Source organism: Eumetopias jubatus, unplaced genomic scaffold (assembly GCF_037043125.1).
Source record: "Eumetopias jubatus isolate StellerSeaLion01/CBP00866 unplaced genomic scaffold, mEumJub1_p1.0 scaffold_4, whole genome shotgun sequence".
NCBI classification, from domain to species: domain Eukaryota; kingdom Metazoa; phylum Chordata; class Mammalia; order Carnivora; family Otariidae; genus Eumetopias; species Eumetopias jubatus.
The window spans coordinates 156126733-156188768 of NW_028274810.1; the positions used below are offsets into that span (position 1 = coordinate 156126733).

The 62036-nt window shown below is 38.9% G+C and overlaps 1 protein-coding gene across 1 annotated transcript; it reads right to left on the reverse strand.

Annotated features, from left to right (window-relative positions):
* Nucleotides 1–6323: 6323 nt before the first annotated feature.
* Nucleotides 6324–48689, reverse strand: ATP6V0D2 (ATPase H+ transporting V0 subunit d2). The gene is made up of 8 exons (XM_028113060.2): nt 48451–48689; nt 36718–36889; nt 18721–18899; nt 17443–17522; nt 15931–16008; nt 9484–9660; nt 8220–8297; nt 6324–6582 (listed from the first exon to the last, which is right to left on the reverse strand). Exons 1-8 carry the CDS (start codon nt 48578–48580, stop codon nt 6421–6423), a joined length of 1056 nt encoding a protein of 351 aa, XP_027968861.1. The 5' UTR covers nt 48581–48689; the 3' UTR covers nt 6324–6420.
* Nucleotides 48690–62036: the final 13347 nt, after the last annotated feature.

Sequence of the window (62036 nt, forward strand, 5' to 3'; positions counted from 1 at the left end):
CATCCCTGCCATGTTCCTGACCTTAGGGGGAAAGCTATCAGTTTTTTCTCATTGAGAATGATATTTGCTGTGGGTTTTTCATAGATGACTTTTATGTACTTGACAAAGTACAGCATCCTTTCTTGATCAAAAGGACAATTCTTAATGACATCTTTGACACCCTGGGTCTGGTTCCATGAGCAATTCAAATTCCCAGTGACACGAGGCAGTATGTTTCCTTTTTGGGTTTCAAGCTGGTTTGATAGGATTTCTATCATTTTTTAAAGTTTATTTATATTTTTTAGTAATCTCTACACCCAATGTGGGGCTCAGACTCACAACCCTAAGATCAAGAGTCACATGGTCTTCCAACTGAGCCAGCCAGGCACACCGGATTTCTGTTATTTTTCACAAAATGTATTTGGACCAAACAAGGACCTTAGTCTTAAACTGGAAGCTATAACTTAAGGAGAAAATAAAAAATGAAACCACCACAAAGAAAGCAGAATACACACACACACACACACACACACACACACACAATGGAAGAGTCAGGACACTTGAAATCTAGTTTTGATTCATGTACTCTTAGCCCTTCTGACTATAGTTCCCTTATTTGGAAAACTAGTGTCCATTCTGTTTCTGAAGTTCTGTTTCTTGGTACCAATGTTAGTATTTCAGCATCCAACTTAAATCATCTATCTTATTTCTTGGTCTTTTTAGGATAGATACACCAGGGAGGAAATAAAAATATGTTCCTTAGATGGCTGTATTGAATAAGGAAACAAAAGAATATTCACCCTGATGTACTAAAGTGGTCAGATTAGGATATAATCATTAAAGTAGAGAAATTTACTGTAAAAAAATTAGTGGTTCATACATATATGTCAATTTTTTATGGAGATGTGTTGATATGTATTTTGAATTTGTGCTGTAAGACCAAGACTCAGCTGCAGAGAATGTGGAGAATGCTAATCTCTCAGGAACATACAAATCAAATTTGCGGACCAGGGGTTCTCAGGTTCATAAAGGGTATCATAAAAATATAAAAATGGGCTCTGCTAGTCTTGCTTCTGTCTCTTTGGAGGAACCATGGGTTACTCATCTGTTATCTTACTTGGTTCCTTTCCATATCACTGTGTACACATAAAATGATAGCATTTGTTTGGCACCTGGGGCAAGCAGCAAAGGCTGCTTTCGATCGGAGGAGACTGGAGACCAGGGGCACCCCAAGGCTCCTGGAATCACCATCTCTACTCCATCACCCATCCGAGGCATAGCTGTGTGCTTTGACATCCTGGCTGAAAAACTCTGGTTTAAAAAATATGTGTGACTTATATGTCCCCATTGTTACTACTTTTCTTAACGAATGTTCAAAAACCTCTTTTCTTAAATTCTTGCTTTGGGCTTACATCAGGTATAGTATCAGAGGTCCCTAAAACACTTTTTTTTTTTTTTAAGATTTTCTTTATTTATTTGAGAGAGAGAATGAGATAGAGAGAGCATGAGAGGGGGAAGGGTCCGAGGGAGAAGCAGACTCACTGCTGAGCAGGGAGCCCGATGCGGGACTCGATCCTGGGACTCGAGGGTCATGACCTGAGCCGAAGGCAGTCGCTTAACCAACTGAGCCGCCCAGGCACCCCGCTAAAACACTTTTAACACGGATATTAGCACTTCACAATCTTGAAAAGACAGAGCCTCAGTTTGCGTCAGCTTTATACAATAAGCAGACGCTTTTGTGTATATTTATAAAAAAAGTGTATGTTTAATAAAAAGGGAGCTTTTCCTTTATATTTGCAACCACATTCATAGAATGCTAGAGGCGGGGGGTCACTTTCTATTAACCACTTGCTGATTTTGAGATAAGCCTTCATAAGCTGTGTGTAGAGCACTTAAGTAGCTATTAGGGTAGGTCCTTTGGATGCTCAGCAAAAAATGTCATACTGCCTTACCTTGATCTCTGAGAGGTTAAACCCTGTTGTTTCCATAGTGCCTGTGAGTTATATTTGAAATCAGCATTTATTTTCTTGTTCTGAGCCTATTCTTTCCTGATTAATTTAGTGCTCACAATGGTTATATCCTACTGGGAAAATATGTAGGGAAAACCTAAAAGGACTAAGGGAGAAAAAGGTTAAAGCATTAATTTGACTTAAAAGGAATTTGCTCCTCATTCAACCTTCACGACATTTACTTTTACTTATTTTTCCTTGGGTAAGTTATCTCTCAAAGGAGTCTATTCTCATGGCTTCAACGGAGAGCTGATTTTCAAAGAAGTCATTTCCTCTGAATTGAGTCCTGACCTTCGCTTTATTTTTACAGAGGCATCCCTTCTCTCCTTGCTACTGCCCTCCCCATATTTTACAATTACTCCTATCTTAAGTCGATTTATGCTTCCCATGTGGCTCAGGAGGGGGTTAGCCCATGCCCAGCTGTTTTGGATTTATATACAACCCCGTCTCTCCAAAATCCTGACTGAAAATGGCCTCATCAATGCAGGATAGCACAGGCTACTTCCTGAACATACAGATACACATTTCCTTCTAGGAAATACACCGATTTAAATTTCCACCTGCTCTTTCTGGATTTACATTATTTACCAAGGAGGTTATGCATCTGTCCTGCCCACTCCTTACTATTCCTATTTACTTTTATTTGGCTTTAAGCAATGAAAGGTGACTGAGAAGATAAGAAATGATTCATTTCTAGGTGCCCTGAGGAAATGTGAGAGCACAATTTTCTTCTATTTCACCAAAGATGAAGGCTTAAAGTAATTTTTCCCATTTGATCATTCAATCCTGAAGATAAGCTTCAGGAAATATCAGCTGTTAGAATTTATTTAAGACTTTTTTAAAAGCAGTTTTAGGTTTACAATAAAATTGAGGAGATACAGAGATTTCCAATTTACCCCCTGCTCCCACTCATGCATAGATGGTCTCCCCCGTTATCAACATCGCTCACCAGAGTGGTACATTTTTTTTTCCTTTTTAACCAATGGTGAACCTATACTAACACATCATAATCTCCCAATGTCCATAGTTCACCTTAAAATTCATTCTTGGTGTTGTATATGACAGGCGTGTGGACAAATGTATGGCATATATCCATTATCATATCATACGGAGTATTTCCCCTGCCTTGAAAATCCTGTTTTGCCTATTCATCTCCCTCTCCAATCCCTTCCACCTCTGATAACAATAAGGTACTATTACACTCCTAGTTTTTGTCTCCCTAGTTTTTTTTTCAAAATGTCGTATAGTTGAAAACATATTATGTAGCCTTTTCAGATTGTCTTATTTCACTTAGCAATATGCATTTACGGTTTCTCTGTCTTTTCATGACTGGATAGCTTTCCTTTTAGTGCTGAATAATACTCCATTGTTTGGATGTACCACTGTTTATCCATTTATCTACTAAAGGGCATTTGGTTGCTTTCAAGTTTTGGCAATTATGAATAAAGCTGCTATAAAGATTTATGTGCAGGTTTTTGTGTGGACATAAGTTTCAACTCCTTCCTACGAGCAATGACTAAAGAGTTCCTGTTGCTCCATATCCTTGCCAGCTTTGGGAGTTGCCCATGTTCTGGACTTTGACCATTCTAATAGGAGTGTAATAGTACCTTATTGTTGTTTTAATTTGTATTTCCCTGACGACATGACATTTAAGTTCTTTTCATGTTTCTTCGCCGCCTGTTATGTCTTCATTGTTGAGGTGTCTGTTAAGGTCTTTGGCTCATTTATTAATCAGGTTGTTTGCTTTCTAATTTTTTTTTAATATACTTTGGATAGCATTATTTTATCAGGTATGTCTTTTGCAAATATTTTCTCCTAGTCTATAGCTTGTCTTGTAATTCTGATATTGGCTTTTGCACAGCAGAAAATTTTAATTTTTACAAAGTCCAGCTATCAATTCTCTTTCCTGGGTTGTCTTTGGTGTTGTATCAAAAATGGCATCACCATACCCAAGATCATATAGGTTTTCTCCTATGTTATCTCCTAGGAGCTTTATAGTTTCATGTTTTATATTTAGGTCATTATATAGGTCATGTATTTAAATCATATTCCATTTGAGTTATTTTTGTGAAAGGTATAAGGTTTGTGTCTAGCTTTTTTTTTTTTTGCATATGGATGCCCAGTTGTTCCAGCCCCATTTGCTAAGGCACTATTTTTGGTCTATTGTATTGCTTTTGCTTCTTTGTCAAAGATTAGTTGACTATATTTATAGATCAGCATTTATTTTCAGCCAATCCACAAAGTTTTCACCTACTCTTCTTGCAAAAAACAGTAACATTGGTTAGTGCATTCGATGGATTATGAACATCAATAGTTTCAAAAAGTAAAGTTGGATGTTTTGGATCGTAATTTCAATTTAGTATGACAGCAAACTGCTTGTGACTGCTTTCCCTCCATCATTTCCATGATTGACATGACTGACCTTGCTGGCCAGGTGAGGAGCCCTTTCTTTTTTCAACTGAGCCACCCAGGCACCCAAGGAGCCCTTTCTACCAAAACATGAGCCTCCACTTTGAAAATGCTTGCTCAGCCAAACAGGATGCCCTTCCAAGAGATGGAGGGGTATAGGAATACTTTTATTTCTTAAATACTTTCTCATCCATGACTTTTCTTTTATTCTGTGGCCTATGCAACGGAGGTTTTTAACGTGGAGTCTGTGGACCTCTAGGTTGCACACGAATGGATTTTAGAGGATCCATAGTCTTTTCAAAAACTATGCAAAATTTTGGGTGAATGTGCAGATGTCTATTATCCTGAGGGAAAGTGGCCAGAGTGTTCATCAGATTTTTTTTTTTTTTAAGATTTTACTTATTTGACAAAGAGACAGTGAGAGCAGGAACACAAGCAAGGGGAGTGGGAGAGGGAGAAGCAGGCTCCCTGCCAAGCCGGGAGCCCGATGTGGGGCTGGATCCCAGGACCCTGGCATCATGACCTGAGCCGAAGGCAGGCGCTTAACGACTGAGCCACCCAGGCCCCCCGTGTTCATCAGATTCTTAAAGGGTTATGTGAACCCAAATGATTAAAGCCACTGTTAACGACTCATGTTAAATTCTATGGCTCAGATAAACCTGGTATTTCACAGAATTATACCTAGCACAAGGGACAATTAAACTGTGAAGTATTTATTCTCTATGATTTATGTTTATGTATTTGCATGTGTGGATATTGCATAACTTTCCTCTGATCTTTCTACTGAAAAGCCTTTGAGGGTTTGAAAGTTTTATTCAATATAAATCACTGTCATCACACCACCAGGGTGAATCCTTATGTACAACCACATGATCTGGACACTGAGAGCTGAGAACCATTATCATCTACTCTTCCATGCCTCCATAAATCTTAAGAAAAACATTATTTAATCTAATCATAAAATTATTAAAATCTTAGCTACACCTTTCAATTTTCACGTAAATGTGTAATCTAAAAAAAGGAAACAACTTAACTCCTAGAAACAGTGAGTAGAAAAGTGGTTGCCAGAGGCTGGGGGCTGGGGAATATGGAGGGGGTTAGTAAAAGAGGACAAACTTTCAGTTATAAGATAAATAATGTTTGAGGATCTGATGTATAACATGGTGACTATAGTTGATAACACTACTGTATAACTGAAATTTGCCAAGAGAGTAGAACTCAAATGTTCTGGGCAGGGGTGGGAGGTTGTGGGTGGGGAGAGGCAACTGTGAAGTGATGGATGTATAACTAACTTGATGGGGGTATCCTTTCACAGTGTATATGTGCATCAAATCATCACATTGTCTATTTTAAGTATCTTACCATTTGGAGGTACCTGGGTGGCTCAGCTGGTTGAGCAACCACCTCTTGGTTTTGGCTCAGGTCATGACCTCGTGTGTTCTGGGACTGAGACCTACTTTGGGCTTTGTGCTCAGTGGGGAGTCTGCTTGAAGATTCTCTCCCTCTGCCCCACCCCCTACCTGTGGGCACATGCACATGCTCTCTCTCTCTCTCTCTCAAAAAATCACATCAGATCTTAAAAACAAAACAATATTTTCATCACATGTGGTCAATGCTGGCCTCACACAACCCAGGATTTTTGTGGACCTAGGTGAAGGAAAGTATAGCAGACAGTATGGGGGCCTGCAGAGAAGCAAGTGAAAACAGGAGTAAAACACTTAAATTAGATCTGATTGTTAATACAACCAAACAAGAGTCGGAAAAGTACCAAAGGGTTAATTAGAATTAATGTCTAAGGTCTGGTAAAGAGTGAGACATAAATGTGGAAACAAAATTTAAGGCTGCTGGGAAAAAAAAAAATCACTTTGTTTCTGTTGGTTTACTATGTTTCTAGTGGGTCTGCAACTCATGAAGCTGCAATGTGAATTGTTTTTGTGTAACCCAGATAACACAACTCTTTTTATTTTCCTTGGAAGCTCTTCTTAATATTTAAGATGTTCTGCACTGGAGGCCCCACACTGGGTTATAAAATTGGAATGTAACTGTTAATTTTGGTTCGATGTCTTTGTGAAATGCATTCTGCTATCCACACAATATTTCTCATTTCTTGTTCCTTCAGCTTTGTGTATGCGTAAAACACACCATAGTGGAATTGCCTGTTGAACGCCAGCACGTTCATTTGTACCTGAGGAAGGAAAAAACAATACAGACCGTCACTTACCGGGAGCTTGAGCGTACTACATTTATGAAATAATATTAAACTCCAGACTGGCTTGTGTTTGTACAGTGCTTATTGTATTTAAACAGGCAATGTCCAAACTGGGTCAAATAGAGAAAAACGGTAGCAATTCATTAAGTTCTAAAGGGAACTTTAGTGTCACTCTCCAGATAAAGATGGACTGTAGTAGTTTAAAAAGTAAGTTTATAAAAAAATAAATAAAGTAGGTTTATAGAATCACTAGACAAACTCCAAATCTTTGCGGCACTGCTACCACAAAGATTCCTGGGAAAATCTTGGTGTTTGTGTGTGTATGTATGTGAGGAACTTTGTAGTAATATATATAGCTGGCTTCTAGCTAGCGGGCTTGTCTCACTTAGGTAAACTATTTTTCCTTGGCCACAACTTTGAAAATGTTAAAAAGGTTTATAGGCTGCCTAACTCTCCTCCAGGGCAATGTCACAGGCCCCTGGAATTTGCAATGAGTGACATTACGAGCTTTCTTAGGATGTTCTGCAGCAACTTGACGTATGGTTGAGTTAGGTATTTTTTCCTGCAGAAGGTAGATCAGTAAAAGAAAATTAAAAAAAAATTGTTTAACTGAGGTAAAGTCTGAAATGGAACAATTCTTTTATTCTTTTCCATTTTGAAAAAAGGATGAGAGGTACTAAGTCCCTCATGCAGTTCTGAAAATGTCAAGCTAAGTATTCAGGAAGTGGAGGTCCTTGCTTTCAGGAACACTTATTTTTCGTGCCAAGGGCAGCTTAACAGCCTTTTTGAAGCAGTTGTGCAATAGTGTGGAATTTAAAAAACATCCCTAATATATGGAATAACTTGCATTGTTTTTGTTTCTTTCTGTGACAGGCCCTAGAGAGCTGTTGGGAAGCCAGTCCTACCCTAAAATCTGGATAAATTTCAGGGTTTTCTGTCAATCAATTGAAAGGGAAGGGCCAGTAGTGTTAGAGAAATGAATAACATACACTAGAAAAGTTCTCTAGATTTGAGAGACCTTATCTGGTATCCCCATCCCTCTTAAAAAAAGCCCTTTTGTTGAACAGTTCAGTAGCCCAGGAATTGACTATAAATGGATTACTCCTCTGTTTTTCTGGGAAAGAGAATAGTCTAGACTCTCCAGAGAGATTTCCATATAAATAATTCCTAAGTGTTATAACTGTGCTCCTAAATTATAACTGTAGACAAATCCTTCTTGAAGAAGGGATGGATTAGAGAGTGAGATGCACCTAAAGAGTATTCACCATGAGGATAGTCAATATATGATCATGAGAATGTCCTAGCTCTGATTCTCTAGTTATTATGGAATAGCTGCATTCTTTCCAGAGCTTCACTATGTGTACTGGATAGGACACATTGTGTTTCTGGATAGGACAATTCAACGGGAAACCATCATATGTGAACCACTGGGCCTCCAAGGCAGAGATACTAATACCCATTTGGCTGTCAAATTGTGAATGAGCTTAATCAACTGAACTGATCAACTGTAAAAAGAAGCCCCCCAAAGGAAAACCCAAAGTAAGAAAACATCTAAAACAGAGAGTAAGAGAAAAAGCATACATAAACTAAGAGCATTCCCATTTATATCATACCTCACGCTCATAAAACACATCCTCCAATGTCTTTCCTCCACTGCCATCACCCACAGCCTCAAACAAAGGCTTGTATACCTAAAAAACAGAGGCTATTTTTAAACAGATTCTCATTTCTTATAAGTATGTATGAAGATATTTTCCTAGCAATAGAGAAATGATGTATCTGTTCTAAAAAAATCTATCCAAAAGGAATGAATATTTTTTGCAGGATCCTTGGCCTCCTGAAAAAATATCAAAAAATCCAGATAAAAGAGTATGGATGGATTTCTAGCCTACTGGCTTATTCAGGCCTTACAGGGTAAGAGGCAAGAGCAATTCTACTCTCAATATACCTTGTATGAGCTAATTTCTGCATTAGGTTCTTAGGGCTAGTTGGGCACATTACAGAGGATAAATGAATGCTTGTAGTTTAACCAGCATGGGTTCATGGGTTCTTTGAAATGACAGCTGATAAAATTCACATGGAATTTCAAGTGCGGAAGGGGTGGAAACTGGGGAGAAGCTCAAAATTTAGTATTATGCTAAAAAGCCTCTTGTGATGACATGAGCTACTACAAAGGTTTATGCAGTTTGCTGACTTCTCTTTCCTGGAAACTTCAGGAACCCATAAGAAAAGATAAAAGAGTGTCATTCCAGTTCTGGAAAAGTTACCTGGAGAGCATTATGTTAACATAAACCAGAAGGAATGGAATCAAGGGATGAGCTGAGAAACCGCAGGCTCTTGAGAGCATTTGGATGTGGAGTAAGGGAAGGACATAGCAGCCCTTCTTCCATTCCCTACTCCTGGCCACTGATTAAAGGGAATGGCAGAAACCAATATGTCCATATTCTCCCTTGTATTTTAAGTAGACATTCTGTGCCTAAGTTTGTTTACCCAATGGGTAAAGGACTGCTGGGTCAGGCTATTTTATGTAACTTTGACAGGAGCTCACATATCCAGAACACTGCACCAGTCCCTTGGGGAACTTGCTTTATCAAGCACTTCAAAAGACGTGCTCAAATGACTGCTCCTTGGAGATTTAAACAAGTACTTGCCTGGCAGGAACCTCAAAAAAAAACCCAAAAAACAAAAAACAAAAAAACCAACCCACATGGATTAGAAACTTGAAGTACTTCTTTGGGAGAGACAGTTCTAGAATGGCACTGCTTTCTACCTTACAAACGTAACTGATTTAGGGAGAACATGTAAATTTGATGTGTGAACTTCTAAAGTACAGGTGATGAAATGTGAACATTCGGGGTGCCTGGTGTAGTTACGTACTCCATAATGGTCTGCTACTCTCCTCATCTGATCAAAGTCTTCTGCTTGAGCCAAAAGGCGCAACCCTTCAGGGTACAGCTTGCCGCAGGTAGGGTAGAGGGTCTCCCGGTCCTCTTTGCTCAGTTCAGTGCCAAAGGAGTTAAGAGTGATGATAAAAGCACGTCTGTCAGCCTCAAACTGAATTTGCAAGACATAAAATCAGTGAAATCTAACCATGTACTAAATGCAATAAACAGAACCCTATGTAGACAAATTCATTTCCAGAGTGATTTGCTTTTCTTTCCTTTCCAGATTTATGTCTAATTTTAATACAAACGTGTTATTAATGTTCCCTTAGCCTTTTTTTTTTTTAAGATTTTATTTCTTTATTTTGACAGAGAGAGAGAGAGAGCATGAGCAGAGGGAGCAGAGGGAGAAGGAGAAGCAGACTTCCCCGCTGAGCAGGGAGCCCTACGTGGGGCTCGATCCCAGGAGCCTGGGATCATGACCTGAGCCGAAGGCAGATGCTTAACCAGTTGAGCCACCCAGGTGCCCAACTCTTAGCCTCTTTTTATAATGGAGTAATTTTGCTTGCCAGGGAAGGATCACACAGTGTTAATGGTCCATGACTCTTGAAACTCCACTGAACTTTACTTCCCAGGAGCTCTGCAATTCATTATTCATGGGTCTTCGTCACACAGGTCACTGGAGTCTCAAATATCTCTTCCATAAAAAATGGGAATAGTACCTACTTGCTGGGGTCTGTCCAGGGATAGGACAAGATAATGTAAGTGGAAGTGCCTGGCAGGGTGTTTGGAACAAAGGGTTCGTGTCGTAAATGTTAACATCTCTCTCTGGTTCTTGATGTATGATTTTTTTTAACCTAATAAAACTTTATGTTACTTACCATTTGTTTGTACTTTGATAGTTTTGGTTTTCTTCTTGAAAGTTCTAAGTTGGATATTAATCAATCTAACAGTGTAGCTCAGGATTAGGTGGCTCAGGACAAGTTACCTTCCTCTCAGGCCTGTTTCCTCACTTGAAAGACGATAGGGTTGGACCTCATGATCTTTCAGGTGGGTCACATATACTCATGTCCTGTCTTTGTGCTGAGCACCACCAGGCACCTGAGCAAACAGCTCCACGTCAGGTCAATTTCCTCTAACCACTCAGTTTTTCTTGAAATTTCTTACTATTCCTTTGGCCTTCATGTTTCTTCTGTCTCTTGGTTCTCCTCCTACCTCCTCCGACCATTCCTTCTCAGTCTGTCCTTCATGGGATCCTCTCTGCCCATCATGGGAGTTTTGTCATAGTGTCCTTGAGCTGAGAAACTCCTCTCTATATACCTGAAACACCCTGCACTTACTTTATTTTAAAATCTGGAAATTATTTTTCTCCTTACTACACTGTAAAATCTTTGAGGGAAATCATGCTGCTCTTGTTTATTGTTAGTGCCTGACACGTAGGAAGATCATAGCTGTTTACTGAATCCAACAGAATGGTCTGTGATTCTTTCAAAATTCTCCAATATTCTCTACAATGTTGCTACTCAAGGTGTGTTCCTTGGGTCAGTAGCTTTGATGTCACCCAGAAGCTTGCCAGAAATGCAGAATCTCAGGGCACCTGGCGGCTCAGTCGGTTAAGTGTCCTACTCCTGTTTTCGGCTCAGGTCATGAAAAAAAGAAATGCAGAGTCTCAGGCCATAGTCCAGCCCTACTAAACCAGGGCTTGCATTTTAACAGGATTCCAAGGTTATTTGTACACACACAATAGCTGAAATAGATTGCTCTACAATATCCTTTGATCAGCTTACTTTTGACGAATTAACAAATCCAGACTTGCAACAGATTTTACTGGAACTCTTTTGTTAGAACAGGTGTTTCCTATCAGGAGGGTGAGAGTTGGTTCCTTCTGATCCTTTTGATTGACCTCATAGAAAGTATGGGTGACCCAGAAGCAGGGAGTGGCCTCATTTGGAAGCAAAGGCAGCTGCCCCTGGCTACTGAATGTAACTGTCGGGAATTTTAGACCTTCCAGGGACAGAAGAAACGCAAGAGGAAGATTTCATGGCAATCAGAAACCTTGAAATAAAAATTAGAGCAGGAGGAGCAACAATAGAGTTAATTGTCCCACATGCCCTTTAATGGCTTTCTAGCTCTAAGATGTTAGAGTTTTTTTTTTTCACTTCTTCACTTTCCCCCCCCAGTTTTATTGAGCTATAATCGACATACACTGTTGCAGAAGATGTTAGGATTTTCAGGAGAGAAGTGGGGTGGAATAGGGAGCATTGCAGACATGCCCAGCAGCAGAGGCCATTCTAGAGGAGGGAGATGCATGAAGTTATAAAGCACAACATTTTAGAGGAATGGTCATGGCTCCAGCACTGGGAAAGCAGGTGAAGAAGTAGGCCGGACAGGTAGCTGGGAAGAGAACAGGAAAGGCTTCACGGGCCATGCCAAGAGAGGACTTTGATTATACAATAGGTTCTCTGAACACTCCAACATCTTGTTCTTGTAAATACTTCTTCCCTTTGCCTACAGTGTGTGTACTTCATTCCAGAACCTTCCATGTTGGAATCTTACTTGCATTGGAGGGTCCCATCAAATGCCATTTTTTTTTTTTAACAAGAAGCCCTTCTATTTCCTCCCCAATTGGATATGATCTCCTTTGATTCCCTATTATACTTTAATTTCCCTTTTATTATAACTGCCTGCATATGTACCTTAGTATCTGCTTCTAGTCTTAGAGGCTTTTTGTGTGTGAGTGTGTGTATTCTGTGAAATACAGTGAAAAGAACTGTAACCTGGAAATTCTAAAAGGGCTATCTGCTGTCTGACCATCCCTAAGCGGACAGTTTGACACAACATCTGATTATGGATGAGAGTAAATGGGGTGGTATTCGATTTCACTTAAGCCTTCTCTATCATTTATGGAGGGTTGGCTTCCTGTGTGGCACCCGTGACGCCAGATGTCCTAACCCCTTTCACGCATTCATTTTAAAACCATAACTTATTTTTTGTTGTTGTTGTAAAGTGTACTGTTGACTTAATCAAGATCATTATCAGTTGCACATAATAGAGTTGGGCTGTCAGGTCACACATTCTTGCCGGTTCATTATTGGAGGACAGGAATACCTTGTGGGGGAAGTGGGTGGAGGGGAAGAGAGTGAAGTGAACTGGAATTGAGCCTGCCTCACTAGCTCAGGAAGATGAAACACACTTATTCTGTGCTTGTTTTTCACTGTCTCATTGAACATATAGGTTGTCAGAAGAGCAAAGACAAATAAATAATAAAAAGCATAAAGGCAAACAGTATGCTGCAGTGCACTGCCTTGAATATAAGTCAGTTTCTTTTTCTTTTTTTTCCATATGAAGTCACAATCTTGTAATTAGGTCAAATTTTTGAATGCAAGGCCAGGTTAATGCTCTCTTTTACCATATTAAGTCTTTTGATGTCTCCTGTCAACTGAGATTAAATAAGAACCTATATGGAAGAACTTTGTAACTGGAAGTGCTCTACTGTTGCACAAATAAAATGGAGGGTAATTACATGATCTGATATATTTATATATCAATTTATATAAATCTGACAAATCTCTTCTGATCATATCATTAGAGACGTTATAATTGCATGCTATGTGTAACTAATACTTCTACATAATGTATAAAGATAGTTAAATGGACTTTTTTTTTTAACACAGCTTGAAGAAAACCTAATCTAATGTGGTAGTATCATGGATAGGAAAGGGATAATGGGAACACTGGGTATATAGTAGTTTGATCAAACCCTTACAGTGATAAGGATTCTTCTAATACTATGCTGTCTTTCTGCATTACTGAGGATTACAGAGGCATAATTCTTATCTATTTCTGATTTTTATAGCACATGCAATATGATCTTGCTTATGAATTAGCACTTACTTTCAAAAAGAAGATTTATTTATTTGAGAGAGAGAGAGAGCACAAGCAGGGGGAACGGCAGAGGGAGAGGGAGAAGCAGCTTCCCACTGAGCAGGGAGCCCAACACAGGGCTGGATCCCAGGATCCCAGGATCATGATCTGAGGGGAAAGCAGATGCTTAACTGAGCCATCCAGGCACACTGAATTAGCACTTACTTTTATACAAGAATTGTGAATGGTGATTTTAATGTAGAGGTAATATAGTGGATAAACATAGAGGATCCAGAGCTAGGCAACCTGGCTTCAAATTCTGACATTACCACTTATTAGTTGTGTGTCATCAGCCAAGTTACTAGCCTCCTTTGTGCCTCAGTTGCCTGTTCTGAAAAACAGATACTAAACTCCCATGTTGTGCTGTTTTTAAATTTTCGTTGTGCTGGTTTTTTTTATTTATTCATTTGAGAGAGAGCATGAACAGGGGGGAGGGTAAGGAAGAGAGGAAGAAGCAGACTCCCCACTGAGCAGGGAGTCCTGACAGGGAGCTTGATCCCAATACCCCTGGGATCATGACCTGAGGAAGGCAGACGCTTAACCAATTGAGCCACCCAGGAGCCCCCATTGTGCTGTTTTGAAGTCTAAGTGAATTCAAGTATATAAAGCATAGTATCTGGCACATAATAAATGTTAACTATTAATAGTGTCATTGTATATCTTTTGTAGGGTTGAGTTTTACCATAGCTCTTATTTACCTATTTTGTGGATATAAAGCACACAAGCCATTTCTAAACCACAGAAATTATGCCAGTAGAAATTACACTTTCGAGCCATAGATAATGTGGCTTCTTATAGTGTGGCTAGTAGTTATAAATTTATGACCAGAAAGGGGAGTGCTTCATAGGTCCAGCAGGTTACTTATGTTATGTGATCAGAATGTCTGAAAAAGACTAGCTCACTTTCTGACATTTAGTATACCTTAAAAAGAATGTTATTTATTTGGGGAGCCTGGGTGGCTCAGTCATTAAGCGTCTGCCTTTGGCTCAGGTCACAGTCCCAGTCCTGGGATCGAGCCCCACGTTGGGCTCCCTGCTCCATGGGGAGCCTGCTTCTCCCTCTCCCACTCCCCCTGCTTGTGTTCCCTCTCTCCCTGTGTCTCTCTCTGTCAAATAAACAAATAAAATCTTTAAAAAAAATGTTATTTATTTATCAATGCCTACTTCCTGTGTAATATAGATAAAGGCAAAAAAGATTTTTTGGAGTTTTCCAGTGATAAATTTTTACTTCAAGGACAGCTTTTGCTTGCAGCGTTTCAACAGGGGATAGCAAAGAATCTTTAACTGTAAAATTTTAATGATTAGATGTTTTGAAGGGAACTCATTTTATCATATGCAGTTTCAGAATATTAGGTTAAAATATATGCAGATGGAGTTATTCAGGTTTTTTGTTTTTTCCTTTTTTGCCTAAAGGGCAGTTCTTATCAGGCTTTTCTTGAAATCAGAAGTCATTGAACTATTTAATCTACCTACCAATGAAGTCACTGTGACAGATAATCTAATGATTAAAGGTATTCTTTAGTTTCACAGGGCAAAGCAAAGGGCTCTTCTAAGTCTAGAATGGTATCTGCCCCTCCCCATTCAAGTGAAGCCAGCAAAAGAGATCTATTAACACAATACAAACTATGCCCAAGATGTCCCCAGATCCTTCCGATCTCTGGCCTCAATCTCTGAGATCGCACATGCAAGCAAGAGGATCTCTGAGCATAGACGAAATCTGTGATAATAAAGAGAAATTAAAAAGATTATAGCATCAACCAGAGAGGTAGAAAGCAGCGGTGGCATCTGACACGTAATTTAATGAGCATGTCAACTGTGAATCACCTAACCCGAAGAGTCTTCGTACTCAGAGCTGGAATGCTTGAGGATTGTTTGAGTGTCCTTTATTTTAGGATTTATATAAGGAACAAGGCCTACAGTGGACTTTGGTTCCACACTGTGAGAATTCCCAGCTTGCCCAGTGTTCCTTGTTGGAGGGAAGCTGGGTTATTATTACAAGTACTCATAGTCTGCCAGTTGCTCATAGTATACCAAATTTTTAACCAACTATATTCTACTTTGTTAGATTACATCAAAATGAATCATGACAAAACTTTTATAAGCATTATTCTAATTCCAAAATAACTCTTCTATTTAGAAAACTTGGAAAATACCACTCTTAACTGAAGGCATCAAATGATATATACAATAATATATGTTGTTTATTTTATTTTTAGATAAAGGAGTTTTTTGTAAAGTTTTTCTTTATTTATTTGAGAGACAGAGAGACAGAAGCATGAGAGAGAATGAGCATGAGAAGGGGGGTGGAGGGAGGGGGAGAATTAGGCTCCCAGCTGAGTGGGGAGCCCAATGTGGGGTTTGATCCCATGACCTGAGCCGAAGGCTGATGCTTAACTGACAGCCATCCAGGTGCCCGTAGATAAAGGAACTTCGAACATAAAGAAACAGAAGTAGGATTTTATAAGTGAAAAGTGTGTGAGCACATTATTTGGCATAAAGAAATTCAAGGACTTTCTTACCTCAAGAATAGGACACATGATTTCTCCTGTGACATCACCATGATTCTTACAGAATTTATAGAATGCCTCGAGGTAAGACTTAAAAAGAAGATCATAAAACAATAAAATGAAGATATTTTCCTTTGGAAATTTCTAGATCAGCTTTTCATGGCTTATTAAATACTTTAATGGAGGTTGAATTACTTGTCCTGCAGGGCGATATTTTATTAAAAATTTGATACAAACTTTCACATTGAAGCATGTTGCACAGCTTTAAAATAGAACAAAATTGTATTTATCGTCCCTTATGATTCCTTAACAAGTACTTTTTTTGCATGGTTCTTGGGTTTATTTCACATGGTTAATTTCTGTTACTCTAATAATTAGAGTGCCAAATTCTTTTATGAGCTCAACAAATAGTTCTAGATTTGGTCCTGTGCTGACATTTAATCTCTCTTGGTGCTCAGGAGACATGTTTAGGTTGGCTTTGAACATGGAGGACACACTGGGAAGGCAGAGTCTGGGCTGAACAGTTAGACTGACTGTGTTTGCTTCCCAACTCAATTACTTACTAGCTAACTGACTTCTACCAAGTAAATCTTACCTCTCCATGTCTCTGTTTTCTCATCTGAGGAATGGGGATAGCAGATAGTTTTGCTGGCTAGATTAAGTGAATTAATGCTTATAATTTGCTTAGGACAGTGCTTTCTGTTAGCTATAGCTCAAGGATGCCTCCTCTAAGTCCATACATTTCTTTATAAAAAGGAAAATTGCCTGCAACACAGTGCTTTTGAAAGGACCGTATGTTTTAGCATAACCAGCTATTTATATAGCATGACAGCATATACTCCTTCAGTTACTCTGTGAGACTGTCCAAAGATGCTATGGTTGTATGAGTGAAAATGGACAGGTTTTGCTCAGCCCAGAGGACATACAGCTACTCAAATGGTGGCAGCATAGTCTAGACAGATAGCTGGCCAGGTGGCGCAAGGTGAAACTCAGTCACAGAGATGGATACTATGTAACACAAGGATCACTATGTATGCTGGTTGTTTTATTATTATTTTTTTAATTTTTTAAAGATTTTATTTTTAAGTAATCTCTACAACCAACACGGGTCTCGAACCTACAACCCTGAGATCAAGAGTTACAGGCTCTACCAACTGAACCAGCCAGGCATCCCTGTATGCTGGTTGTTTCAAAATGGATATGGTTCACCTTCCTCATCTCCCCAACCACCCACCATCCATCGATCCAATTGGTAGCTTTTATGTCCCAGGCACACCAGGCAAGGAGCTAGGAATGAAGAGAAGAATGGGGTGCACAACTTCCTCCCAAGAATCTTGCTGCTTCAGGGGAAGCTGACATGTATGTATTGAACTAGAAGACCAGGACTATAAAAGCTGTATTCCAAGTCTGCAAAGCGTCATAACTGCAAAAGTTGGCTAATCGGCAAAGTAACTTTTAATAAAAAACTCTGGCCAAGATGTATTATGTCATAAAGAAAAACACAGTATTTTGGAAGACACTTACTTTGTACAGTTTATTACGCAGTAATTCAATATTCAGTTCATCAAAGGTATTTTCAGACATACAGTCTTGAAAGAATGGAGCTGAAAGCAGAAATTACCACAAAATAAAGTAATCCAAAGCATGATTATAAACATTTCCTGAACACATCACCCTGGGCTCACTCCTGACTAGAACACTATAGAGTGGCAAGCCACAGAATGGATCAAGCTACCAGTAATGATGACAGTAAGAGTGATTATTTACTAAATATTTACTATGTGCAAGCTGTTCACTAAACACTGCATATATTTTACCTTATTTGATCCTCATGACACCTTGGAACTATTCACTTTATGGCTTACTTTTTGAAGCCCCCCCCACCCCTCATCTCATAGTAGTGTTTATCATTTGCAACCTTACTATGTGCTAAGCACTGAGTTGTACTAAAACTGTGTCTTCTTTAGTTTTCAAAGCTCTGTTATACTAACATACTATTATTTTTAAAATGAGGAAACTGAGGGGAACCACACTGCCCCAAGTCACCATGTTGGGACCAGGCAGAGCCTGGAATCAAATATCCATGATTATAGACTTACCCTCTTTCCATCATGCTCCCTTAGCACCACACATTTAATGATGACCCATTTTTTTCCTTTTTAAAATCTGTTTTCAACAGCAACTATTCTGACACATGATCAACAGTGAATTGCTATGAATTGCTACTCTCCAGTTTTCCTGACAATAACGTATATAAAATTATTCCATTAGCATTTTGAATGCTAGAACTATTATCAGTGCTAAATTATAATGAAATTAGCATTTATTTAATCATTGCTTCAGGTCATTTGACAGGCGCCCCTGAGCATCTCAGAAAAATGGCATTCCTAAACTTCCTAAAACAAAATGCTGCCTCTATACAGCCTTATTTAGACAGAAGTTTAAAACAAAATTAATCATATAAAGCCCAGCTCGAAAATTAATTTTTTTTTTGAAAAATTGCAAGTTCTACCATTTATTTACTATGATCTGGTACAATGTACAAGGTTTGGAGGTTGGGAGATGAGCTTCAGCTCCTACTTGGCTACGAATGGTCCTTATGTGACTCTGGGAAGGTTACTTTCATTTGTTGTCATCGGAAGTATGAGGGAGCTGGACTAAATGATTTCTTAATGTCCCTTCCACGCCTAGGAATCTGTATAGTATGACACTGGATTCATGGAGAAAACTGTGAATTGAATGTACATTTTCTGATAACTATAACACACACAGGAAGTGATGCAATTGCTTACACATTCATACCTAATGGTGTTTCCACCAGAACGGCTTTAAAGAGATCAGAAGGTGTCTCCGCAATGTTGACTGCTTCCATTTCCGTGAAACGGCCCAACGGGTGGCACTTGACCAGAATTTCTTTCACAGGTTTTTTTTGCAATGCACCGTTCATCAGTAGAATCACATTGTCTATCATGTAACTGCACCTGGTTTAGAAGAAGCCTTGATCATTAGGAAATCAACTGTATGAGAATAAGAAGCATACCACAAGTAAAAAAAAAGAAAAATATAGTTCAGGCACATACTCTTTCATTAAGGAAATATATGAGTCTTATTTTAAATTTTGGGGTTTAAGAGATCTGAATGGGGATATCATAGTTTGAAAATCAATGTTGTCATAACTAAGTAAAGCTAAATAAAACCTAAGCTGGTGGGAATAGGCAGAAGACAACCCCTACATTGTAAGTGTCAGATGTGGTAGGGTGAGGATGAGTATGAAATTGTGTAGTTTCTCAGAATGGACTATGGGCTTAAAAAGTTGAGAAACACAGACCTGGAGCATTTCACTCTATCTTAAAAACTGACTTTTTAAATCTGCATTAAAGCCCATCCTTGACTCAGAATTTAAAATATTTTAAAATAAAAATACTTATTAAATATGAAAATATTTAACATTTATTAAAAATTTAAAATATTCTGTATTCTTTTCCTCCTATGAGAGCAGGTAGTGAACTTTCTGTTTTCTTCCTAGGTTCCCAAGAGTCCATAGGTTCATATTTTATGTGATTATGTTGCTCAATATAAGCAGCTCTGCCCAGGATATCCTGGGTGCATATGCTTGTTCACTCATGTGCTCAGCACCCAGGATATTCCAAGCAATGAGGTTAAGAAGTAAAAGGAAGAGTTCCTTATTTCACAGAGAATACAGTCTGAGGGAGGACCTGGACAAAGAATCCATTACGGTAAATTGTAATGAAGCACAGATGATAGGCAAATTATAGGGTGGTGTGGAGATTCAGAGCGGGGCACCAAAGCAGTCTGGGATCAGACTTCCTAGGGAGTGATATTCTGGCTGAAACTTGCAGAATGAGTAGGAGCTGTCCAGGCAAAAATGGCTGGGAACTGAGGGAGAAAAGTCTTCAAGGCAGAAGGAAGAGTATGCAAAAAGCCCCAGAGAATACAAGTTTTCTGCCCGTGCTGGGCAGTGGGGGGGCCAAGGCCAAGCATGCAGGGTTTTGACAGACAAAATGAGGAATTTGGGCGTGGAGGGCGATGGAAGATACGGAATGCCTTTAAACAGAAGTGGATGTTATGATCAGGATAAGTACTGCTCTTCTCTCCAATTTACAGATGAGGAACCAAGAGAGGTAAAAATCCCACTCATGATGACACAGCTAACAAATCAGATAGCTGAGAAACTCAAGCAGTCTGCTTCTGGGAATCTCTCTCTTAGCCCTTGCTGTATTTAGCTGTCAAGGATGATACTAGGTTTCTAGGTTTAACGGACTGTGGAGCCATTTATTGAGATGAGAGCATTGGAGGAAGAGCAGGTTGTAGTGGGAGTGGATGCTTTGGACAGAATGAGTTTAGATGCCTGGGAGATATCCAAAAAGGAGATGCTAAGTAGGCTTCAGAAGTTGGAGTCCTGAAGACAGCCAGGGCCAGACATTTGGGGGGTTCAGTGGGGTAAGTTTAATGGTGGAAGAAGTAGTCTTGGAGATGGTTGGGATCACATCCTGAAGTGCACATAAAGAGTTCTGCCCTGAAAACCCTGGAGAACCTCAACATTTGAGGACCTTGATGGAACCTGAGAAGGAATGACCAGATAGTAGGAGGAAAACCGGGGTGGGGGGGAAATTCTAGAAGTCCTAGGAAGAAGCGGTCAGAGCATCAAAGGCCACAAGAAAGTCAAGGTAAGACACTGAAAGTGCCCATAAGATGCAGCAACTAACAGGTCATCCGACAACAGTGAAAACACTTCCAGAAGAGTTTATCAATGGAAGGGAAAGGGGAGATGGTGGCAGACATGTGATCTCGTGTGTTTCAAGTGAGCAGGAAATAAAGAGGTCTAAAAAGAAAAAAAAGTTCAAACTACAAACTGACCTTAAAAGAAGGGGAAGATAGCTCTATGGAGACCCAGGGGCCAAGGGGCTTTGGACTTCGGTCTTTGTGTTTTTAAAGAAGAAAGAGGGAGCCAAGAGGGTGAGGTTTCGGATCAGGCCAGAGAAGGGGCAAGCCAACTGAGGAGCTGAGGTCCTCCAGGTCTGACGGTGATGGGACAAACCGCTGCCACAATTCAGGCTTGAAAAACAACCAGATAAAAAGGAGCCGAGCCACTCAGAAGCACTATCACTGGAGTCTGGCTGCATGGGTCACAGACTTCTTGCGCAAGAGTGCACTTCCAGCTGGAAGAGAGTCTCCTTCATTGTGGACCTTCTACAATTTACTCCAATAAAAAAATTCTATCTGAACAAGTTTAGAAGCAGGCAATTATCCCTTTATAAAAGGCACATGACTCTAAAGTTTCTTCACCTCCCTAACAGCAGTACCAAATTTAGATATTATAGAATTTTATGCTTTTTATCTCTTGAAAATGATATTAAAATGGAAGTGCTTATTTAACTGTCCCTTTATGGCTCAAAAGCTATTACCTGAGAGGGGAATCGCTAGCACTTAATAATCCTTAGCAGGCTCCAGACATTTAATTGTTCCCCACAGCACCTCCGTAATGTAAAAGCCTACGAGCTGCCAACATTCTCAACTTGCAGAGGACTATTAGACCAATGCTGATGGGCAACCAATGTCAACGCTGTAAGGATTTAGCCCACAGGTAACACTCAAGCCTACGTCTGTGCAGTGCGTGCATGTGGGTGTGCACATGTCAATGCTGTAAGGATTTAGCCCACATGTAACATGCAAGCCTACATCTGTGCAGCGTGTGCATGGGTGTGCACAAAATTCTTTTTAGGGGCTCCTGGCTGGCTCAGTCGGTAGGGCATGAGACTCTGGTCTCCGGGTCTCGAGTCTGCGCCCACGTTGGGGGCAGAGTTTACTTAAAAAATAAAATAAAAATGAAAACAAAATTTTTTTTTACTAATAGTCTGGACCCTATATTGCAAAGAACAAGGACTATAGTGACTGAATTGTTTTATTTCAACTCACTATTTAAATGGCTTTGTTTCTAAGATGGAGCAATAACACCAGTTGTCATAGCATTGTTCGGGAAATGGAGTGAAAACCGAGGGCTTAGCCCATGGCAGGAGGCAAAAGGGAAGGGGTCTCTTTCCTGTGTCCTCCTTCATCCCCATCATACATATGCACTGGGTATGTAATTCTCGTTGGTCTCTGGGGTGGCAGGGGGATGATGTGCCCAGAAACTGTCAGGCTATAATCTTTATAGACCCTCTGGGCCACACATAGAGTGGTTAGGAACAAAATCACTGCTGATACTGCTTGAGTAATTTTTGAGCTTGAAGACACTGGGGTATTCATTTAGTTCAAAGTCTTCATGTTTTAGATAACTTGTGTTCATATGTAGTGACAGGCCAGGATGCGCTAGGTTAATTTTTCTCTTACTAGTGGTCTAGACAAACATCCTCATTTAGAGCCCCTGCTAACTATTTTATTCTATAACTCTAATACTGGCACCTGTGAAAATCATGAAGTCACCGAAAATTGTGATACAGTGACTCAATTTCAAAATTTTAGGTTGTAAAATTATAATTTTTAAAATGCCAGCTCTCTTTGAGATTTTTCCTGTGTGTCAGGCATTACATGTGTATTCTCACTCAAGCCTCACGACTCAATGCTGTAAGGACCATTATTACCACCACTTTAAATACCTTGTCCAAGGTCACACTGCTAGAAAGAGGCAGAGGGGGCAGGCACCCCAAAGCCGAAACTCTGGCTCCTATGAGATTCGGAAAAAAAACAGCTCAAGGCAGACGATATTTTAACACTTCCTTTTGGTCCTAGTGCTGTTCTTTCTCTTTTTGCTCCTGAACTTATTTAAGGATCTTGAAGCTAAGTAAAACACATTTCCTCTATGCTAACTATCAAATTCCGGGCTGCTATTAACAGTTGCTGAACAGTCAAACAATGGAGAGCCGTAATTTGGTGAGTGAGAGGAATTACTCTTCAGCTCTAGTCAAAACCTCTCTGCCCAGGCTCAGATCCAGACTCTCTCACCTCCTTTTTGTGGTTATGACTGCCTGGTTTTCTTAGACACCTCAGTCACCTTATCTCAAAACCTGAATGACCCCAGTGTTTCTCCTTCTTCTATTATCTCCAACAGCAAACATCACTACTCTTACTCCTAAAAATCTGTCAATGGCTTCCTTTTGCCTCTAGAATAAAGCAGAAAGTTTTCATCATTGTATGCAAAGCTCTTTATTACCTGGTTTCTGATTACTTCTCCAGCTATGGGTATGAATAATATGATTTTTTAAGAAAGTATGCATTTTAGGAAAGTGAATAGAACCCCCCAAAACCTCTTCAGGGGCAGGAAGAAGACTTTGCAAGGAAGACTGAGGAAGGGCCAGAATGGGCAAAGGAGCACAAAGAGAAGTGTCATCGCAGAGTGCAAGGGACAAGGACATCAACAACTGAATACAACAGGGAGTTGTGAAAGCTCTGAAAATACATCCGTTGGACCTAGCAACTGGCGTGGTTTGGGGATACAATGAGGTAGGAAACAAGACGCAAGTGGTGTGAGTAAACAAGTGAGAAAACAGGTGAGTATAGACTATCCTTAAGAAGTTTAGCATCAAGGTGTGGTAAGGGTAGAATATCACTGTCTTCATATGGTCATTGTGTAAACTAAATCAAATCATACATGTGACATTTTATAAATTATTAAGTTGTCACAGTAGGAGCAGCCCAGGCTTTGAAACAGAGAAACCTAATTCTAAACCCAACTTTGTCACCTAAAAGCCTGTTTAACAAGAGCTCCATTTTCTCAGGCTTAAAATGAAAATATTTGTTCAACTTTGAATGGTTGGCATTTGGATTAGTAGCATGTATGAAAAACTGGTAGAGTGCCTCGGGTAAAGGAGGAGGGTGTGATCATACACTCTTAGAAAGATAAAAAACCAGACTTTGGAGGAAGGGGAAGAGGAAATTATAAGCCACAATCTTTTGTATAAAAAATTTACAGTGTTTAAAAATTTTCTTATTGTCTGAGACTTCTACATCTCTGTAGTTTTACACTTAGTTCTAGCCAATAGAATCTTCTCTAAATTTGCCCATTGCTCTTAGAAGGTAAGAGGTTATCAACCCTTTTGTGGTATAGAGACAAGGAACTGAGTGGAAGATTGGATCATCCACAAGACCATAAATTATGTTATTTGCTGGGATATTAAATATTAAATCTGACATACCTATTTTTAGAAAACCTGTGACCATCCTGTTCTGCATCATATTAACACTAGAATGAGCCTTGTGTGGTCATTACTTCATGATGTTCCCTTTAAGATACCAGAACTTCAGTTTGTTTATCTTTTGGGAATGTAATCATTAATCTCAAAACAATGCCTTTTAACTAGTTGTCATAAATGATAACTGCTTTTATATATATTAAAAGGGCTGAATCCCTTTGTTAGATGGAGGCTCTTTAAGACTCAGGCTGACCTTCTCCATGTGGGTGCCACTGGATAGTAAATAACTTGGTGAACTTGGTGATTACAACAGATTTGTTACCTGAAAGCACTATGACTTCGATTTGGCTTTATCATAAGAGCCACATCCTGGTATCAGGACTTGATTGCTACAGCTTCCTTTCTACCAAGAGGCTGGGTCAGCTTCCTTCATCTGCCACACATTATAGTGTTCTTGATGACAACGATTCTGTTTTAGGTGACCAGAACTGTGATATGTTTGCTAGGTCACACTTGTACATATGGCATACACAGGGACAGAAACATGAAATGCATTAATAAAGAGTAATTGTTCATGGCAAGGATTGGGCTATGTGTGAAATACACTTGATGTACTCTAAGTTATTTCATTCCTCATGAAAGGTGACAATTCACCCTTAACAGGCCCAATAGTATTTATTGTGACATGGACAATAGGGCCATGTTGGAAGTATTTTTCAATGTATTAATTTTCAAATGAAAGTTTCCTTGATCACTTAGGTAAACATTTCTGTAACTCCTGATTTATTTAATCCAATGCTAATTCCATATCCTCACAGGGGGCAGTTCTGCTGTTTAGTCTGACTTGCTAAATAGACTGTTGAGGTTTAGAATATCCCCCATAAACATCTGCTCCCTCTTGAAATTTGACTTTTTTGGGTAGCATTTCTTACTTCCCTAAAGTTTCCCCTTTTTGAATAGAAGTGAAAATTAAAATAATTTTAAAAAGCAATTAATTTTGCTGTCACACTCATTTTTCCTTCTCATAAAACAAAATACTGCAGAAATTGCTCAGAAGTCAGCATTGCCTATAATAGCGTATTTTAGAATGAGAATGCTGATCACTACGCATTTCCCAAACCCTTGGTAGCTCTTGAATCTTTAGAAAACTCTTCTCTCTAGTACTTCTCTACAATCTTGGTTTAACCCATCTGTTTGGACTTAAAAATTCCTCAAACTTATTTGTCCTTTCCTACACAAGTGTTTTTGTTCTTATTCTCTAGATGTATAAAAGCTTCCTTCCCCACCAATTGCTAGAAATCGAAATCCCTCCCATTCTTTAAGGTCATATTCAAATACCACATTTTTCATTAAGCTTTTAAAGTATCTCCAGCTAGAAGTGACCTTTTTTTCTCTAAATTTTTGTATTTATATTTATCCTGGGGTGATACTAATTTTCAATATATATCAGCAGTATCAATGGTGAACATGAATAATTAGCTCATTCATTCCCAAGTATTTATTGCATATCTGAGGAAATAAGACCTGGACTCTCACACTAATTCTGCCACTCTTCAACTGTGTGCTTTTAGATAAGTCATTTTACATATTCATTTCAAATACAGTTATGTGCAGATTATTCTTACCAATCTTTGTTATAGGAGTTTGTTCAGTGCATTTTTTGTGGCCTCCCAAGAAGCCTGAACCATACTAGTACAGAATAGGGACACAATGATGATTTTTTTTCAATCAACAAATAAATTTTTCTTTATGGTCATTCAAGTACATTAACAGTTAACAGGTGGATCTCATCTTTATTATATTCAAAACACCAGTCACAATAGATATTGGGGAATCTCTTATCTTCTGATGATGAAAGAAAAGGAAAAAAAACAGCTGAGAGACTAAGAAAGGAAGAAAACTTTCATATATTGTTGGAGTATGAAAACAATCTGCTACTATCTCTCACAATCTAAGACCTGCACATCTATGGACAATTTCACTTCTGGGAATCCATGCTGCAGAAATTCTGGCGTGAGAAAGCAAAGATATGCACAATGATGTTCGCCGCAGCATTACTTGGGGTAGCAAAGAAACTAACGACCTGGATGGACAAAAGGGAAATGGTTAAATAAAGGATGCCAGACGTCACACAATGGGATACAATATGCGCTTTCAATAAGATAGACCCTGGGGCCCATGTAGAAAATGCTGACTAGATTATGTAAAAAAAGACAAAGTCTAGGTAATACATGTAATATGATCTTGATGTTCTAAAACAATAAAACTGACTATGTATACCTATATTTGGTCACATATAAACATTTGCATACACTTCAAACTTTCTTCATGTAGAAAAAAATTATGCAACAAACTAATGAGGGTTGGGGCTCCTGGCTGGCTCAGTTAGTAGAGCATGCAGCTCTTAGGGTTGAAGGTTGGAGCTCCACCTTGGATGTAGAGAACACTTAAAAATAAAATCTAAAAAAAATAAAAGATAAAAACAAGAACAAAAAACACTTATGAGGGTTACCTCTGGGCTTTGGGAAATGCATTCGGAAATATAGTCTCTACTTAATCTGTTTCCTTATTTCTAAAACGCCAGTATTAGTGCCACCCATACAGATGTCATGGGAATTAAATGAATTTAATACATGTAAAGTAATTATAGAAATGCTGGCTCGCAGTGAGTACTAAATAAAATTTAATAAAAAACAACTCTTTAAAAACACAGGCACGGGTTTCTTTTTCAATTAAAAAAAATAAAATAAACACAATAAAATAAAATACAACTAAGGCAGTGGGTATCTGGATCAGTACCAGGGTGGATTTCAATCGCTCCAGGTTATGAGACAGCCTCAAATTTCTTTTACTAATAAATTGTTGGGGAAGGAGCAATGCTTTGGACAAGCAGGCTACTGGGATCAATCGTGCCCCCTGGTGGTTGATTATTACCCCACCTGGACTGTGGACGAAGAACGAAGGAAAAAAAAAACGTCTCTCTCTTGGCCCTGATTTGTTTCCCCTTAGGGGAGAACTGTTGTAGGAATGGTATCCTAAGCTCTTTTACATCCATTACCTTAATCTCCGTAACAGTCAGACGCTAATTTTGCTCATGTCCCTGGCATTGGCAACGCAACCGTAGTACTGGGTAAGCACTCCTTGTACCCGCTGTTTTGCCTCCTCCTAGGCACATCCGCGTGCAAACACGATCTCATCCTTCAAGCCTTCCGCTTTGGCATCACCTCCTTTCTTCAATCTTTTCTCACTTTCACTGGTGATTATACTCTAATGCAAAAAATTAGCTGCATTTTTTAAAGGTATGTGTATGTGGATATGTTGTAAGTGTGGCTATAACAAACGGGCAGAAGACATGAACAGACACTTCTCAAAAGGTGATATACAAATGGCTAACAGACACATGAAAAAATATTCATCATCATTAGCCATCAGGGAAATTCAAATCAAAACCACATTGAGATACCACCTTACACCAGTTAGAATGGCAAAAATTGACAAGGCAAGAAACAATAAATGTTGGAGAGGTTGTGGAGAAAGGGGAACCCTCTTACACTGTTGGTGGGAATGCAAGTTGGTACAGCCACTTTGGAAAACAGTGTGGAGATTCCTCAAAAAATTAAAAATAGAGCTACCCTATGACCCAGCAATTACACTACTGGCTATTTACCCCCAAAGACACAGATGTAGTGAAAAGAAGGGCCATATGCACCCCAATGTTCATAGCAGCAATGTCCACAATAGCCAAACTGTGGAAAGAGCCGAGATGCCCTTCAACACATGAATGGATGAAGAAGATGTCGTTCATATATACAATGGAATATTACTCAGCCATCAGAAAGCATGAATACCCAACTTTTACATCAACATGGATGGGACTGGAGGAGATGATGCTAAGTGAGTAAGTCAAGCAGAGAAAGTCAATTATCATATGGTTTCACTTATCTGTGGAACATAGGAATAGCATGGAGGACATTAGGAGAAGGAAGAGAAAAATGAAGGGGGGAAATCGGAGGGGGAGACGAACCATGAGAGACTAGGGACTCTGAGAATCTGAGGGTTTTAGAGGGGAGGGGGGTGGGGGGATGGGCTAGCCTGGTGATGGGTATTAAGGAGGGCACGTTATTGCATGGAGCACTGGGTATTATACGCAATCAATCAATCATGGAACTCTACATCAAAAACTAATGAGGTACTGTATGCTGACTACTGTAACAAAATAAAATTAAGAAAAAATTCATAGATTGTGTGGATATATTCATATATTGTAGTATCAGCCAGTTTCATGAGTGTGTGATCTGTGTAGTCACACAGGGCCCAACACAGAGAAGGGCCCCATGCTTGGTTAAATTCTCTGCTATTGCTCTCTTGAAATGACTAAACATTTTTTTTTTAACAAGGGCCCTGTATGTTCATTTGCACGAGGCCTCGCAAAATACAAGCTGGCCCTGTTTTCAAATTACACTCACAATTCCAAACTGAATATAATTATTACTATTCTAGATGAGGAAACCAAGACTGCTAATGAGTAAGGAACTTTTTTCCAAGATTCCACAACTGGCATATTGTAGATTTGGGTTAGAGTCTACCAAATGCTTCCAAGAATTTCTCACGGGCAACAGGGTCACCTGGAGGGCTTATTAAAAGTGAAGATTCACAGACCACATTCCGGGACCTCATAACACATAATTTTTAGAGGTATGGTCTTGGAATCTGAACCTTAAGTAACTATTCCACTGGCTTAGAGAACAAGTTTATGTTCAATTCACCTCTAATTTTAAAACCTAGCATAGGCCTTCACTCCTAGCAGTCACTTAGTATATGGTATGCTGATTAAGTGAATGTCATTCAGTTCCAGACAGATGAAGTATTGCTATTGCAGGATAGCACCAGGGTTTTTCAATTCTCAAAGTGCTGAAGAGTTTTCAAATGCTGGAGGCCTCATCAGCAGCTACAGTCGAGACATTTTTGCCCTGTACTTGCTTGCCACTGAATATCCACATGGAATCTCTGGATATAAAACCTGTAAGATGTTACAGTCCTTAAGATTTTGGAAGGACTTTTCTGGCCAGAGATTCAGAATCACAAATGCAAAGTGGTGTCAAATGGTCAATTTCATAATATTATTGGGAACTTGATCAAAATTTTATAAATACTGTGTAGACTTTGAAGTAAGGAAGATACAGAACTCAGCCCTTCTAAAATGTTCATGACCAGATGGAAGGCTATATAGTCATTTATAAATGTTAGAAAAATTTTTGACATAGAAAAAATGCTGCTGGTATATATAGAAAAGTTAAGATTCAAAATTATATTTTGAGTGATTTTAGTTCTTTTAAAACGTATGAAAAAAAGAATATGAAAATAATGCCAAATGATGGTGAGGTTAAGGATGTTTTATCTGTATAATTGTCTCTAATTTACAGTGGGCTTCCTATTCTTTTTGATTGGAAACAAAAACCAAAATCCTTTATCTAACTTGCAGATTCTCTTTCCTTAGCTTAGAATTTGCAGGAATTATTGCCTGTTTTCTCTCACTGGTCATTAAATCAAGATGCTAAATTCTGTTACATCTATGTCCCAAAAGTATCTAACCACTGTCCCCTCCTTTCTTTCTATCTCGGCTGCTATTTCTAGTCTTAACTTTTAAAGTATCTCCCTATGGCTTGTCTGTTTCCAGTTCCATCCCTTCAACACATCTTTCACAATTCCAACAGAATCATCTTTCTAAAATATATGTTAAGATCCTCCCCTCACTTTTCAAGGCAGTGTTAAGTCTTGAAAAGTAAAAACAAATGAACAAAGAAGAGAAAGTAGCACCATTGGAAGGCTATCCGGAGTGACCTGATGTCATGGCTTCTCTACTCACCAGCTACAAGGTCCCTACATGCCCCAGGAAATAGGCATAATAACAACAGTTACCAATTACTGAACAAACACTATGTACTCAATAAGAACAGTTACTTCCCCACTGGTTAGAGGAGAAACTAATGCCACATTACACTGCCTGAGGCAGAGGAGCTGTTAAGTGTTCAAAGGCTCTACCCAATGGCTTCGCAGCAGAACAGGCCCCACCTTACAAGGTGGTGACCATTCGGTGAGGGGTACGGTTAATAGCACATAGGAAGCATGCCAGCGATGGAACCCTTTCTGAAAAGCCTTTCTTTACTGACTTTTACTCATAGAGACTTAGGGTCAGAGCCCTTAATCAGGCCAGACTCTACTCTCTTTTCCCAGCCCATGCTCCTCCTGCTCTTGTCTAGGCTTCAGCCACATCCGAGATGACTTGTCATTTCCAAATAACAAAATTTTCTCATGCCTCACTAATGAATAAGTTATTCCTTCAACATAATGCCCATTTAAAATTTGGGTTCAAATTCGATTTTTTTCTGCAAATCTTTTTTTAAAATGTTTTATTTATTTGAGGGAGCGAGCACGAGCAGGGGGTAGAGGGAGTAACAAGCTCCCTGCTGAGCAAGAAGCCTGATGTGGGGCTCGATCCCAGGACCCTGAGATCATAACCTGAGCCGAAGGCAGACGCTTAGCCAACTGAGCCACCCAGGTGCCCCAAATCTTTTAAGCACAGTAAGTTATTCCATCCCCTAGGCTCCTCCAACTAAATGTTCAAGCCTCTATTATAGCTGTTGCTTAATTCTGTCTTATTTTTTCACCATCTGGGAATACATCAGATTGCTCCATCAGAATGTAAGAATGTAAGTGACACAGAATTATATTACTCGTTTTGTGACTAATAAGTGATGGGGCAACCAATTCATCCAGTTAGGTGAGGACTTTCCTGGTTTTAGCAGGGGAAGACCTGCATCCTGAGAAACCCCTCCGGAAAAACCAAGGTGTACAGCCTCCTAACATAGAGTGCAGTGTAAAGCCTGTAGAAGGTTTATAACACATCATCAGAATAGTCAAGAACTTTGATTAGCCTTTATGAATAAATCTTTAAAGATTTTTTCAACGTATGGTCTTTAACCTACAGTCCTTGCCTAGTAATAGTCCAAGTACTTAAGACTATGTTTGATCTTCATCTTGCTCTTCCTTGATCTTCCTATATTCAGAAAATGCATATCCCCTGAGGTGGAGTATTTTGAATATTAAAAGATTATTTTTAAAAGATGGCTAATCTCAAAAGGGATGAGAAGCTGAAATGCTGCCAGAAAAGTGTTGGGTAGGAGGGAAGAAAAATAAAACAATCTAGTCCTATATTAAATAGTCTCTTCATTAAAATGCTAAGGATTCATTCCTTTGTTTCACACAACTGTGTATAATTATAGTATACAAACCCCCCAGATCTTCCTGCTATTAAGCATTTAAAAATATCCATTCCAGATTTTCAAAATAAGTTTCACATATACAGTAATTATATCACACAAATGTGCAATGCCTAGATTGTATTTATTATAACAACTTAAATTTAGATCATCTCTATTAGGGTTGACTTCACATTTTCAAAAGGATGCCCTGGGCACTTCCTGATAGAATAGGAAGTAATCTTAATTTGATCGAAGTTCGTGGGTGCTAGACACCTGACTTCCCAAAATATTCTAGAAGAGAAGTAAGAAAAGTAGTTTTAGAACTCTTTTTTGTATGTACACCTTTTGTTACGGTAACACATGTCAGGGTTCAGCTGAGCTATCTGGTCTCTGACAGGGAGGTAATGCTGTCTGTGCAGGTAACTATGGAGAGAAACCCATGAGAGTAACTGTGAAAATGACTTCCAAGTCATGAAGTTGAAGCACCATGATGAGACATTTTTAATCAGAGGTGTACATCGAGTAACCTGGGTGTCCTCCAAAAGGGTGTCTGCCCCACTCCAAGGCCAGCAAGCTCAGAATTTTCTGGAAGAGGGATCAGGAATATACTTTTTTAAAGGGCCACAGGTAATTCTGAATTACTTGCTTTTTAACAAACTACTGGGACAGTGCAAAATCTTTAGCTTTCTAGACTGATGGACCTGGAATCAAACCCCCTCCAAATCTCTTAATAAGAGAGAGACTTTAGAAAATTCATTAATTGGGGCGCCTGGGTGGCTCAGTCCTTTAAGCGGCTGCCTTCAGCTCAGGTCGTGATCCCAGTGTCCTGGGATTGAGTCCCGCTTCGGGCTCCTTGCTCAGCAGGGAGTCTGCTGCTCTCTCCCCTTCTGACGCTCCCCCTGCTTGTGCTCTCTCTCCGTTAAATAAAATCTTAAAAAAAGAAAAAGAAAATTCATTAATTTATTGACCCTCAGTTTCTCTAACTTAAAAAAATGGCGATATAAACACCTTCTTTGCAGGGTTCTTGAGTGGAGATGTAAATAAAACATTTAAATGAGAGCATCTATCTTCAGGGATCTGATAGGTAACCTAAGATCGTAAGATGCAAGACAGATCAGAAGATCGATCGTAAGACAGAACAGAGTGTTAGAGACTGTGGCTAACTGAAGAATGCAAGCCCCGACTAAATATATTTTGTAAATTATTTTAAACACTGCCCTTGTCATACAAAATATATCTGCAGGCATGGCATCTGGTTTTTACCCCTAATATACTGGCCAATAATTAACCAATATTCAAGTGCTACCTAAAATATAAAATCCTGAGTAATCTGCAAGTATTTTCTAGCACTGTGTAAGGTGCTGCTAAATACAGGATTATACATTGATTCAAAAAATATTCAGTGCCCATTACATACTAGCAAGTACAGATAGAGATACTAAAAGAACTAATTCAAAAAATTTATAGCCGAAAGAGTAGATAAATCAGAATATGTCCATTACTAATACTACTAACAGTACTGATGCTACCCAAATTACCTTTCCACTTTCAGTTTTGCATTAATACTCTATGCAAGGTTTTGTGAGCACCTGTATTCTTTAAATTTTTAAACACTGTTAATGACTAGAAGTATTTGAGATTTTAAGTAATTTTGTTTTAGGAACAGAGTACATTTTACTTTTTAAATTTTATTTATTTATTTTTTCTAGGTGGAGTCCAGCATGGGGCTTGAACTCATGACCCTGAGATCAAGACCTGAGCTGAGATCAAGAGTTGGATACTTAACTGACGGAGTCACCCAGGCACCCCTAGAAACAGAGTACATTTTAACTAGATCAACATGGTTGTTTGCTGTGATATAAGCAAGCTTGCTCAATTAATGCTAAGGCTTCTCCCAGGTTTAAGATTCTGTGGTTAGGAAACACTAAACCATGGAGTCATCACGTAAGAGGAAACATTGACCAAGTGACTCAGAGTCATCTTAGAGCTAAAGTACTTCCTAAAACATTTTGAGCAACTTTCTGTCATATGAGACCTGTCTCTCAATGCAGGAAGTACAAAACCTGGTAGCTTTCTGACTCCATTAAAATTCGATTGTTCTCTGTCATTTTTCTGAACTCATCTAAAATCTGAGCAAAAGATGTTTACAGAGCCTACTGCCAACATTTATTTATTTTTACTTTAAAGCATGACTCCTCCATTTGTTGATCCGTGACCCAGGCAAGTTACTGCACTTTTAGTTTCCTCATCCTTAAAATGGTGATGATAAGAACTGAGATTTGTTTAAAGGAGACAATGTTTGCAAAGCACTTAGCAGAGCCGTGACATATAGTAATATTCCATAAATATTGTTTAGTATTTTGATTGTCATTTCTACTCCACACAGATAGGGCCTTCTTGTCTTTCTTCTGAGGAATCTTTAATGATGTCTCCATAACTACCCTTGTCAGACATTTTTGCTGGAGGCATCGCTGTTTGGAAAGCCTCACTCCCAGGCAGCCACTGAAGATTAGATATGAACCTGGAGCTGACTCAGTCCAAGCCCAAGCACTTTGTTCTTCATCCCAACCATTACGGGGAGTTAAGAGTCCTATGAGCAAACCTGGCCTCTTCTTTGGTCTCTTACATTTTGGGTTTCTGCTTCAGATTTTTATTTATTTTAGAAAATATTTCATTTTTTAAGTAGGCTCCACACCCAACATGGGGCTTGAACTCATGACTCCAAGGTCAGGAGTCACATGCTCTACCGACTGACCCAGCCAGGCGCCCCTTCAGATTTTTATTTTTAAATCTATTTTATTAAATCTAATTTATTATTTTAAGGAAGGGTCTTGCAAATACCAACACACACATGAAAAATACTCTCCAAGGTGATAAAGCCCAACTTCCTTAGCCTGCCATTGAAGACTGTGCATTATCTAGCTGGAACTTACTTTTCTAACCTCCCTTCCCCATTGCTCCCCTCCCCTTTTGGTGCAGCCCACTCCCACCCAAACTAACCTGTTATTCATCATGCATATTGTGTCCTTCCCATCTACACGCTTCAACCCCAGATGCTCAGGCTTCTCCCTCATCTCCAAATTCCACCCTATTTCCAGGTTCAGGAGCAATGTCAGATCTTTGGAAGACTTCCCAGAATCCTTCTCTATAAGAAAGTGCTTGGGCTTTGGACCCAGTTCACACCTAATTTTCATTTCTAACTAGCTGTGTATTTGTGATTCTTTAAAAAATCGGCACCTGGGATCTTGCCTATAAATAAAAACTTAGCCTATAGCACTGATAGGAGGTCTAATTGCACAAACAAGACATATAGGCACTAATCACATATTTCAGGTATACCAACAATTACTTCCTGCCTCAAACCATGGTCATCTCTTCTACTTACCTATTTATAGACATGGTATAGGAACAAATGGATAGCTATTGGGGAAAAACAATCTGAGCTGGATCCCTAGTCTCATTTCCTACACTAAAATAAATTCTAGATGAACCAAGTTTTTAAATCTAAAAAATAAAACATCAAAAAAAAAAAGAAAAAAGAAACATCAACAATAATGAATGAATGAAATAAAAGACAGGTAAATTTACCCATAAACTGGGAGTGAAGAAGGACTTTCTAAGCAAGATACAATAATCAGAAGCCAACAAATGAAAGGATTGATGGTTATAGCTAATGAAAAAAATTCAATGTTTCTACAGGAAAAAGAAGCTATAAAAATTAAATTATATCACACCAAGAAAATAATTTTGCAATATGTATTATGAAGGGCTAATTTTTTTAATTTACAAAGAGCCATTCCATAAAGAAAAACTGCTGAATACTCCAAAAAAAAAAAAAAAGCCGAAGTATTTGGTCAGGTAGCAAACACACATGATTAAGAAATGCAAAATGATGTTCAATTTTGATAATAAATAAATATAAATGAAAGCAAAAGATACAATTTTTTAACCTGTTGGATGGGCAAAAACTAAAAAGATAATATTCAATGTTGGTAATGGTGTAAGGACACAGGTCTTCTCATGAACTACTTTGGGGGTGCAAACTGGCGCTACTTTTGTTGAGTACTACTTAGCACAATTTACAAATATAAGAAAAAGAACATTCCTTTGATTCACTACTTCCACTGCTAAAAATTCATCTTAAAAATAAATCAAGACCTGCGCAGTAATAGGCTAGTTGCAAAACTTTTTGCAATGGAAAAAAAAATTAGTTATTTGTTAATAGATTCCTGGTAAATTGAGTCATGATACATGTCAAAATGGAATTCTAGGCAGTTATAAAAAGAATGATGTTGACAAGGATATTTCTAAGAAATACTAGGTGGGAAAAAAGTGCAGAAGGAATATGATTCCATTTTCATAAATCTGATGTGTGGAAGTGGGGTGGGTTGAGTTGAGTGTGTATCAATAAACATACTCAACTGTAAATACTTTTCTAGAAAATACATATGAAATGGAGAAGCATTTCCTTTTGGGGTAAGGAACTGAGTGGGGGGAAAGGGCATGTGGAATAGAGGATATTTTTATTTTATATTTTTCTAATCCAGTCTAGGACCCAGGTATAGTATTCGTCGCTGTGTATATTACACTGAAATGGTATATACATAATAACCAGCTCATCTACTGCGGACATTTGTTCCCAGCTTGTCTGTTAGAACAACTGGAGAGGCCCTAAGTTTTGCGCGCTGGATAGGATTTGTTAACTGGATTAATGAAAGTACAATTTATTATTGTGTGGAAATTCAAGCATTTTTTAGAATGAAAGTCCTTCACAGTGAAAGATTGGAACTCCTGGTGATGGAAAGGGAAAAAAATAAAACATATATAACTATGATGGGAGCTACTTCTGCTGTTGCAAGGGGAACCAGGAACGGAAAGATGTGGCCTTAGCAACAACATGTGATGTTTGAGCTCCAGCCTAACAAGTGATCCAAAAATGTCACATGGTATTTACCTTCAGTATCAGCAGCCAGAACCCTTTAAACATCAACGCACTTACCATTTTTCTTAAAATGAAAACTGAAAACACTCTTTGTTTTTTTTAAACTAAACTTCACGTCTGACGTGGGGCTGAACTCATGACCTGGAGATCAAGAGTTGGGTGCTCTACCAACTAAGCCAGCCAGGCAGCCCTGAGAACATGACTATATGTGGAGGCTGCCACCACCTACATAATCATGTCTATAAATAAATGAAATCTTCCAACAGTAAATAGTAAATATGTGGCTCTGTGAGCTTCTAAGTTGCCAAAATTTGAATGTACTCAAACTTACAAATAAGAGAAAAAGATTTGAAGCTTCATGCCAGCCTAATGCCCCACGTGTAAGTATTAGGGGTCATTTGCACAATCACATGGGGGATTAACAGGGCTTCCTGCTACCACTTACGTCATGTATGTGAAAAATGTGCTCAGGGGTTCCAGGGAATGATTCCGGAAATATTCAAATTCTCTGCATAGCTTTTTCCTCATCTCCGTGTCAATTTTGGAAACAGTAAGAGGATTTGTTTGATTAGCCAAGAAGTTTCCATAATCAGTGGTCTGGAGATGAATTTTCACATCTGAAAATTAAATGAAACCTCATTTAAAGTTTGAACATGCATAAATAGCTTTTACAACATTAATTGAATTTATTGTGACTTTATGATAAATGCATATTAAATTATTATCTTATTAGATATGTACGTCTATGTATGATTTAGCCTTGAGTGTTACTCTCTAAAGCAATAAAAAATTCAATGTTAGTACAGATATTCTAGTACAACAAAAAAATCAATTATCTAAACAATCTAGAACTATTTAACACAGCTGAAAAGAACATTAACAACCACCTAGTCCTAAGTCTACCTGAGCCAGTTGTAGTCATTTGGAAATAGCTGCTCAGAAAACTATTGAGAAGGATCCTAAAGCTTCATCTCGGCTTGATGGAAATGAGAAATATATTAGTAATATTTACCATGGGTACGGGAGGTGGAATGGGCAATCATCAATAATATCCTTTTATAATAGATGAAGAAATGGAGTCTCAATAGGGCTGAGTGGTGGAGTTATAGAGTAGTAAGGCTCGAATTAGGAGATGGATCTCCTTACTCTTAAAATCCAGTATCATTTCCAGAATACCATGCCAGGGATCCTCTAAATGGCAGTGTTTTTGAATGCCAAGTAAGTGCTGAAGCATTAAGTGGGAGAGAAGGAGAGGTAAGAAATGAAGCCAGAGAAGCAAGCAGGGGTTGTCCAAGAAAGGCTTGGCATGGCTTCCTTTATCCTGAGGATAACCAGGAGCCCTTGTAGGCTATGAACTGATAGCTGATGAGAAGGTGGATTTGCAATTGGCACTTAAGTCATTCTTAAGTATCTGAGATTCTTAAGTATTGGCACTTAAGCGATTCTTAAGTATCTGAGATTCAGTGGACAGGCATTCTTCCTTAGTACCTGGAGAAGATTATGCACTGAAAATATTCTTTACCTGACTGCAGAATTTACCTGTTTAATTACCTGTTTAATTAACTTAATTTAAAAAAAATTATACCTTTTTTCTGGGCCATTTCTTGTTTGGCTTTTATTTTGGCAGTTCAGATTTTTTATACAATTTGACAGTTTGCATTCTCAGCACTGAGGAATATTTGCCAACAGAAGAAACACAAATGTTATTTCTTTCAAAACCATGATATTTTGCTCATGCGACATATGTTTCTTTTAAGCAAAATAACTTCCAAACCTTTCGGCTGCCAGTGAGATCCTGAAATTCAACATCTCAAGTGTTTCAGACCCCATAGGAATCATGTAATACTGTAGTCCATGGAGAGGCCAATGAAATTATTTTTTCCCAGCACCAAAACAATCCAAGGGACTTGCATTAGGATTCTAAGAAAATCTCAAAACCTGAAATGTTTGCTCCAAGATGATGAAAGACTGCTAATAATAACAACACTTATAGTTTTATAGTTTTCAAAATGGACTCACATAATTTTTTCTCTGCATTTCCCCAAGTGCTTATTTAGATAGGTGTGTAAGAAAAAGGACTTTGTGCTCAAATAAATTGGAATAAACAGGCTTCTTAGCTGTAGGAATTGAAAGCCTTTAACACATTACTTTGATTTTTGCAAAGAGTATGGTTCAGAACCTCCCCAAACACTAGAAAACAATGGAGCCACCCGCAGAGCACACTTTGGAAAATTACACTGCTTTTTTATCTACAGAAGTGACTTTTTCTTTTTTATTCAAATGAGGAAATGGAATGTTTTCCAAACTGGGATCACTACCAACTAAATCCATTTAATAGGTCCCAAACAGCAAAGAATAAAAGTATTAGATTAGGCTCTTATAACAAATATGAGCATATAACACAGAGTAGTGTATACACGTGTGTGCACACAGGGGCGTCACGTAAAAACGTGTCTTCTGTGGGCTGCCGTCACCGGGTTCAGTGAATTCTCTGAGATCACTTGGCTACTGAGGCAGGATGATGATCTGGGACATCATGATTATCTTCTATTAATTTGTTGTTCAGATCAGTTTTAGAAAATGGTAATTTTTTTTTTTTTCCTGTGCAGCTTCCTGTTTGGGGCTCTCTATAGAAGTGAATGTCCAGACCTTTTACACTCCAGGTAGGCTTTATGCCAAGGAAGCATCTTCAAGAGGTACCCGCAAGGGGTGCTTTCCTTGAGCCATCCCCTGCCTCTTCCCCACTCTCTGCGGCGAGGAACTTAAGTTATCTGACTTTTCTGAACTCAGTTTCTTCACCGGCAAAATGGATATAGAATCCATGCCTTCAGGTTGTTGTGGGGATTAAACAAGAGGATGTAGGTGAAGAGGCAGCATATAGGAGCTACTCCATAATATTACCTTTTTTCTTCTCACTTGTGCCCACTTACTTCAGCGATTAATTTGGCGCGAGCCAAGCTACTCATGCTGTTTGACGAAGTCCAAGTATGAGGGACAATCCTGAAAAATCAGGAGACTCCACAGCTGGCTCCTGCTACTTCCTTTCATTTTATTTGCGGCAATCTTTATAATCAATTCTGGGGTTTCATGATAAAATGATTCATAAATTTAGTTATGTCTATGCAAGCAATCATAATGAAACTGATTCCAAAAAGGCCCACGATGGGCCAAGAAGTAAAAATACCCAATGTCCTCCAATCTGTAAGGGAGCTGTTGGATCCAGGCCCAGTAAAAATTCCTACTGATGAGATTCCTCAGGCACCTCTGAAACATTAGAAAAATCTCCACAGTACAGGGACCTCCCTATGTTGTATACAAAATAGAAGGCCACCTCTGGTATGCCCCTCGAGGCAAGCCCCTGGTGTAGGATAACTTCCTTGCCCCTACTCCTCCCATTCCTTATACTGGAGTTGATAATGAGGATATGAACAAATGGTATAAGATTAAGGGAAAAAGGGTGCGGGCATCATCTGACAGCCTCTGGGAAAGGAGTGATCCTCCGTGGTGTCTCCGGAGCAAGGACAAGAGACATACAGAAATGGAATAAGTACTTTGATAAGATAGGGTGCACCCACTGTAAGCGGCCTTTGGAGAAAGTAGATAACCTTCATAGGTCTAAATCCGAAATGATTGCGATAAAATGTAAAAAAATTAAGATCACATGGAAGAATGGAAAAACAAAACACCAATGAATAAAAAGCTAATGAATAAAAAGAGTCCCTCCGAAGCTATCGGGAGGGAGATGCTTGCAACCTGATCCTGTGTCCATGTCTCCTCACCGAGGCTGTCGTTTCCTTCAAGGACCCTTCCCTCCCCCTGGAGCTGGACTCCGGCAGTAATTTGAATCAGTTGTCTTAAGACTTTGGTACTTATTCTGTACATCAGAATATTCTCGGCCAATATATTGGCATCGACCATCAGATCTTATAATTACTCAGATTTTAATACTATACCAGTATCTATAAAACCGGAACCTTTCCCTCCATTTTTGCTCATTTATTGGAGTTTCTCCAAGTCATTTTTGGTGCTTTCTTACTCCAAATCCCTTGCACTGTTCTTTATGTCCTCTCTGGTTTCCACTCCACGTGCCCCTGGTTTAGAATGGCCACCTGACATCAAGATTACTGCTGTGAGCTCTTAAATTGATTCTCCCAAGCTCATTTCTCCTCATGCACTCCCTGCCTCAAATTCAATCTTTCCAAAGAATTATTGTGAGTTTGTAAATGACCTTATAAGAATCTTGGAGTCACAGACAGTTGTAGGCAGATTAAAAAGGACTTTCTTAATATTTGTAATGGTTTACCACTGACAGAATGGCTCTAATGGACATCATCTCTTAACCTTAACGAATATTCCCATTTCATAGATGAAGAAACTGAGGCCCAGAGAAATAACATGTTCATGTTTTCTATGCTTGCGAGTATTTGACCGAAGATTCAGATATGCCTCTTGTCCTCATTCATTTTCCTAAATCTCCACAATCAGATCTCCAAGGTCCTTCAAGATTTTTCCCAGCCTAAATTCCAGCGTTATCTCCAGGTATTCTAGTATTGCAGCCAAACTGGTTTACTCCTCACCAAAAGCTTTTATTTAAATAGAGGAATCTGTAGTTCATTAATTTTCCCTCCTGGCCCAGAATGCCCAGCCATCGCAACACTGCTTGCTCGCATCTCATTGGCATTTTCCTAGCCTATAGGCCTGCAGATCTGCTTCACTTTTTGAATATATTTGTGATCTATAGGTTTAAATTGTTCTTGTATTTTAAAAATTTTGATTGTTTTTACTTATTTATGACATCCTCAACTAGAGAGCTGTTTAGGGAGTGCATAGTATCTTACTGTTTATCATATTCTCTACATCACCTAATAACAATTTTTATCACATAGATGATCTTCAAATATTAGTAGCTTTAATTTCTGATTAAAACCTAGGACCTCGGGGCACCTGGGTCCTGGGATCAAGTCCAGCATTGGGCTCCCTGCTCAGAAGGGAGTCTGCTTCTTTCTCTCCCTCTGCCGCTCCCCCCGCTTGTGCTTGCTCTCACTGTTTCTCTCTCAAATAAATAAATAAAATCTTTTTTTTAAGATTTTATTTATTTATTTGACAGAGACAGAGACAGCGAGAGCAGGAACACAAGCAGCGGGAGTGGGAGAGGGAGAAGCAGGCTTCCTGCTGAGCAGGGAGCCCGATGTGGGACTTGATCCCAGGACCCTGGGATCATGACCTGAGCCGAAGGCAGACGCTTAACGACTGAGCCACCTAGGCGCCCTAAATAAAATCTTAAAAACAACAACAACAATAAAACACAGAGGACCATATAGCACTTCATTACATAATTCCATGCATGTTACCAGGATTGAAACTCCTCATTTTGGTTCTTTTTCAAACAAACAGGTGCTCTCTGAAGAACACAATCAGCTACATAGAACCATATACAAAACACCATTAACCATAACCATGAGATGGGAAGAATTATTTCAGGAATTCAAAAGTCTAGCAAAAAGAGAGAAAACTAGTTCTTGTTGTATACACGCTGTCGTTCAGGGAGGTGCTTATGATTTCCCAGGAATTCTTTTTTAACAGTTTACAAAACATTTTCAGAAATTTCTGATGCTCCTGACAACTGGGAATTAGGCCAAGGAGGTATTATCCAAGTATCAGGCAAGAAGGCACCATGTTACAAGTTAAGCAGTCTGGCTTAACATCCTAGAGCCAGAGAGTGAAGTGCTAGGACTTGAACCCAAACATGCACACTTTTCTAATGTGAATTTTCAGATTCTTTCTAAAAGTGTGCAAAACTCAGCCTTAGGCTATAGGGGAACTAGGACAGTACAGTGTATCGTCTCTGCCCCCTTTTTAGAAGTGGATAAAAAAATTCAGCTTTATTGAAGTACAACCGACAAATAAAACTGTAAGATATTTAAAGTGTACATCTGATATACATACACATTGTAAAAGTATCCCCCCACCGACCTGACACCTCAGTGGACTCACATATTGATACTTTCTGCCCTTAAGAAGCTTAAAATATAGGAGAAGATAGACTAATTTACTCATTTATGAGTTAAGCCCTTAACTGTTAATTCAGGGGGGTAGATAGTTGGGAGAGACAAAGGTCCGCTCCCAGGCGTGATGCATCTATACAAATGTCACAGAATTAGGTCCATCACAAGGACCTTCATAGAGTATGAAGTTAAGGCTTGTCCATTGTACCCAACATGGCTGCAGTAGGAAAGGATTTACAGAGGAAGTAACTCGAGTGGAGACCTGAGAGAGGAATGAGTGTTCTCCAGGCAAACAGGATAGAGAATGGAATTTGTGACTGAAAGGAAAAACTTTCCAAAAGGTAGAAGGGTTTTGAGGAAATGCTCGCAAGGTAGAGATCAGCAAGACTGCTCCAGCCTTTTGAACCAAGGGTGAAGTTGATCCCGCCTGATGAAAGCCATCGAAGCGTTTTTGAAAATAGCAAAGTGATCGCATTGGATACGCATTTTTAATACAAGGTGGAAAAAATGCTATAATTAGAGGTATAAATAGCATTTAAGGGAGCATGAAGAAAGCCCTTTGAACTAAGTCTTCCTCCTATATATATTTTTTTCATTTAAAAATTGATAGTAGGAATAAATCTAGGTAAAAAGTGAAAGGTCGCCTACACTTGTCATCCACCACCACCGCCGCCCACTCACTCCCAGATGCAGGGAACTACTATTTTTAGTTTCTGTTGGATCCTTTCAGTTTCCTTGTATCTAGACCATCATATAGAAAATATCTGTCTTTTTACTAAAGAGCACTATGCCACACACAGACCTTTCCGTTGCTTTCCTCCCTTAATAGATCTCGGTGATCTTTCCATGTCAGTCCTCTAAGGGGGTGTCCTCATGCCTTTTTTTTTAAATAGCTGCAGAATATTGTTATGTCAATGTTACATAATTTGTTTAATCAGTTCTCTGCAGATGGACGTTTGATTTGCTTCCATCTTTTGCTATTCTAAACGATGCTATATGAAGTCTCAGGCCAAGTGTATATGCATTTGGAATTTTGATAGGTACTGCCAATTGCCCCCATTAAGAGTTCTTATTTTTCAGTATTTTTATTCTCCAGAGTGGGAGCCCTTTTAGCGCAGGGACTATATCTTTAGTTTTACTTCCTCAACTCCAACCAGAAATGCTTAATATGTTGTTGTTAAATTAATTCCTACTGGAAAGGAGGGAAGGTCATATCCCCTAAAAGGGACATAATTGCTAGTAAGATAGAATCAGATTCCCTCATTCCCTTTTAAAAAAATATGGCAGAGAGGACAAAGGAAAGGGTTCGTCCACAGAGCCAGTGGACACTTCTCACCATATATTTTAGAAAAGATCAAGTACTAAATTCTAGAGCTCTAAAGTGTTAGTTTTACCATCTTGTCTTTTTTTGAAGAGGAAAGCATATTTACAACAGTCTTATTGGTAATTAAAAAGATTCTAATGAAAATAGCCGTGTTGCCATCAAAAGAAATGCCGTGTTGCCATCAAAAGAAATGGAGAAAACTTAAATGCATGTTATTAAGTGAGAGAAGCAAATCTGAAAAGGCTGCATACTGTACAATTCTAACTTTATCACGTTCTGGAAAAGGCAAAACAATGAGACAGCAAAAAAGACTGGTGATTCCCAGAAGTGGGGTTAGGGGAGAGGAACGAACAGGTGCAACAGAGGATTTTTAGGGCAGTGAAAATACTTTGTATGATACCATAAATGATGGATACATGTCATTATGTATTTGTCCAAACCCGTAGTGTATAACACCAAGAGTGAACCATAACGTAAACTATGGACTTTGGGTATTATGATGCATCGGTGTAGGTTCATCGACTGTAACAAGTGTACCATAGGCTGTGGTGGGGAAAGCTCACAATGGTGAGGCTGTGTGTTTGTGGAGGCAAGGGGTATATGGGAAACCTCTGTACTTTCTCCTCAATTTTGCTGTTAACTTAAAAGCTGCTCTAAAAAACCAAAATTTTAATTTTAAAAAAGTGTTAATTCTTTAAAAGAACATTGTGTCCCTTTAGCATTATTATTTTGCTGCAAAGTCAGTCACTTTTGAAGGCTTTAAAGTTTCCATGTGGTACAGCCTTCCGGCACTACCAGGGGGAGGGGCCATGTGAACCAGCTTCCCTTGCTCTTTTGTCTCTGGGAAGGACTGAGTCACGGAGTGTCTAGCAACTGATTCAGGTCACTGTGAGTCAGGAGCAGACCTTGGGACAGATGAGTATTTCTGAGCACACTGGCACAATTATATACACAGTTAAATTAAGCACAAGTATGCATTCTAGGACGTTTCAAAGTTTTTCTACACAATCTTCATTTTCTCTTCTAAATTTATCTGAAACCTTATGTGTTATAAGTAATTCTAAAATAATAATTTGTTGGTATAAGAACACTTATGAAATCTAGAGAACTTGAAAAGACTAAAGGCAACTTCAATCTTTGCCGAGTTAGCTTTTCTTTTACAGAAAGTGTGTCAACACAGAATAGCAGTGACAGTTTTACCCACTCTTCATCCATTATTGGGACAGTGCACATTTTGTGCAAATGTAAACAGAAATCCCTTAACATCTATCCCAATAAATGACCTTGATTTCGTCTCTTCAACTCTGTTTTTTTTTTTAAGATTTTATTTTAAGTGATCTCTACATCCAACATGGGCCTTGAATTTACAATCCCAAGATCAAGAGTCACATGCTGTACTGATTTAGCCAGCCTGGTGCCCCTCTTCTCAACTCTTAATCCACCTCAGAAGGTGGCTGGGTTTCTCGCAGTGCATCTGCAGGTGCAACAGTTGTATTGCTCTTCAGAAGTTATTTCCCAACGTCCTATGGAATAATCAGATAGGGCAGACCTTATTATTTTCTATATCAAAATGGAGCTGGGGTGCCTGGGTGGCTCAGTCGGTTAAATGTCTGTCTTGGGCTCACGTCGTGATCCCGGAGTCCTGGGATCCAGCCCAGCATTGGGCTCCCTGCTCGGCGGGGAGTCTGCTTCTCGCTCTCCCTCTGCCTCTGCCTGCCCCTCCCCCCGCCTGTGCTCACGCTGGCGCGCGCGCTCTCTCTCTCTCTCTGGCAAATAAATAAATAAAATCTTAAAAAAAATGGAGCTGGCATCAACATGGACAATAATCATTTATCTTTAGTTCATGCTCAGGAGGCACGGATATTTTACTTTTTTTTTTTTTTTAAGATTTTATTTATTTATTTGATAGAGAGAGATAGCGAGAGCAAGAACACAAGCAGGGGGAGCCGAAGGCAGACGCTTAACGACTGAGCCACCCCGGCGCCCGGCACGAACATTTTAGAGGAAAAAGAGATGGGGATATGCCTATACTCCCTGACTAGAGCATCAGATCAGACACAGCCAGGCTAAGCCTCAGTATTCTTAACTGTTACCTGCAGACATGAAATCCTTGTTTAGATTTCTTTTCTCAGTGGCCATTATAACCTGCAGTTAATGACTCACACTTGATATTCCTGAGAGTCTCCAAAGATTGGCACACATCAGAGTTGTGAAATGAATGGTTGAAAAAAATGTATTATTAGGAGGAAAGAAAGATAAAGGCTGAGGTACAAGGACAATAAAGCAATGGTATAGGTGCCAGGGTTTCTTAAGAAGGTGCAGGGATGGCTTTGGGTGGCCCATGACCCGATTATCACATGGAAAATTCTGTATAAATGCATCTGTGTGTATTTTTCTAAGAAGATTCTTTCTTCAGGTCTTCAAAAGGGCCTGAAACCCTTTTTTTCTCTCCCAAATTGAAGGTGAGGGTGGTTTCTCTCTGAATTCTTTAGTGAGCTGGCTAAACCTGATTTCGTATCACATTTTAGGCATTTTATGTATTGTTTGTGTTAAAATTTGCATTCCTTAGCTCATTTAATAGCTTGGCTGGGGGGTGCCTAGCTGGCTCAGTTGGAGGAGCACAGACTCTTGACTTCAGGGTTGTGAGTTCGCACGCTGGGTGTATGTATTACTTAAAGAAATAAACTTAAAAAATATTAAAAAAATAAAATCTTGACTAAAAACTAAATACAAATTCATTCAAGTGGCTTCTTAAAAACACTCATTCTTCCCCGCGTTCCTTCACTCTCTACTTTTAATTTAAGCACATTTTCTCTTTTTCTTCAGGAATAGTTGACATACATTACTTTCAGGTATACGACACAGTGATTCAACCACTATATACCTTATGAAATGCTCACCACGGTAAGTGTAGTTACCATCTACCACTCTACAAAGTTATCACAATATTTATGCAGATTTTCTGTACATGATTAACATTCTCCAGTCACCAAACTCCTCACTTAATATGGTGACGTGATTTAGGATTTGGGATTATATTGTGATTATTTATAGATCACAGAATTATTTCTTATCTGAAAGATTTTTCTAACTGTCTCTATTACTAAGGAAAGGAGAGCGTCTATCTCAAATTAAACAGCTCCTCCTTAACTCTGGCTTTAACTGGTCAGAACCACAAACAAGGGACCCAGGACACTGAGCCTCAGCAAAGTCACCTTCAGATTTTTTGTTTTTGCTTTCAACACGTTTTCCTAGCAGTTTTGATCCTTATTGCTTCCTTGTTTTTTCTAGAATAATCTTGTGGTTTTAAAGCACCTTATTATTGATATATGTTGATTTTATAAATACATTCCAGAATGAACTAGTGTAGCTGTTTTTATAATAAAAATCCTGTATTGTAGATGTGAAATCTTCAGTAAAGTTTTGAAAATATTGTAGCTTAAAGATGATTTCCGGAGTAAAGGGAGAAATGGGGAGGTGTAAGTCAATGGGTACAAAGTTTTAGAAACACAAGATAAGTCCTAGAGATCTACTGTACAGCAGAGAGAAAAGTAGTTCACACACACTCTCTCACACACACATGCAAATAGTAATAGAGGGCAGGAAGAAACTTTTGGAGGTAATGGATAGATTTATGGCATCGATTATGCTGATAATTTCATGGAGGCATACTTACCTCTAATCTCATCAGGTTGTATACATTAAATATAGTTTTATGTATGTCAACATACCTCAATAAAGTGCTTTAAAAAAAGATATTTTCCATTTACATAGTGCTCCATGGTTTCTAATGTATCTCTCAGGTACTACTTCGTTCTCCAAACAAAGCAGGCAAAGCAGACATTGTACCATTGCATTTTACAAGTGAGGACTCTGAGACTCAGAGGCGGTGAGCCTTAGGCCACCTACCTAGACCTGGCATAGGTCAAAGTCAGTACTTTTGAATCCAGGGCTGGCCTCACCACCCAACCATCTCTTGACTTTTTTTCTTAAGCTTCAATTAAAGATAAACCCCAAACAAATCTTATATCAATATATACTGAGAAACTGGGTATAGAATAAAATTCTCTAGACCAAGTTTCTTAGCATTTGGCGGGGGTGGGGGGGGTGAGGGGGCGGGGGGGGATTCCTTCCTGGGCAGTTTGATGAAGTCCTTCTGCAATTATTATTTATAAATATGTAGAATGAAAATACATAGGATTACAAAGTAAACAAAACATGTTCAAATGTAGTTATCAAGATGTTTTAAGATGTGTAACACTGTGGGGTGCCTGGGTGGCTCAGTGGTTTGAGAGTCCTACTCTATTTCGGATCAGGTGGTTAGATAAAGCTCCACCCAGAGTCTGCTTAAGCTTCTCTCTCCCTCTCCCCCTTTCTCTTGCACACGTGCTCTCTCCAAAAAAAATTTAAAAATAAAAAGTGTAACGCTGTACACTTTACTAATACATTTCTTTATTAAGACATTAAGTACCAAGATTAAAGAGTAAGTGCAATACCTAGTATAATTATGAAATCATGAAAATATAAACGATATTTCAAAGTATCTGCAAGAATTGTATGGGGACATGAAAATATCGAATTTTTACTGGTAACAAAGTACTAACCATTGTGATTTGTTGCCTACATTCATAATAAAAGGAAATGCTAAATTTTACTTAAAGAAAATTGAAAAGGAAGATGTAATATTTCTTCCTCATCCAAGTTCATGGACCCCTGAAGTCTGGACTCTGGGAATAAGAACCTGTTCTGGACTCTCAAGCCACGGGGACACGGTCCCTTCTCCATGTTTCCAATAAGCAGCATCATTTCCCTTTTCCCTTTTTTTAATGGTGAGAAGAGCAGCACGTACCTTCCAGGGTCTCGCACTGGACCAGGTTGATGTAGTCCTGCTGGGTCAGGAGGCTGGCCTTGCACCCTCGCACCAGGCCTTCCAGGTAGCCATGGTCCACGTTAAAGTAGAACTCGGCGCCCTCAAGCATGGGGAAAGAGATCACAGCCAATTTGGGCGGAAGCAGCTCTGGATCCTAATGGGCTCCTGAAGATTTGCTCTAGTCTGGAAAAAAGTACTAGCAGTTATCAGGAAGAAACCTATCAGCTGACAGTCAGGGTTTTCATGACTAGTTTCCTCTGGTTTCTGTGGCTTTCAACAGCACGCTCAGCCCTGTTTTCACAGCAACAGTGAATCAGCGAGAGAAGCCAAGTTAACCCGGACGCAAACCGTCACCGGGAGAGGGAGAGTAGGAGAGAGGGAGGGTCAGGTCTCTGCTCTGTCCCTCCCAGGGCAACTGGCCCCCTCCCAGCTTTGCCATTGCAAGTCCTGAAACACTTGATTTTGTGAACATTCCTCCCTCCATCTGAGCTTCTGAGCTTTCTGTTCTGAATTGCATTTGTCCTAAATTTCTTGAGGACTGCGAATATGAGAAAAGGGAGGGCTTTTTTTTTTAATTATGTTTTGTAAATAGATCAGTTGGGAACAGGCAGTTCGAAGAATCCTGAGAAGCTAATTCAGCAATGCAGTTGTTTGTAAAACAAATGTTCAGTAATGTCTTAACATTGCAAAGGCTAATAGCTGTTTGCCCCCCACCCCTCCACACCCCCTGCTCCCTGCCCCCAGCCCCAAATCTGGGAGCAGAGCCCAGAAAGCAATCCTGGAGGCAAACATACAGAGCTGTAATTCTATAATAAGCCACTACCTTTACAAAATTGGACCGTTTATAAGGCACTCTTTATTTTCTTTTTCCCATTTAAATCTCACAATCACTGGGACATATATCTGGGCAGATAGTATTATTACCCAAATCACAGATAAGAAACCAGATCTCAGAGTCTGAGAGACAGCTCAAACTGCACGTAATACAGTATGTACTTAATTAAGCCAGGACTTACTGAGTTTAATCCTCCAAAAAGGAGTGCTTGTTCTCTCCTATACTTAGCTCAAAAATTGTGTCAAATATCCTGAACACGAACACACACACACACACACACACACACACACACAATATTTTGCTTTCATATATATGATGTCAAATTCTTAATTGAATTTAAAGTGTCAGAAATTCTCCAGTCTCTGTCTCAGTATTTTCAAACCAGGAGAAGCTAGATAAGATTAAATCACAAGAAATTCTGCGTTAGTTGTTGAAAATCGCAGAGAGCAAGACTTGGTTTAGCACAGTGTCCGGCATTTTGAAAGCATTTAATAAACAGCAGAGGTTTTTTTGATTACCACCATCATTATCCACCAAATTCCCTGACTATGTTTTAGGTTGAATCATATGAACTTAAAAATTTTGTAGATCAAAAAATGGTTGCCTATCAGTAATTTTATACATTTCAATTTAATACAAACTTACAATTAAATAAATTATAAAACAAATTCATCATTCCCTAATCATTTTGGCATATTACTATTTATGCATTTGAGGTTATGTCTACTGTATATATATATATGATAGATATTCTGTATAATGGCTTGTTACCATGCATTTCTCTTCAAGTAAGGGTTTAATGATATCATTATTGTAAGCTTGAAGTTGACCATGGTGGAAGTGTTTAGAACGGGGAAATAGGCAAATGATAAAAATCAGGGCTTGATTTATTGTTGGTTGTTTGTCCAGACTTGAGAACATGTTAATAATGCAAATTAAACTTAAAAGTATGTGGTATCTCTCTAGCCATTACATTGTGAATTGCAAATTTTGGAGAAATAGTCTCTTAGTATTCAAAAACCCTTATCTGATTTAGCAAAGAACATTCACATAATAAGGAACAAGTGAAGTTCTGATATATGTCTTTATTGTTTCAATTTCATTCTACTCTTTAGTGTAAATAAAAATATCAACCATCATTCAGGGGCGCCTGGGTGGCTCAGTTGGTTAAGCCTCTGCCTTCGGCTCAGGTCATGATGCCAGGGTCTAGGGATCGAGCCCCACTTTGGGCTCCCTGCTTCTCCCTCTCCCTCTGCCTGTCTCTCTGCCTACTTGTTCTCTCTATGTCTCTATCAAATAAATAAATAAAATCTTAAAAAAAATCAGCCATCATTCATCTTGGAACTACATTTATTTGTTGGTTGAAACAAAGTTTGGCTACAGATACTGGAGTTGAACAAAGATCAATGAAAGCATTCTGTGAAAATTGATGGACCATATGGAATTTTCAATGTGGAGTATTATTTTATTGTTATTTGTAAATTGTGTGGTCATATCTTTTATAATAGTAAAATTTATAATAAACATATACAAACATATTTTGGGGGGAGAGCCAGTGGTTAAACACTTATAGTACAACACACAATCCTCATCGTTTTGCCCAGAGCTAGCCTTGCATGTCAACATGCTAAAAAAAAAATTTTGTGTATGTGTGTGTGCAAAAAGACGTTTTAACTTGCCATCCTTTACATTTATATGCAGAGCCAAGTTCCAACGTTGCTTTAAAATGATAGATCAGGGGCTCCTGGCTGGCTCAGTCTGTAGAGCATGCGACTCTTAATCTCAGGGTCATGAGTTTGAGCCCCATGTTGGGTGTAGAGGTTACTTAAAAATTTTTTCTTAAAAGACTACAAAATAATTAAAAAAATGACAGATACCAACTTCTTCTGTGATTACAAAATTCATGAATGAAGCAGGCCAAATATTTCTCTTCACATAATCCTTTAAACTTGGCACAAACAAAAATGTCTCATTCCTGCTAAAGGTACTTATCAGAGATGAGATGCAACTCCTGAGAGAGGAGAGGAAACCCAGTGCAGTGACACGCATCTGGAGCTTCTTTATAAATGTGTCCCCATGGTGCAAACAAAAGAAAAATGTTCATTTCAGTGTTTAAACTACCAGTGACGTTTAGGAGAGAGCTTGCACTATGGCAGAGTATGGGTTTAAGTTACTTCCCCTCTAAGCACCAGGGTTTCCATGTGTAAAATGAGGATAATAATACTTACCTTGATGCGGAGAAAGGGGAACCCTTCTACACTGCTGGTGGGAATGCAAGCTGGTGCAGCCACTCTGGAAAGAAGTATGGAGTTTCCTCAAAAAGTTGAAAATAGAGCTACCCTACGAGCCTGCAATTGCACTACTGGGTATTTACCCCAAAGATACAAATGTAGGGATCCGAAGGGGTACATGTACCCCAATGTTTATAGCAGCAATGTCCACAATAGCCAAACTATGGAAAGGGTCCAGATGCCCATCAACAGATGAATGGATAAAGAAGATGTAGTATATATAGACTATAGAATATTATGCAGCCATCAAAAAAACCGAAATCTTGCCATTTGCAATGACGTGGATAGAACTAGAAGGTATTATGCTAAGCGAAATAAATCATTCAGAGAAAGACAATTATCATATGATCTCACTGATACGAGGAATTTGAGAAACAAGACAGAGGATTATAGGGGAAGGGAGGGAAAAATGAAACAAGACAAACCCAGACAGGGAGACAAACCATAAGAGACTCTTAATCTCAGGAAACCAACTGAGGGTTGCTGGAGTGGTGGGGGGTGAGAGGGATGGGGTGGCTGGGTGATGGACATTGGGGAAGGTATGTGCTATGGTGAACGCTGTGAATTGTGTAAGACTGATGAATCACAGACCTGTACCCCTGAAACAGATAATACAATATATGTTAATAAAAAATAAAAATAAAAATACTTACCTCATAGTTGATAGTAAAGACTAAGTCAGAGAAAATCCTTAGAAAGGTTAACACATGTAGGCATGTGTACTAAGTATGTAATAAAAGAAACTACTGCGATGACTTCCCTCTTCCTCCTGTTACTACCAACCACCGCAATCCTAATCCTTTAACACTAGACCTTCAGGCCAGGAACAGTGTTTCACTCATCTTTCTGTCTCTCAACTGCTTAGTAGCACACCTTGAGGGCAGCTGTTTGCTGGGGGAACCAGAAGTAGACTTCTAAAATGACCTAACTTGCTCTTACAGTCCTTAGCTCTGTGTTTCTCTAGGAAACCCTGTATTTGGTATGTGTATTTGAGGAATGAGGTTATTTGGGGGATTTTGCCGCATGATACATATGTGTGTGTATGCTTATAAGACATATAGGATTTATTGTGACTTTGTCTCAATTTTAAGAGCTTTCAAGTGTCATTAGCTTCATAGCATCAGAGGATCAACTTATTTTTCCAAGAAATAGAGATACTCCTTGGAGAGATACAGTGTCTGTTATCCTAAAAACAAAGAGTTTTTTTTGTTTGTTTCTAGACACGGTAGGCTCTTCAAAGGACAGTGAATAAGCAAAGAAGATCCAGGCTGCTTCCCATGAACAGCCTTCTGGACGTTTTTGTTTTTGTTTTGTTTTTAAAGATTTTATTTATTTATTTGTCAGAGAGAATGTGAACACAAGCAAGGGGAGTGGCAGGCAGAGCAGGAACAGGGAGAAGCAGGCTCTGCGCTGAGCAAGGAGCCCGATGCAGACCCGATCCTAGGACCCTGGGATCATGACCTGAGCCCAAGGCAGACACTTAACTGACTGAGCCACCCAGGTGTCCCTGGACATTTTGATGTAGTGGACTAAGGCAGGCCAAGGCCTTGCTAAGCTCTGAGGTAGTTCTCAAGGTGGACAGCCACACCACTTTTGAACAGTCTCTGGGAGTGTCTTTAGAGGCAGAGTGTTGGGTAGGATTCACCTTGGGGTGGAAGGAGTATGCCATCCTCAATGATACAGTCAAAGGCCAAGTCAAAGCCTTTTCCTAAAGCTGTATGTACTGGTTGTTGGTTTAAATTTTAAAGCATTACATGTCCCATAATATAATCTATAACCGCCATGTAAGCATCACCCAGCTTCACTAATAATCCACTCAGAGCCAATTTTGATTTAGCTATACCAGGTATCAGAAGCTTTTCTGCATAAGGCAAGATAGCAAACATTTTAGGCATCGTGGGCCATATTGTTTCTATTGCAACTACCCTACTCTGCCATTGTTGCAGGAAAGCAGCCATAGATCACACATAAATAAATGAGCGTGACATGTTCTAATAAGCTTCATTTTCAAAAACAGGTGGTGGGCCGGATTTGGCCTCTGGGCCATAGTTTGCCACTGCCTGATACAACCTGATATAACCTTGCCCACTTACTCCTCACCCTGAATTATTTTCAAGTAAACCCAATATATCATGTTAGTTTATGCCCAAATTTCAGTATCTCTAAAAGATAAGGACCATTTTATAATAAAATTATAATTCTATCATAATACTAAAGTTATTTATTGATATTAAATATCCAATGTTCAAATTGTCTCAGCATTTTTTTTTTTACACATTTGGTTTGTTTGAATGAGGAGACGTCACAATTGGTTTATATGTCTCTTAACTTTCTTCTAGGTATAGTTTCCCTTCTGCTAGTGCTATTTTTTAAGAAACTGGGTTACATGTTCTATAGAGGTTTCCACAGTTTGGAATTTGCTGATTGCCCCTGAGGTGTCATTTAACTTGTTGCTCTGTCTCCTGTAATTCCTATAAATTGGTAGTTAGATCTGGAAGCTAGATTACCCTCATGTAGCATTGTTTTGGAAGAACACTTCACAGCGGTATTGAGTATTTCCATGAGGATACATGTAACATCTGTCTCTCCCTGCTTTTTTTTTCTTTCTAAAGATTTTTTTCTTATTTTTAAGTAATCTCCGGAGTTGGATGCTTAGCAGACTGAGTCACCCAGGTGCCCCTAACTTGTAGTTCTTATATAGAAAGGCAGGATAAATGCTTAATTAACTACTACTTACCACTTTTCCAAATAATGAGTTTGTTCCCTAGCATCCTCCAAAAGTGACCAATAAGAGTTTTATTTTTATAAAAAATAGTGTTTTTAGGGCACCTGGGTGGCTCAGTTGTTGAGCGTCTGCCTTCGGCTCAGGTCACGATCCTTGGGTCCTGGAATCAAGCCCCGCATTGGGCTCCCTGCTGGGCAGGAGGCCTGCTTCTCCCTCTCCCACTCCCCCTGCTTGTGTTCCTGCTCTCGCTGTCTCTGTCTCTGTCAAATAAATAAATAAAATCTTAAAAAAAAAATAGTGTTCTTAATTTATGGATTTAAACCTAGCCAGCATGTTCTTTTGCTATAACTCTGGTAGTTTTTGACAGCTTCCTTGCTTTCTGTAATGACAGGACGTTCCATGCTCATTTTTGTACAGTTTCTGCCCAGACCTGGAATCAGCTATTTCTCCCAAAGCTCTGGTTTAACACCGCGTTCAGAAAGAGGCAAAGTCTCTGCAGCGTCGTGGGCGATGCAGCACGTGGCCATGGCCCTGCGCTGTTCACTGGAAGCTAAGGTCAGTAACCAGGGGTGGTGGAATTCTCAGAGCAGATGTGCTTAGTAGAAGCAGTGCTTTTGTAGATGGGTTTGCTATTACCTTTCCTTAACGCTCCCCTGCACTTTAGCTGTTCTAATTGGAACTTGTCAAAACAAAGCAAACCTCCCAGGTCAGCCCAGGAAAAACATTATCCTGAAAAAAATGAGCTTTAAAGCCACATGAACTGAACTCCTGTGTATGTTCTTCAAGAACCTCAACTTGATTAACGTGGATTACGGTGAGAAAAAACGGAAAGCATGTTAACTGAATTCTGAACTCGGCACCGGAACGTTGCAGGCAAATCAAGATGACTCCCTTGACGTTGATTGCCAACAGCTTTCGTGTTACCCAGCCGCGGTCCGCTTCTGGCTTCACTTAACTCTTATGAACAGGAGAATTTGCAAACTGTCATCAGAATCATTGACTTTTCTGGGCTACTTTATGTTTGAGGTTAGAAGTGGAATTATATACATTTTGTTGATTTTGGATTACTCAAAGTTTTAAGGGTATTTTAATATTTTCTTCTTCCTGAAGAGAAAACTACAAGTATTTCAGGTGTTGGCTGGCTATGAAACCTGTTCGGTCGGTGATTTGCAATGTGCTGTCTGCCCTAATGATTCACTTTTTGTACTTTAACAAAAGAGTATTTTTGCTTTCATGTATTAACTAAACCTGGACCGAATACAGTACATACCTTCCTTCATAATATCTCATTGTTCCTCAGTGACCCTATTTCATTTATTGCAAAATCTGCTCTATGGCAAAAATTTTTAATCTGATTAGAAAAGAACAAAAATCAACCATCACTCAAAATATCCAGATACAATATTTACATAGGTATGACTATGCAAAGTTAAAAAGTTCAGAATCTTGGAATGGCTATTTGTTTCCAAAGCTTAAGGACATTAATTAGTACTTTAATCCAAATTCCATATTCTGAATAATTATCTGAGAAAGATGATCATTTCCTCTTACATTTTATATTTTGTTCTTTTTGTTTTCCGCTCACCAAAGCAATGCATACTTTTTGCAAAACTTCAACCATAACAGAAATACATGAGATGAAGTTGCCTCTAATACCACTCTGAAGAGATAACCACTAATAACAGTTTGGATGGACATTGGAAAATGTCATTTAAGCTCCAAACTCTTTGCCACTGTGGTGCCAGACTTAAATTTTCAAGGAGAGGGTCATTTTGGTTTTGAACCACAAGAGGTCACCATAACATTATAGTAAGCCTCTTTTCATTTGCTTTAACTTACTATAAATCTTTTCATTTGAAGAATGTCACATCAGAGTTTAAACAAGTGACTTCCAGTTGTTTATGTTAAAAGATTTCTTTTAGACCTCTCACTAAGTTCAAGGAGTCCTGCCAAGACCTGTCTCTTACTCCTTGCCCTAAGCCACCATTTGTCTTCATAAATGCAAGCCCTTCTTTTCTTCTTTCTAGACTACAAATTATTTTTTTTTACTTTTTCATCTGTTATTTCACAAACTGGTTTCATTTACCCTTTATATTCACAGCAATTTATCTTGTTTTCAGCATCCCTGAGAGATGTTCTGGGGGAAGGAGGGGAAGAAAATGTCTGTGGACAAATAGGTTTGAGAAATGCAATAGATAAGTATATCCCACCTTGGACAAAGTTCATATTAACATAAAAAATCTGAGAAGTCCTTTGGTAATTAAAACTGGTTAACTTTAAAACAGCATTTTTCAAACAATTGGTTGGACAATAGCTCCCTTTCTTTGGGTAAGTCATGCCTTTAACAACCAGAAGTAGTATTCTTTGGAACATTTGGGAAACCCTGATTTATAACATTAATTATTTTTAAATGTTATAAAGCTCATATTGTACTGTTATATAAACAATATCTGTAACTTGAAGAAATTATGTGTTTTTTTGAATTCACGTGTATTTTATTTTGTTTTTTTTAAAGATTTTACTTATTTATTTGAGAGAGCGAGAATGAGAGAGAGAGAGAGAGAGCACATGAGAGGGGGGAGGGTCAGAGGGAGAAGCAGACTCCCTGCTGAGCAGGGAGCCCGATGTGGAACTTGATCCCGGGACTCCAGGATCATGACCTGAGCCGAAGGCAGTCGCTTAACCAACTGAGCTACCCAGGCACCCTGAATTCACGTGTATTTTAAAATGTAACAACCTTACAATGTTTTCTTCTCTCCTATAAGTGTTTCCCGTTTTTAAAATTTTTTCTATCTTGATGGCAGAGATCCCAGGACCTGTCTGGCTATAACGGTAAGCTCCTATGGTAATTACATGAACTAATGATGGAAAATTCACCACTAGGTATAATAAATGGCATTATTATGCCAAGAACACTATTTCTATGAGGAAGTATGAACTAAGAAAAATAAATTATTATAGGTAGAAAGGTCATTATTTTACATTATTATAAGGCTAGAAAAATGTCACAGAAGAAAGATTTATAATCAGAAAAAGATTTTATACTAATAAACCTTAAAATCAGAATAGGACGGGACCTTGGATGTCATTTAACATAATGTCACACCAACTGCAGAAATAGGGAGGAACTCATGTTTTTTTGAGACTAATCATTAAATTTTCAGGTATTTCCAAGTATTAAAAATATCTATTTCCCAGTAAAGAAAAACATGCTTCCATAGAACTCCAATACACTATTCTATTTCAGCAAGATAGGTTTTTTTTTTAAAGATTATTTGGTTCACCAAATTCCCTAAAAAATTATTACAAAATGGCTTTTAAAAAACATTTGAAATGATTTTTTTTCCAGAAAAGAAACCTCTTAACGTAAGAGTGCTTCAAATGCCACATGGAATAGAATTCTAAAATATATAGGGAAATGACAGAGAAGTTGCGAACATAAAAAAATCCCTCTCACCTTAAAGAAAGGGAAACTCAGCTTCAAAAGAGTTGAGGATTTTTTTTTTTTTAAACAGACATGAGAAATCCATAATGGCAGAACTGGGATTAGAATAAAGATATTCTGACTCCAGTTTTTTGATTCATTCCACTATTTTAAAAGTGATTTATAAGCTGTTCATAATTTTACACAAATATGAGTTTATTATTCAATTGTCCTTAGAGCTATATTCTGAAATGGAGTTATTCTTCTGGGGGAGGAAAAAACCTACACTTCTCTATTTGCACCACTAGATGGCACGTTATTGAATGACCCACAGTAGGCACAGGACCGCTTATAGATCTGGAGTGGTAAATAGGGTCATTGAAAAGAGTGGTGAATTGCAAAGTCACAAAAGATAGGAAGTTGTAAAGATTTAGGTGAATGGGATTTGCTTGCTGAGAGTGAGGTCATCATTTCTTCCACTTTACTGGGAAAGTAGTGAGAGCCAGTTCGCTTTGGTGATCTCACATCTGTGTGGTGAGTAGAAAACGAGAAGGTTTAATCAAAAGTCCTGAGACTGATTACACAGGGCATTTCAGCATCAGAATGTTTCCACTGTAGAAGACCTTTCGGAGTACAATGCAAGAGGCAGAAATAATAAAGGAAAAAACTGAAAAGACTTTTACACAAATATTTAAAATACCTGTGTAATGGGTCTCCTGGCTGGCTAGGTCCCTAGAGCAGGAGAATTTTGATCTCAGGCTTAGCACTTACCTTAAAAAAAAAAAAAAAAAAAAAAAAATCCTCTGTGTTGAAGGGGATGATGGTAGCACATTCCAGTGTCCTCTACACAGTGGAACTAAATATTCAATAGCAAAGGAATGCTTAATTACATTGTAGAGCATATACATGACGGAATGCTGGTCAGCCATTTAAAATCATGCTTTAGAGGGATGCCTGGGTGGCTCAGTCGGTTAAGGGGATGCCTTCGGCTCAGGTCATGCATGATCCCAGGACCTTGGGATCAAGCCCTGCAGTCAGGCTCCCTGCTCAGCGGGGAGCCTGCTTCTCCCTTTCCTCCCAGGGGCTCTCTGTTGCTATCTTTGTCTCTCTCTCTCCAAATAAATAAATAAATTCTTAAATTTTTTTTGAATTAAATCATCCTTTAGATAAATGTATATTTTTTTGAGATGGGAAAATGAGGGTACGGACAGGCAGAAAAAAATGTTACTTTGCATTATATACACCATGATATTTTTAATAAATAATAAAATACAAACATGGAAGTGAATGACATTTATATACATCTATAAGTTAAAGTTGTTTCTCTCTCTCTCTCTCTCCACTCCTCTCCACCCCTACATCCTGTGGCAGCTACCTCATATCCCCATTTTCCTAGAGGTAAGGCATTTGGGGGTCTATGAATTAATTGTTTAGATGGCCAGTTTTGCCATTTATGAGTTATAGCACTGAGTATGGCTGTGAATCTTTGGTTTACATTTTAATGACTTTTAAATTTGAAAGTCTAAAATAGTATTTTCACATTGTGGTTTGTAGACCATTTGCATTGGGTGAAAAATGCAGATTCTTGGGCTCTTTCCCAGGCTCAATGAATCTGAAACTTGGGAAATGGCATTCTGGAATTTGCATTTTAAACTAGCTCCCTGAGTTGTTTTTTTTTTTTTTTTAAGATTTTATTTATCTGACAGGGAGAGACACAGCGAGAGAACAGGAACACAAGCAGGGGGAGTGGGAGAGGGAGAAGCAGGCTCTCTGTTGAGCAGGGAGCCTGATGCGCGGCTCGATCCCAGGACCCTGGGATCATGACCTGAGCCGAAGGCAGTCGCTTAACGACTGAGCCACCCAGGCGTCCCTCCCTGAGTTATTTTTATGCATGTTAAAATTTGAGAATGATTGGTAATGGCTAGGATCAAGGGTGAGAAAAATGAAAGCAAAAATATTTGAAATAGTGAATGATTTTAAGCACTGTATTTTATTTATTAGACTTCTTGTCTGAACTATTTTTCTGGCAAATGGTTTTTACTCCACATTTTATTTTTTTTAAAGATTTTATTTATTTATTTGAGAGAGAGAATGAGATAGAACATGAGAGGGGGGAAGGTTCAGAGGGAGAAGCAGACTCCCCACTGAGCAGGCAGCGGGACTCGATCCCAGGACTCCAGGATCATGACCTGAGCCAAAAGCAGTTGCTTAACCAACTGAGCCACCCAGGCGCCCTTACTCCACACTTTAAAAGATACACACATATAGGGACAAACCCATGATGTAATTTTAACAGCCTGAGATCTTCCCACCAGCCACCCCAGAAATTTACTACTTCATGAAAGCACCAGCATGATTTGGAAATTGAAGTGAATAAACCAAGAAAGAATGTCTTGAAAAACAAAACAAAACAGCAATTCAGAAATAAAGCCTTATATAATGGAGGAATAAAATCTGGACTTAAACATTCTCTGCTATTCCTGAAGCCAAACATCACCTGACACGATGGGATGGATCGTGGACACCAGAAGGGATGATTATTAATAGAGTGAAGAAAATTAGTCTTGAAAGCCTTCACAGCCGGCTTCAGCTTGACCATGGGCTCCTCTTGGGTAGAAAGGCTTTGTCCTACATTCTGAGACTAATGTTTTGGAAGGAAACTGTGACCTCCAATTTCAATCCCCAGCAGGTTTCTCCAAAATGTTGGCGTGAAACCACTGGTCTCAGACTAACAGTTGGAGAGAAGAGTATTGCCAAGAATTCAGTGGAGGGTGTTCTAAGCAGAGAAAGCTATTTCCCTTGGAGAGAAAGGCTTGTGTGAGAATTGTATCTGGTACATGTGGAAATGCCTCGAAACCACAAGTCAATCAAGAACCAAGGTTCTTTTCCCTGTCGACTTCTTTTAAAGAGTTTGGTTTGGCTTAACTATTACAGCAAGGAAATCCACGGCATGTCTCAGTAAATAGTAACAAAAACGTTGGTTTATTTAAGTTAGAAATCAGTCTCTAAACCACTGGTGCTTGAAATATTTACAAAAACTGCAAAAATTCTTTGAATACAAGTTTTGATTTTTGTTAAAGTGCTCATCTGAAAATAGTTCATCTAGATAATTCAGACATTGCTTTCTTTTCATAATAATTTTTTTGGTAGTTGGTATCTGAGGCAGCCCTGAGAACTGCACCTTGAGGACCTCTTACTTTCGGGAACTTGACTGAGGTCTAGCCTCTGTGCTTTGAAATCTACTGCTGCGTTTGCGCAGAGGCCGCCTGCTCCCCCAGCACCGGCGTGGGGGGAATCCTAAGACCTGTTCCTGAGAGACAGGGGACTCTTTTCTCAGGTGGTTTTGGCTCAAGGACTTCCTGATGACACTCTGCATGGCACTTTAGGACTCAACCTTTTTTAATGACTCTTTTAGTCTTTTTTGGCTCCCTCCCTGTTTCCTTTCGCACAAGCATTTCAAAGAATAAAATTCTTGCACATTTAGTCCTGTTTTGGCACCTGCTTCTTGCAGGGCCTGGAATAACACACTATGTCTTTGGTAGTTTCTTCAATCAGAATTACATCCTGATGGGAGGTTAAAGTGGTTGAATTTGAAGTGTAGGAGTAGACATGCATTTTTTTTTTTCCATAAAGGAAGAATATGGAACTAGAATCGAGACTGCAGGGATGCAAAATTATAAAATGTCCTACTCTGCTGAGATGCCACTGGTAGTCATTTATCCCCTTTGTATTTCCATTTTCTTCTTAAACATCTTCGATCCTTTTTGAAATTTTTATTTCTCTATCTCCTAGCAACTGCACATTTTCCTTGCGAGGGGTTTTATCTGAAATCACATGTGTTTGTAGTTATCTCAACTTAATTTTTAAAATTATTTCTACAGTTATCTCAGACCTTTGAAAAGTTTATAAAATGAAATCCCACAGAAGTGAATATAAAGGGGCGGCTGGGTGGCTCAGTCAGTTAAGTGTGTGCCTTCAGTTCAGGTCATGATTTTGGGGTTCTGGGATCCAACCCCATGTCAGGCTTCCCACTCAGCGAAGAGTCTGCTTCTCCCTTTCCTGCTTCCTCCACCCCTCCCCCAGCTCGTGCTCGCTCTCTCTCCTTCTCAAATAAATAAATAAAAAATCTTTAAAAAAATGAATATAAAGGACTTAACTATGGCAAAATCAAAGCGTTTGATTACAGAGGTATGTATAAACATACAGATGTGCATACATTCATATTGATTCAGTCTGATAATAGTTTTAATGTCTATTGGCTACAGACTGAATCAGCAAGAATTTATGGAG

Bases quoted from the DNA above. Each gene is read 5' to 3' on its own strand.
- ATP6V0D2 (XM_028113060.2), bottom strand. From the start codon at position 48,580: ATGCTTGAGGGCGCCGAGTTCTACTTTAACGTGGACCATGGCTACCTG. The intron at 36,890-48,450 runs GTACGTGCTGCT...TTTAATTTTCAG, and splicing joins CCAGTGCGAGACCCTGGAAG to ATGTGAAAATTCATCTCCAG. The intron at 8,298-9,483 runs GTACGTAACTAC...TCTGTTTTTTAG, and splicing joins GAGTAGCAGACCATTATGGA to GTATACAAGCCTTTGTTTGA.